Raw genomic sequence first — 72,089 nt, 5'->3', positions numbered from 1 at the left:
CGCGCTATCCTCCGCGACCGAAGTATAGGGCGCGGCTATCGTCCGCGCCCTATGGCACACACCCGCAATGGGTGCGGACGATGGATGGCGCGGACGATGCGCGCCATCGTCCGCCCATTGCGGATGCTCTAATTGTGATGTATTCGAGTTAATAAATTATATCTCATTATTGAATATAGTAGTATTATCAATTCTGATAGAACTTGTAATATATATAACAATATGCAACCGTTTAGTTATTTAAATTCAATATTCATGTTTACGAGTTCAATAAAAACATTACCTTGCTATATATTTTTGGATTGAATTTGGGAAGACACAAGGTTTGGGAATTATAAAAATTGAATGCTCAATTTACATGCAAGTTAATACTAGTATACATAGAAAGGTACCTTTATGTCCTCTTCATTTAAATTAAAAAGAAGGGAACAACAAATCCGTGAATTTTGCCGAACCGACTTTTTATTGCAATACAAAATCATTTTAGACCAACATTTACATGAAAATGACACCATCATATAAAAAAAACATACATATAGTATCAAATTTAAATTAGTTAGGTAGTACTACCCCAACTTGCAATAATTTGTTTATGGATACCATGTGATTTAATTATTCAGAAATACTTACAAATGATGAGCAGTATATTGATTTCTCTCTTAATTTATATACTCCCTCCATCCCTAAAGAATATGTATTATGTGAAGATGACGAGTCGTACATTTGGAATATATGAAAATAAAATATTCTCCATCCGTCCCCAAAGAATATGCACTTTGTGTTCGGCATGAATTTTAATGCAAAATTAGTAAAGTAAGAGAGAGGTAGAGAGGAAAAGTAATTAAAATATTGTTAGTGGGAAATGAGTCTCACCTCATTAGAGAGAAAATAATTTCTAATTGGAAAGTACATATTCTTGTGGGACGGACTAAAAATGAAAAAGTGCATATTCTTGTGGGACGAAGGGATAGTAATATACTCAATTCGATTAATAGAATTTAAGGGGGATAAACAGTTACTCCGATTTAACTAAAAATTTGAATATGAAATGCGCGTTTATTCATTATACAGTATGAAAGTTGATGGCTTGTGGAATATTTGATTCTATTTTCCCTTCACACTTTTGACAAATGTGAAAAGTAAAACCATTAGCATATGCTTTTATTTCACTCAATAATTCATACTACCCCGTCTGTAAAAAAAAAATAGATTAGTTTTTCATTTTACACCGTCCATTAAAAAATAGACCAATTTCTAAATATGTAAAATTTTAAACATGTAAATACTACTAATAATATGAACCTCACAATCCACTGAAACTACTTCTCTCTTACTTTTTCCCATCTTTATTACTTTACTAATTGCATATTAAAATTTGTGTCATACGCAACTATGATTATTTTGGTGGACGCAGGTAGTACTCTAAGGGGGTGTTCAGTTGACAAGATTAAATCTCATGATTAAATATGTATCATGTTTGATTCATAAGATTGAACCCTTCAACTTAATCCTAGATGGATAGTCTCATGATAATTGTCATAGCCTCCCCCCTCCAACTAAAATAATCCCACAACTTAATCCTAGATGGATAGTCTCATGATATTAGTCATGGCAACCGAACGCCACCTAAATGGGTAACTGTAGGCTGTAGCTAGTTTGCAATTACATAAAAATGGTTTAATTCCAGTTAATTACTTGTCACCTAATTTTAATTTGCCTGTCTAGTAATGTTGATTATCATACATGTATACTTAAATCAATATTCTAAATTAGATTTAAAAAGTGTATTTAGTTTTTTTCTTCTATATATTTAACTGTTTTTTTCTTCTATATATTTAACTGAGTCGGAGAAAGAGAGTGTTTATTATATTAAGTAAGAGATCCCAAGCTAAATAGATTGAGCAAATTAGTGCGAATCAGAAGCTTTGACCTAATTTGGTGATTAGATAACCATTGGGACCCGTTTTATAGAGTGAGTGGGTTATAGCAAGAGGATTAACATAGGATAAAATTTTCGGGCCAAATGTAGGATTTATGTAGGATAAAATAAACCCACAAATTTTGTGGGTCACATTAACTAAGCCCAATAGTGAAAACGGGCACTATTCACGCGGGCCGCCGCAATTTTTTTCGGGCCTTGGATTGCATTTATCCAGGCTGAAAAATTGTATCAAACATTGGATTGTGGTGGGTCCCACCAACCTTAACCTTGGTTTATCACCTATAAAACGGGTCCTTGTAGTATTCCTGAATAAACGCGTGATTGCAAGTCAAGTCAATTTTAAGTGTTTCAAAACGATATGAAGAAGTTTTGTCCCTTTCCAGACATTTTTCATCTATCGGCTTTTCCAATTTCCCAAATATGGTTCACAAATTTCATTGTATGGTTGTAACATTTTCAATTTTTAGATAAGAGAAAGGAAATATTTTGAAAGTCGAGTTTTCAAATGACTGAGTCCTAACGTTTTTGTACTTAATACTTTTTTTTGTTTTTGATTATATAAAAGTTGTAGTAGTATTTTGTGTGCGGACCATTTCGAATGCATTTTGTCATTTAAGATTAGAAAATAGTTACACAGCTTCCTTTTTTTCATTTATTTTCAAATATTTTTTGTCATTTAGTAAATTATACAATTCAAACACGTTAAGAAAGAATTAATACCAGTCCCGACACACTTTATGTATTAGGAGAAAATTCTTGCATAAATAAAATATTGATACAACGTAATGCCTTTGTTGTGTGTGGTGGCATGTTAAATAGTTTCATTCACATAGTACTCCTATAATTTATTCAGAGCACACCACAATCAAAATATACATATTACTACAAGAAGTACTGTATTTATATTTCGTGATTTCAACCGGGAATTACTTCACCATGAGTAATAACTACACATTCAAATGAATTAATAGAATGGAGTAATATTATCATTGCGTGGATTCATTATTGTTTATAATTTCTTAGACTAATAAGTTTGTATGGAGAATATCTACTCTGATTCTCCAATTTAGTGTACTTAACCTTATGCACAGCAGTACTATTCACACAAAATAATTAAAATTCGATTCACTTGACCTTATGTATTCGTAGACAGCGTCACAGCAGTACTATTTTTCTTCACTCATGAGTACCTAATTTTGAAATGTGATTCATCTATCATATGATCTGTAAATTATTCCATGGCAATCGAATTCAACTAGTGCGCACCTTGAATTATGGCTACTGAAATATTTATCTCGTTATACATAGTCAATCATAATAATTAAAAGAGAAACTAAGCATATGATATCACAGTAGCCATATCAATTCTAGAAAGTACTAGAATCTGGTTCTTAAAGAATATATATGCAACCAACAAAAGAAATTAAAGAATACTATAATTTAGCAATACCAAAGTGTGATGACTGTGCAGTATATATGATCCATTATAACTCAGATTTTAAGCTTTAAGTTTTGTCCTCCCCCATTTCCCAGGAATAAAAAAGTTGTACTTTCACTCTCACTAAGATTTATCTTCATTTATTCCTATAAAAATATGGTAGCATATCTGTGCAGATGCAACTATGAATGGTTCCAAGTCAAGATCCATGGTTTTTTGAGATGATGTTAAAGGAGAATAAATGGATAATCCATCTCATATTTAAGCATCTTCTAACTTTTACTTTCTCGTGATAAATTAGGAATTGATGCTAAATTTTGCATAATGTTGAAACAAACCCCTAATAATGGAGGTAAAAGGTTGGATCGAACAAAAAAAGGTACTCCTACTAGATAATTATTTTTTATTGATTCGACGTTTCACTCGATAGCAATATCTCTCAAATTATATTTACACGTTAGTATGTAGTAGTAAGTTTTCTCACAAGTTGTTCTCATCATAGTAGTTAAGGTATTGTTAAACATAGTAGCGGAATCAGGAATTTAATCATGGAGGATCCAAATTATTGTTAAAATTTATTGAGTTGTTTCAATGTCTACAACAGGAAACAACTCAAACAGGAGTAATAGAGTTGATGCACGCGAGAGATAGATAATGAGATAAATAATTTGATGATGTGGTGATGATCCTAGCTCCTTTATATAAGTATGGAAAATCCTTCCCCTTATAAGGCCTTTTAAGGGGTGAGTGGCCCATTTCTAATATAGTATCAGAGCGGGCTCAAGTCGATGGTGGATTTTATCTCTTTATCTCTTCTCTTGCCTACCCACGTGATGGAAGTCCGATGTGTCATTCCGGCCCACACGTGAGGAGACGTGTTAAAACTCTTAAATCTTGTCCCACATCGACTTGGTGATGATCCTAACTCCTCTATATAAGTATGGATAACCCTACCCCTTATAAGACTTTTTAAGGGTGAGTGACTCATTTCTAATATGGGTGATGCACGCGAGAGATGGATAATGAGATAAATAATTAGAGGATGAGTAATAGAAATTTGAGATACAGTGACAACGCCGACAATGAAATAATTATAAGATAATTTTTTTAAAAAATAAAAAGCACAGTATTAAATAAAAAAAATTAATTTTTATTCAAAATTTTTAATAATAAAGAGCATATCATTAAATTGACTTTAAATAATATTATACTTTGACATATTTACATATATATGATATTAAAGAAATAATTCCTATTCTTAAATTAGTAGTAGTAAAAAATATTCTTTATGATTTCAAAATAAAATTATTCATACAAGATTAGTAGCTATTCCGATAAGATGAGTACATAAAATTACAAGAGAATCAAAGAAGATATAGAAAAATAATAAAATTAGAATGTGGAAACAGGACTCAAACACGTGATCAATGGTTCCAAATCCACTATCCATACCAACTGCACTACACGATTATACAACAAATTATGCATACATATATTATACTCCCGCCGCTCTATAGAAATATGTCATATTTCATTTTTCATTCGTCCATATCTATTTATGGTAAGTTTTTTCTCACTCACTTTTACTTTATCATTTATAGACCTCACCATCCAATATACAATTTCAACTACTTTTTCTCTTTATCTCTTATTTTTACCAGATTGTCAGTTACACATTAAAACCTGTATCAAATCCAAATGATCTATTTCTATAGGACGAAGGAAGTATATAGGAAAAATTCAAATGAGTGAGGGGCCCAAGTCCCCTGGACTTAACCTAGCTCACCCCCTACTTAAACATAATAAGAAAAACATAATAAGAAGGTCATTAGATTGTGCAATAATAATTGATGCGTATAGTAACTGATATTACCAGTTATAGTATAATACCCTGTATAATACAACTATAGTCAATGACGGAAACAAAATATATAGGGCCAGAGACTATCAGATGTGGGGTCGATGATGATATGAAAGATTGAACTTTTTTCGATTAAATAAAAACTCAAACTATAGGTAAAATGCGTGAGCAAGTGAAAAAACATTCCAGTCAACTGCGATAAAAGAAGACCGAAGCAAGGTGAGGAAGCAAAAACCAACAAAAAGCACAAAAAACTCCCAAGCATCCAATGACTAGTGTTCTAGCAAAAAATCAGAAAGGCAAGAGTACAAGGAAGAGTCGTCTTAGCAACAATCATTAAGTAGTGATGATTTGTCGATATTTTCCTGACCACTTTCTAACTTTGGCCAACTCCTCACCCATTTGACTCGGTAGAAATGAAAAATCAGACCACCAAACTTTAATTCGTGATCTCGTAAAAAATCACCTTGTATCTAAACCACCAAATGGACCAAGAAACAATATAGAATCTAAATCTTCTTATTATAATTAAGAAAAAGTGTGTTCAATCACTAGAGAAAGCATAATATTTGATCCATAGGCAAGCACAAAGAAATATTTCAGCAATGTTAGAAATCAACAAGAATTATGGGAAGATTATGAGAAGATTGAGAAATCAATTTAGAATGATCTATTCCTGATTTAAAGCTAGGGTAAATAATTGTGAGATCTTACCATATGTACATAACATCCTAGCCTATTTAGGCGTGTATCTTCTATCATTGCATATACAATTGAAATAAAAATAAAAGAACTTTCTTCAACATGGTATCAGAGCCAAATAATCAAAGGCTCAGGCTCAGAATATAACCTCATCACCGCCCGAATACCTGTCCCGACCAGAAGGCGGCGACGGACGACCAAACCTGAAAATGGCAGATGAAGATGATATCAAAACCGGTGATCTCAGACTCAAAGCAAGCAAGAATGTTACAATAGCATTCAAGCTAAATGGAAGGAATTATGCACTATGGGCTCGACTCATGAGAGTAGCCATCGGAAGCCGAAGGGCATTGCGGCACATCACAGGAGTGCCGGCACCCCCAAAACCAACCGACAAAGAGTATCTGGAGTGGGAGGAGACCGATTTAGTGGTCTTCTCCTGGATCGTGGACAACATGGAGATCGAAATCGTCGCAGATTTCGCACACCACCAAAGTGCGAAGGCGATTTGGGATAGCTTGGCCGTGACGTATCAGAGTACGTCGGATTCGTACTTGATATACGACCTGGAGGATAAAGCCAGCCGGATCGTCCAAGGGGACATGGATCTGGAGACTTACTGGAGAACACTACATGGAGTATGGATCGAAATAGATCGGTGCCAGACAAGAACCATCACCTGCTGCGACAAAGGAATCGATGAGTACCGTAATATCATAAATCAGAGAAGATTATACAAGTTCTTGGCAGGATTGAACTCCCAATTTGAAGGAACAAGGAGGGATATCCTCAAAGAAAGCCCAACCCCGCCGGTAGACGTCGCTTATGGCTGGATAAAAAGGGAAGCCGTGCGGCTCAAAATAATGCCGCCGGCGAACCTCGATTCATCCACAACCACCGCGACAAATGGGGTGGGGCTCGGATTCGGAGCCCGAAACACGCGATTCCAGACCCAGCAGCCGCCGATCCGTCCCGGACAACCCACGCCGCCACCAACAACCGCCGTGGAGCAACCAAACCCGACAAAACCAAGCTATGGTGTTCAAATTGCGGTATGAACAAACACACCCGGGAAACTTGCTTCAAATTGGTTGGTTTCCCGGATTGGTGGGAGGAAAATCAAAAGGGAAAGGCCAAATTGGCCATCGGAGTTGAGGGGACTGGAGGAACGGAAAATACCGTTCGTGGGCGAGGCGACGCCGAGGGTGGAACTCCAGGCGGCGGCGGCGGCAGGCGTGGAGAGGAGGTGGGGCAAGCTGCCTTTGCTGGACGCGTCGGAGGATCAGACGGCGCATGTGTGGAAGGAGGTAATGGGTTAGGGTTTGTCAAGCCCTACCCATATTACTTGTTTTCAAATAAACCCCACATTTATGATAAATCACATAAAACACCCCACACTTTGCAGACTGACCCCCCCACTCTGAATAATTCGAAAACTGACCCCACAGTGTGTGCTAATACCTTAGTCAGTCCTAATTGTTTTAGGATATTGCACGATCAGCCCATTGCATGTACGGTCAAACGTAAACTCGGTGATAAAGATGAACGGTGGATTTTTGATTGTGGAGCCACTGACACAATGACTCATGATAGGGAGGATTTTGTGAATTTTTGTGATACTATGAAAAGTCAGATACAGACTGCAGATGGGGAATTAACTTCGGTAGAAGGGAGTGGGACAATTGAGATTTCACCAACATTAAGATTGTCAAATTGCTTATATGTTCCCAAATTGTCTCACAAGTTGATGTCTATTAGCCACGTGACGAAGGAATTAAATTGTACTTTATTAATGCATCCTAATTTCTGTGTATTACAGGATATCAGGACGAGGAGGATAATTGGGCGTGGCACTGAGCGTCAAGGCCTCTATTATGTTGATGAGATGGCTCACCAAGGCAGTGCCGCAATGCTGGCTCACGGATCCGCGACTCGGGATGCTTGGTTGTTGCACAGACGTCTAGGTCATCCATCTCTTGGTTATTTCAAATTACTTTTTCCTAAGTTTTCCCACCTCAAGGATTTTGAGTGTGAATCTTGTGTTTTGGCGAAAAGCCACAGACAGTCTTTTAAATCTTCTGAAACTCGTGTCAAGAGTCTGTTTTCTTTAGTGCATGCTGACGTTTGGGGCCCTGCGCCCGTTAATGGTGATCATGGTTTTTGATATTTTTTGATATTTGTTGATGATTGTTCAAGAATGACGTGGGTATATTTTCTAAAAAATAAATCTGAGGTTTATGATAAATTTGTCATTTTTTACAAATTAATTCAAACTCAATTTCAGACGATCATTAAAGTCCTTAGGTCTGATAATGGGAGGGAGTTCGTCAATAAGGAAATGGCAAATTTTTTCATGGAAAATGGGTTAGTTCACCAAACCTCATGCCCCTATACACCCGAACAGAATGGAGTAGCTGAGAGGAAAAATAGGATAATTATGGAGATAACTCGTGCTTTGTCTTTTGATTCGAATATTCCAAAATTTCTTTGACCCGAGGCCGTTGCAACATCTGTTTATTTGGTGAACCGTCTTCCTACAAAAATTTTGAACATGAAAACCCCGTTACAAGTCTTATCGTCTCTAGCCGACGTACCTGAACCTCTTACCTTGCCACTTAAAATCTTTGGATGTTCTGTGTATGTTCATGTTCCCAAACATGAGAGAACGAAATTTTCCGCATGCGCAATAAAATGTGTCTTTTTGGGGTATGGGATCAATCAAAAGGGTTATAGGTGTTTTGACCCATCGTCTAGGAAGATAATTACAACTATGAATTGCAATTTTTTGGAGTGTGAATATTACTACACCAGTCTTCGTGGTCAGGGGGAGAGTAGTCATAGTAATGTTAGTAAGTCAAGTGGACCCCTAAACTGGTTTGTGCCATCACCAAGTGACTCTGTCATGGAACCAACCGAGACAGCTAGTACTGCCGCCGAGCCTGTCTTGTCGGCTGTAGAGCCTCCTCAATCACCGCGTCCCAACAGTTCTCCTCCAGTGATATCTGAGGTAATCCCTGAAACTGGAATCAATAGTACAAATGTTCCTAATAACTCGGCTGCAGAACCAACAGAACATACAGAGTCTACCGATAGTGCAGTGATCGATGGAGATACCGGGCAGTACACACTACCATATCGAAGCACGAGAGGTGTTCCACCCAAGCGATATAGTCCAGAATGCATCTCGAAGAAGAGTAGATATTCGGTGGCAAATCTGGCTAAAGCAAACCTGACGAAAACAGCAGGGGCCTTTATGACGGCCCTGTATAAAGAAGAAGAGCTCCCTAGATCGGCAGAGGAAGCAATGCAGATTCCACATTGGAGGAAGGCAATGCTTGTTGAAATGAATGCACTATTGAAGAGCAAAACGTGGGAAGTGTGTGTAAGACCAGAAGGGTCTAAACTAGTGGGATGTAGATGGGTGTTTACAATCAAGAGGAAGCCAGACGGGTCTGTTGAACGCTACAAAGCAAGGTTGGTAGCAAAAGGCTATACTCAAACTTATGGAGTGGATTATGCAGAAACCTTCTCACCAGTGGCCAAGATGAACACCATTCGTGTCTTGTTCTCTATTGCTGCGACAAAAGACTGGCCACTACACCAGTTTGATGTAACCAACGCCTTCCTACATGGCGAATTGACTAAGCCAATCTATATGGAAGCTCCACCAGGCTTCGAGGGAGAACTTAAGACAGGAGAGGTGTGTAAGCTCAAGAAGACGCTTTATGGTTTGAAGCAGTCACCTAGAGCGTGGTTTGGCAGATTTACCGAAGTTATGAAGAAATATGGATACAAACAGAGTAACTCAGATCATACTCTGTTTCTGAAGAAGAAAGAAGGGAAAATCACTTGTCTTATTATTTACGTGGATGATATGATCCTGACTGGAGACGATGAGGAAGAAATAAGACAGCTAAGAAAAAATCTATTTGCCGAATTTGAGATGAAAGATTTGGGTCTCTTGAAATACTTTCTGGGTATTGAAGTAATGCGATCCAAGAAGGGAATATTCATAAGCCAACGGAAGTATGTTCTGGATCTCCTAACAGAAACAGGAATGCTAGATTGCAAACCCGCAGAAACACCAATGATGCAGAATCATGGTCTTCGACTGACAGAAGGGGCAGAACTTACGCACCAAACAAGATATCAACGTCTGGTAGGTAAACTTATCTATCTTGCTCACACGAGGCCAGATATTGCATATGCTGTGGGGATAGTGAGTCAATTCATGCATAAACCGCAAGTCGATCATTGGGAAGCAGCGTTAAGGATCGTGCGCTACTTGAAGGGAACTCCAGGACACGGGATATTGTTCGAGAACCATGGGAACTTAGCAGTACATGGATTCACCGATGCAGATTGGGCAGGGAATCCAAATGACCGGAGATCCACTGCAGGGTACTTCACCTTCGTGGGAGGAAACCTTGTGACCTGGCGAAGCAAGAAGCAAAATGTAGTAGCTTTATCAAGCGCGGAAGCAGAGTTTCGTGGAATCAAGAGTGGCTTGACAGAAATCCTATGGATAAAAAAGTTAATGACAGAACTTGGATTGATGCAAAACGAGCCGTGTAGGCTCTTCTGTGATAACAAAGCAGCGATCAGCATATCTGAAAATCCAGTCCAACATGATCGGACGAAACATGTTGAGGTTGACCGTCATTTCATCAAGGAGAATATCGAGGCAAAGGTGATAGACCTCCCATTTGTTCGCTCAAAAGATCAGTTAGCGGATATACTTACAAAGGCAGTGGATGCAAGGAGTTTCAGTGAAGCATTGGGCAAGTTGAAAATAGGAGACCCCATTGTTCAACTTGAGGGGGAGTGTTAGAAATCAGCAAGAATTATGGGAAGATTATGAGAAGATTGAGAAATCAATTTAGAATGATCTATTCCTGATTTAAAGCTAGGGTAAATAATTGTGAGATCTTACCATATGTACATAACATCCTAGCCTATTTAGGCGTGTATCTTCTATCATTGCATATACAATTGAAATAAAAATAAAAGAACTTTCTTCAACAAGCAATTATAGCAAAAATATCACAAACTATATAAATAATTACACCAAAGATAATGTGAGCAACAATTTTCGGATGCTCTTAATAGTACTCCCTCCGTCCCGTGTTACTTGCACTTATTTCCTTTCTGGGCGTCCCAAGTTATTTGCACTCTTTCCATTTTTAGTAAAAATTATCACCTACAGCCGCAATTGTTGACTTTGCTATACACTCATTCCTTAATCTCCGTGTCGTAAAGCAAACGTGCGAGTAGCACGAGACGGAGGGAGTAGAATTTTCCGATACTCGTAGCCGATGGTAGGATCAGTGGATCCCGTGCGACCCGACTCCATCCATCCCTGATTATAGCTGCATTATTATATGGGAGTGTGGTATATTGCTAACTCACATTTAAATTGCTAACTACAACTAAATGATAGTCATTAGATTTTCAAATTAAAGGCCAAGATCATTCAACCCTTGAGTATCAATATCATGCACAAAAAATATCAATTAGAGTATTATTGTCAATTAACAACAAATTAGTTATAACTAACTTTTGAAATATATCCCAAAACATTAAATGCATATGACTATCTCGATTTAAATTATTTTTCCGCATAACATATATCAAATTAAAGATAATTTTATAAGGATTCCAACGAGATCCAACATGCATATATTTCGATGTCAAAATTTGATAAAATTTTCGTAAACATTAATAAATTTCGTTAACAACTTTATATCAATACACATCACATAATATGTCAATACAATGCTTGGACAATGTCAATATGAAATTGTATTGACATTGTCATGTCTTTGTGTTGATATATTTCATACACTGTATTGAAATTGTATTTCTAAACCCTAAATTTGATAGTTTCTATTATCAATTTAATATTAAAAAATAAAAAACGAATTACACATGGCAAATTGTAGACCACAAGATTTCTAAAATTTTATGGTCTTAAATTAGTTATAGTTAGCAATTGATCACTCCCCTATATATATATATGTTATAGTACATGGGGTGTGTTATATTGCTAACTCGTTCTTAAATGGATAACTACAACTAAATAATATGCATTGGATCATTAAATCAAGACACAAGATCATTTAGTCATGAATATCAATATAATGTAAAAAAAATATCAATATAATGTAAAAAAAATATCAATTAGGGATATTAATGTCAATTAACAAAAAGTTAGTTATAATTAACTTTTAAAAAATATCTCAAAACTTTAAATGATTATAACTATCTTAATTTAAATTATTTTTTACACAACATATATTAAATTAAAGATAATTTTACAAGGATTCTAACGAGATCTCACTTGCATATGTTTTAATGTCAAAATTTCAAAAAAATTCTTGTATTTTCGTATTTTTCAAGTAACAGTTTTATATCAATATAGCTATCATAATATGTCAATATAGTACATATAAAATGTCAATACTAAATTGTATTGACATATTCAATGAATCGCATTGATACGTTAATACACTATATTGACATTTTGATCAAAAACCCTAATTTTTGGTAGTTTTTTCATCTTTTTAAAATTTAAATAATAATAAAATAAAATTACACATATCAATTTATAGACCACTAAATCTCTACCTATCTTATGATTTTAAATTAGTTGTAGTTAATAATTGATCACTCACTTATCGTACAATGGCTACATATAATCATACCACGGCTACACACTAAACCAATTTGTGGTATACTGTTTACTGTGATAGATGAGAGTCCATAAGTCTTTTTTTTTAAATGTCAATTATTAAAAAATTTACACACACATTTACTCCTATCAGAACTACGTGGACTAATGGTGAACACTGAACATTTCGTTAAGGTACACACTATAATATATCCCCAATTAGAACTGCCTTGAAATGACATTTCCCTATTTTCATGCTTACATAAATCCAAATTGTGCCTAAATAAAGTGTTTTTAATGTCACCTACTCCTACTCTAACTAGTTTCCATATGTTAAAATGTCTCGATATTATCTTTTGGTAACTCAGAATGAAAAAAAATTATTCGAATTCAAAATTGTAGAATAGTGATCGGGGGACATCGTTACAGGCCATTAATTGATTGGATAGTTATCAACTTCAAATTTATGTCATTTTCTAAAAGGGAAATAATTTATGTCATTTTCTAAAAGAGAAATTTGATAGTCGGTACTTCTCTTCCATCCGAATCCGATCCTTATTAATAGAGATATTTGTTTTTGGTACAAAGTTTAAGAATATTGTTTTAAATTAATGGTAAAAAAAGTAAGAGAGAGTAAAGTAAGAGAAACAAAGAGAGAAATAAGTAAAATGGAGAATTACTACTTTTTGCCAAAAATAGAAACCACTTAATTAACTTTGAACTTTTCAAAATAGAAAAAATTACTCTATTAACATAGAACGGATGAAATACTATTTTTAACAAGTTAGGATAAATTTTAGATTGGGCGACAAATCTATTTTCATTTTGTAGTTGAAGGAGTAGGAATGTGATCAAATGCAAACCCTAAATATTGTATAAACTCCAAACTATGATCTAGACCATTAAAAAATGTCAACATATGAAAAAATAGTAGCAACAGAAAATGTCAACACAGTGTCAACGGTTGATGCTGTGTTGATTTCGTGTTGACACTGTGTTGACATTTTCTGTTGCTACTATTTTGTCATCTGTTGATATTTTTTAATGGATCAGATCATAGTTTGGAGTTTGTACAATATATGAGTTTGCATTAGAGCATCCACAACCGTGCTCTTGCCAGCGGCACGGTTGTGGGCCCGGGCGGTACTATTCATGCCTGCTCTCTGGCAAGAGCACAACACCCACAACTGTGCTCTTCCGCAAGGACGAGCACAATTAATTTAAAATTCAATTAAACAATAACATTTCCATAATATTAAAATTCATTTAAAAACCACAATAAATATTACAAATGATAAATAAAATTAAACATTACATAATTAAATCCTAAAAATTAAAAAAACCACTACTCGTTGCCGAATTTCGTCCACATGTGGTTGATTAGGTCTTCTTGTAGTTGATTGTGGATTCGAGTATCGCGCATTGTGTGTCTTGTCTCGATCCTCTGGCCAACCGTCGTATGCTCGCCTCGGCGTGGGGGAGACCTCGCTGTTGAGCTTCCGGCTTCGTCCTCGACGTAGAAGCTAGCCGCCCTCGGCCCTTCGTCGGCTATAATCATGTTGTGTAATATAATACACGTGAACACGATATTATTCACGTACTACAGCCGAGCCGGGGCCTTCACAATGTTGAATCGAGCTTGAAGGACCCCGAAGGCTCTTTCGACGTCCTTCCGCACTGACTCTTGACGCTGCGCAAAAAGAACCTGTCTCGGGTCGTGCGGGTTGTGGAGCGTCTTCACGAACGTCGACCACCTTGGGTAGATACCATCGGCGAGATAGTAACCCATTCGGTATGTATTTCCGTTGATGGTGAAGTCGATCGCCGGTGCTACACCATTCATCACATCATTGAAGAGTGGTGAAGAATAGAGCACGTTCAGGTCGTTGTTGGATCCGGCAACGCCAAAATATGCATGCCAAATCCATAGGCGATAGTCGGCGACCGCCTCAAGGATAAGTGTTGGGCCGCCGCCTTTGTGACCGCTTAAGTGTTGCCCCCCTCCAAGCAGTCGGGCAATTCTTCCACCTCCAATGCATGCAGTCAATGCTGCCAAGCATTCCGGGAAAGCCATGGACTGATTCGTGAAGACGAAGCAACCGTTGGCAATCATCGGTTGTGGGTGCCCGAAGGAATTCATCCCCAAAAGCAGAACGAACGCCCTCGCAAAAATTCTTTAAACAAAGGATTCCAGTGGACTCACCGATATGCAAATACTCGTCAAAGATGTCGGCCGTTTGCCCAGTAGCGAGTTGTCGGATGGCACACGTACACTTCTGCAACGCCGTGATACTTTGCCGGCCGGCTGCATCTACACCTGTTTGAAAGTATTCAACACGTGCGGACAATGTGTTGACAATTCGCATGAACAAGCGCTTTGACATGCGAAAACGGCGCCTGAAGTAATCTGCCGGAAACCGCGGATGGTCGGCAAAGTAGTCGGCAACGAGCCTTTCGTGGGCTCCCTCCCGGTCACGATGGATGTAGCGGCGATTTGATCTAGTGCGTTGAGGAGGATGAGCGGGGGTATTCGCCGCGACATATGCATCGTAAGCGGCACGATGTTGTTCGTAGTATTCTTGTTCTTCGCGCTCCGCTTCGCCATGAGATGAGTGAAATCCATTTGATGTTTTGAGTGAAGGTTGAATGTGTTGATAGTTTGTATAAGAATTATGAATGAGAGATGAATGAGAGATGAATTGATGTGATAAATGAGTGATGAATGTGTGTATTTATAGATGATTTTGGGAAAAAAAATAAAAAAAAATCAAAAAAATTCAGAAAAAACGGGAAAAAAACGGCCATATTTTTGGGATTTGGAAAATATTTTTTTTTTATTTTTTAGCATTATTTATAATTAAATACCGATTTTTTTTAAAAAAAAATTGAATGCAACGGCTACGCCGTTGCCCAATCCTGTGCCGCCACGCGTGCGTCCGCTGGCACGGACGTGCTCGATACATCGAGCAGCGCCGTGCCAGCGGCGCGAGCGCAGCGGCGGCGACCCTTCTCCTTGCCGCTGGCACGGACGGCGGTGGCGACGACCGCCACCGCTGCGGATGCTCTTATATCACTACCCGATAGGAGTATATATTACTACTAAATAAATATATGTGCAAAATTAAATGCACCAACATTATAAATACTCCTTCTATCCTATAATTTGGAGACGACACAAATTTTAATACGAAATAATAAAGTAGGAAAGATGTAGAAAGAAAAAATGATTGAAGTATTGTTAAAAATATGCTATTTTGTGGGACGGACCAAAATTAAAAAAAAAGACTATTTTTATGTGACGGAAGGAGTATTAAAAAAGATTTTTTTTGCAGGTTATCTCAATAGTATAAATAACAGAGATTATACGAGTTCCGATTTCAGTGATAGGATATGAATGATAAAATAATCAATTTAATTAAAAATTTGGTATACATTTTTTTTTGATAAAATAAATTGCTATACATGACTAGACTCATGATAAATATAATTTGGTACACACCCAATACGACGATTATTTTATGGGCTCACGCCTAATTTTATGATGATTATTTTATCACCTCATGTGACTTTTGATTATTTAATCATTCTCCAACCTATAATACGCAATTCTAAAAATATAATAAAAAAGTTTTGATTTTGTTTGTCCTAAAATTAATATTTTTGAACAATTTAAAAAAACAATTTTTTAAAAATTAGTTATAATCTTTAAATTTATTAATTCAATCTCCAATCGACCCCTATCGTGTCCATCTATAGAACATTAATAAAATCGAGAAAATCATTGCTGCTATATCCATTCATTAATTATGTGTTGGCTTTCAATTTTTCATCAACGATGAAAAATTATTTAAGAATTATTGGTTTAGAAAGCTCATTCACAACAAGCCTAGCTATTTATTTATAAGAATTATTGGTTCAGAAAGCTCATTCACAACAAGCCTAGCTATTAAAGTAGTTGAAATTTTGATCAGCTTGCTACTTCAAAATTATTATAGAGTAGGGATTCAAGAGGCTTGATTATTGAATGTATTTGTCATTTTGACTAAAAGCTTTTTGCACAAGACATTGACAATTAAATTAATTATATAATATATCACATGATATTATTATTATTATTATTATTATTATTATTATTATTATTATTATTATTGTTGGTAAAATGAGGCTGCATTCTTTTTTGCAGTCAATCCTCTCATCCAGCCGTTTAATTGAAAAGCTTTCACCAGTTTTTATCCGATTAGTCTTAGAACTTTTTATTAATCATTGCAATTATAATATTAATGTCCATTAAATACAGACATATCCAGAAAAATGACATGATGTGGTTTTTCCCCATGATATCACACTTGTGCCAAATAAAATAATGTGTTGTGAATTGTGAACGATAATTTTTAAATGCAGTATAATGCTAATATTGTAGCATGTAAGTATTAGCAATATACATAAACACGGTTAAGAAAAATGTAACAACAGTAAAATACTTTTGCCCCATTTATAATATATTATAATGTCCCACGTTAAATTTATTCTATTTAAATTTAAAGTCATCCATGACATGATGAGACATGTTGAAATGCAACAAATTTAAGAATAAACATTTCACAAATATCCCACTAATGTTCAATCAACGAGAAAAGTCAAGACAATACTGATTTATTTATACTTTCTTTATTAATAATTTTGATAAGATGCATTCACGCGTAGATGATTGATATTCTTAGTGAGCAGTGTTTTAAAAACCGGACCGGATCGACCGGTTCGACCGGTCCGATCGTGAACCGGTAGGTAGTCCGGTCCGATTTACCTATTTAAACCAGTGTGAGGTTGAGTCACCGAGAACCGTTTGAACCGGTCGGTTGGACCGGTCTGACCGGAAACCGGTTCTTGTTTTTTGTGTTCAAAATTTTAGTTCGACCGGTCCGATCGTGAACCGGTAGGTAGTCCGGTCCGATTTACCTATTTAGACCAGTGTGAGGTTGAGCCACCGAAAACCGTTTGAACCTGTCGGTTGGACCGATCTGGCCGGAAACCGGTTCATGTTTTTTGTGTTCAAAATTTTAAAAACTTGTTCTTGGAAGGACTTGAACTTATGACCTCCACTCCAATTAACAAGAGCTTAACCACTCCACCACAAGCCCCACATGGAAAAATAAGAACATTAAACAATGTTATACATAGAATAATAATATTTTTATTTAAACCAACTAATAATTCATTTATTTTATATTTTTTTATGTAATTATTTATTCTGATACATATAATTATCATCCTCTAAATTTTATCTATACTTTCCTAGTTACTATATTATTACTATAACGCTTAGTACTATCGTTATATTATACTCCCTCGGTCCCATGTTACTTGTACTGTTGCTTTTTAGCTTGCCACAAACTCCTTACACTATTTATAGTTTAAGTTATAATTAATGCATTCAATTAATATGTTAGTTTAAGTTAAGAGCTCATTTATTAAGTGATGTCTCAGTACACTTAAAATTCTAATTTAATTACACTAAAAAATCAATCCCAAATTTACGACCTAAAATGAAAAGTGCGAACAACATGGGACGGAGGGAGTAAGATTCGATTTTTTCAATATATTTATTTATTATAGTTTATTATTTACTAAATATATATTTTTATAGCATATATTTAATTTATGTAGCCTAACTATTGATATTACAATATACTTTTGTTTAACTAACTAATAATTTGTATTCGATTATTCCACCACATACATTTTTTTTGAATTAATATAAATTTGATTTATTTTTATATGTAAAATATTTATTTTTTATTCACACTAACTAACAATTTGTATATTTTATTATATTCACTAAATTTTAATGTTTTATATTTGTATATATACTAATTATTTGATTGAATGTTTTTGTGATACATTATTGATCATATTTTATTATTTATTATATTGGACATTATATTTTACATTATAAATTGAATTATACATATTTGTAACAGTAAAACGGTTCGACCAGTGATTAAACCGGTCCAACCGGTTGAACCATGAACAAGTAGTTTCACCGGTTCACTTACCGGTCCAATTTTTAAAACATTGGTAGTGAGTCCGATAATCACGTATATCAATATATAAAAAAGCCCATCAAATTCTTTAAGGGCCACTACATATTTGGGCTTCTTAACTTTGCGGCCCATTTATTAATCCCAATTGGGGCTAGAGCAAAAATTCAATGGTTGTTCCCTACGCTTAACCAGTAGTACATTGTAAACTGTAAGTCTGTAACTGAAACTTAGATTTGCCAGCTGAGGAACTCGAACACACACAAGAGAGCGCCAACGTCAACGAAAAATGAGCGGCAATCATATGATCTCGATCGTCATCGCGATGGTATGCATTGGCGTCTTCCGCGGTTCCATCACTGCAATTGCTACAGTTCCTGAATTGGGATCGGCTCGTGTCGTATTTCAGGTTAAATTTGTGGATTTTCGTTGTATCACTGATGATGATTCGAAAATCTGAGTGTTTTATTTCTTAGCGTTAATCATATGCAAAAATGAGATTACTTAATTGTGATGTGGAAGGTCAATTGGAGGGTTGACATATTGGTGATTGACGTTGATTAACTTTTTGTTCCTTGTTGATTGAGCATTTGGTCGTTTTTCGTTTTTGATTTTCCTTGCATATGTATGGATCGAGTGCAATTTTCTGTTCATGGAAATTTTGGGTTCACTGGTTCAAAATTCTAAAACATGGTCTTTTACCGGAGTGTCTCTTTTGGGGTATGGTGTTGCTGCAATCACAACTTATCATATGCAATGAGCAAGCTGAGGTGGAGAGGAATAAGCCACGTCGACAAGTGAGTGTAATCGTCTAATATGAGCTGGCGAAATTGAGCTGACTCAGTGAGAGTGTGCAGCTATAAATAGAAGGCAAAGGGCAGTTGATATTCATTCATGAAATTTGTGTGAGCTTGCGAGCTGTGGTCATCGTGAGAAGCCGGTGATCCGGTGATTCTCCGTTGGGGCATGGTGTTGTGTTGACCTGATGTGAGTGTAGAACTTTTTGGGGAATAGATACTCAATTCTGTGTTTCAATTTGGTTTTGTAAGCATTGGTTATTTCGGGGGGGTGGGGGGTGGGGTGCATTTGATTGCATCTGAATTGTTTGAATTTGAATCACTTGTGGCACTGCGCCCGTTGAGATGTTTTTTATTTGCTGTATTAGAGATGTTCTGTAATCACTTTCAAAATCGGGGAAATTTGCAGAGATAGGATTTGAATGCTATGAGAATTTAGATGAGAGAGCTCAAGAAATCTTTCAAATGACTTTATACATTAGTCAATGCCCCTATATCAGTATGGGATTTTTGCGTTATTTGCTAATGCTCCATGTTTATCTAATTCGTTGGGGTTCCAAAATTAATAAATAAAGGAGCTGTCATGAGACTGGTTATTGAATCAGAGAGATGATTTGTATTTTTTCCCTGTTTGAAATGCAGACAAATTATGGGGACATAGAGTTTGGTTTCTATCACAGTGTTGCACCAAAGACAGTTGAACACATTTTCAAGCTTGTTCGATTGGGAGGTTATAACACCAACCATTTCTTCAGGGTCTGTGGACAGTTACAATATGTGAAGCTCTGGATTGTGTATTGTGCGCGGACTTGTATAATTGTATTATGTTTTAAAAATGCAGGTAGATAAGGGGTTCGTGGCCCAAGTTGCTGATGTTGGTGGAGGAAGAACAGCTCCAATGAATGAAGTGCAGAGGTTGGAAGCTGAGAAAACTGTTGCTGGTGAATTTAGTGACGTGAAGCATGTCAGAGGTATTCTTTCTATGGGAAGGTAACTCCATCTCTTTTGGATTTATAATATGTTTTTGAGTTTTCATACTCATCTTTCTTGAAAAGTTGTAAATTAACAATTTCATGAATCTCTCATGGTACTTTTTAGTCTAGTTGTCTTTGACAAGATAAATGATTTAGTTATGTTGCATGTTCACTTGCATGATCTTATTCATAATTTTCATGTCACCTCTAAGTTTTATACATTGGCTCATATGTGATAAGTACAGTCATTTGGTAACTAGCCAGAATTTGTTTATCTGCCAATTGGCTTTGATCATGGTTTTTTTGTTCATAGACTATTAGTGCATTAAATTATATAAACACAATAATTCTTTTATGCAGGATAATCTTTATAAAGTGTACTTTATTCTGATTACAGATATTCGGATCCAGACAGTGCACAGTCATCATTCTCAATACTCCTCGGAGATGCTCCTCATCTTGATGGTCAGGTAAGCTGGAATGCTCTTCCCCATATATTTCTAACTGAATATTCTTTAGAACACTGCATTCAAAATAGTGACTGTTTTTAACTCTAATGTATCTTCAGTATGCAATATTTGGTAAAGTTACTAAGGGTGATGAAACCTTGAGCAAAATGGAGGAAGTTCCTACCCGGAAAGAAGGAATTTTTGTAATGGTATAACTCATTGTTCTCTTAAATTTGAGTTGTCTTTCGTTTCTTATAATCACTTTTATTTTTTAATTTTTTGAATTTACGTGGAAATATGACATTTAATTTGATTTTTAATTCTCTAATTGAAGCATATTTAATATGCGTGCAATTTCTTGGCATGCTACTGAATAATTTCTGCATGGTAGAACTTTCCTGTTGATGTTCTCGATCATGTTCCATTCATAGCTATACAAAGACTACAGTCTACAGGCAGAATATCTATTATGTCCAGCTGTACAATCTGCTTTCTTTGGTTTTATGAAGAGGCATCACATGATTGAATTATCCGTCTATTTGTTCTAGAGTCACTTGTAACCATGTTTTCCTTCTCCATTTAAATATTTCCTAAAGTGCTGACTGGAGTTCCCAGAATGTTTTGCAGTAAAACACATTTTTACTGCAAGTCTGTGGCTTTATTATGTTTCTTATCACATCTTCATCTATAGATTGTGGTAATTTGGATTGTCAAAGTAATCTATTCCCTTTTCTTTTTCCAGCCAACTGAGCGTATCACTATTTTCTCTACGTACTACTATGGTAAGTTGTGACCTATTTTTACTCATGTGCACATGCTCATGTTTTCCCTCCTGAGAAGTTTGATTAGATATATGTGTCTAATGGAATCAACATCAAGGAAAGTACTTTTTGTTTCTTTATTAGAATAAATACCATTATTATAAGACAAATTTGTTAGTTTAACTAAAGCCTGTAATTTTTGCAAATTTACGCATGAACTTTTAGAAGATTGATACTTAGTGCCACGAAATCCTCACTGCAAACCCTGAACCTCGCCATTACTAAACAGGCATCAGCTGTTGACTCCCCGTTCTCCATCCCTTTTCTTCCTTGAGTTTATTTTTTCAAATGACTCGAATTGACAATTGACATGAAAACTCAAACCCCAATGGTAAGACCTTAAGCATAGCCTCCTATATTCATGTTTCATTTATGTTGTCTATAGCTTCTGCGTTGGCCTCCTGACACCACATGCACCCCAAACATGGTGCAATTCACATGGAACATTTAAAAATCTCACCATCACCCATTGGGCCCTCTCTTGGTTTAATAAAGAAATTCCATTCAAATTATTTTAGTTAAAATTGAAAATTGCCCAAAAGTTAGTAGGAGTACTAATTTTGTTAGTTAAACCTTCTTTATTTGGCTTAGATACCGAGACGGAAAGTTGTGAAGACGATAGGTTGGAATTGAAAAGGAGGATTCTGGCATCGGCTGTAGAGATTGAAAAGCAGGTGAAAATCTGGATTTAATTTCACTTATCCTTTCAAGAACGTTAAATTGTTTACGCACGTAAGAGAAATTTTCCATGTACATTGCAGAGAATGAAGTGTTTTCCATAACATATCAAGTAATGTTGGGCCATCCTCAAGAGGCTTACATGCAGTAGGTGTTTTCTTTTTCTGTTTCACATTTTGTTGTATCTACAAAGTCATATCTTCTGTTCCCAAAAGAAGAGGCATTATGTTGTACAACTTGCTCTGAATCAGATGCGATGAGCTATGACTACCCTTAACATGCTACTATTAACAATTATTATGCAAATGCAGTAATACCTTTCTCTGAGTGATTGCTATTGCATAATTTGTTGTTCATTGTTGTATGATTGTGCTTCATACAGACGTCGGTGCTAGCATTGAAATGTGTTGTTGGCTAAAAGGTCACTGAGTGTTTATTTTGAAATGGCCCTCTAGGTGAATATAATAATGATTATAAATAAATAATAATTATTCTTGATGTTACTTGTCTTCATTCTTTATATTATCATATAAAACAATGGGGATATTGTGTCTCCAATAGAATTTTAAATAAACTGCAACTCATGCTATTATATATTGAGATCCAAGAAGAAAATGGTGCCCTCTTATTCGAGTTGAGTTGGGTAGGTTCAACAGAACATCATATCCATTAATGCAGTCAAACAAGAGGCTGCTCCAGATGCAGAATGTATGTAGAAGTTAGGGAAAAAACACATCACATGATATAACTAACTCTGGAGGCATTTCCCTCTGTGTGTTGTGTGAATTTTGTCTGCGGTAGTTGGGGATGGTGGTTTTGCTAGGGTGGTCCATATTCCCACGTTGATTATAGTTATGTTAATAGCTACATGGGTTGTTGGATCTATTGACTATATTGTGTTTGCAAATTGTATGGGACATGAAAAAGCAGCAGCGATACGGCAATGCAAGAACGTGACACTGCCGGCTAGTTTCGTTCACACACTCCTTCCCCAGGTATGGCTGACTTTAAATGAAATGTATATTTATATATATTTCTGCACAGTAGAAGTAGTTCTTTACACACTGTTAGCACAAGTGTTCGATAACATGTGTTTGTGTCACTGTGTGTGCACCTGTGCCAGTGACAGACATTTTTATGGTTTTGAAGTGTTGATCTCTAACCTTGTCTATAGGTAAGACCACAATGTAAATGTTTGTGGTGTGTGGTAAGTGTCGGCCTTTGTAAGCAGAAAAATGGTGGAACTATTGAATTATAGGAGGATATTAATGCCTAATATATGTGGGTGAAGACCTCCAACATTGTGAGTAGCCTTGTCAAGCTCTTTGACGACACTTATTTGAATCGACTAAACATGATATGACCGGCGGCCGGGCCCATGGCATGTTGAAACTTTTTCAAGTTGACATTTTGTGCCGGATCTGTGTGTATATCTAGATAAGAATGGTGATAAATACTCCTATATGATTATAAAAGAGTTAATAAGAGTCTTCTTCTAGATGGAGGAAACATTTCATGTGCGGCTGGACAAATCCTACATAACATTTCACTATCACACAATCAACGATTTCTTTATTTTGATTTTGCTGATGTTTAAATTGCTTCAACTAGTTTAAATTTAGAAAGTAGACCGACCCCTTAAATTGACACTGAAGAATATCAACGCAAAATATATGTCATAGAAACGTATTATGTTTTCTTTCTTTCTTTCTTCCAAAAAAGAAATTATTATTAGAAATTTGTAATGTTGCATACTTCCAGTGTCATAAATGGAAGCAGCCGCTAGATTCCTGCAAACATTAAATAAGGGCATGTTAGGTTAGGTTAGGTAAGGTAAGGTCGTTTTTCATCGTTCCACGAATCTCTAACAATAAAAATGGATGGCATTATCTGGGACACATGAGAGAAATGAAATATGGGTCTTTTCTTCTTCCTACAAAATTATAGGATGATTTTGTCCAATCGATTGTAGCGTTATATTAAAAAATGTCTCACCGTTTAAGTAATTAACATTTAGAACCCATCGTTTTATTTCGGGTATAAAATATCATGTAAAATAATTTTGAAGATTGGAACATCGACGTGACAGTTGAAATTATAAGTCGATTACCCAAACACATGCTGATTACCCAAAATTATACTTACATTGATTATTCAATCGACGTGTAATTTTGGATGTCACGTCGATATTTCGATCGCCAAAATTTTTTCAAAGGATAATTTATTCCCAAAAATGAAATAATGGGTAGTAAATGGTAAAAGGGGAGACAGTTTTGGGTAAACGTCACAAACGATGACACAAAATCAACCATTTGCCCGAAAAAGTACTCCGATATATCCTTTGTCTGCGCATAGTAGCCAACAATGTAAAAGAAGATCATTCGAAATTTAAAATTAGGGTCAACATGACAAATAGTCTTATCTTTTTAATACGGATCAAAATATTGTACAAACTCAATCATTTTCATAGAAACTTTAAAGATAATCTTTGCTTTGGCTTCATTAATGAATGGCTCAACCTCACGCAATCCTCCTTTTAATAATGACTCAAGATCTCCAAATCAATCAATAGAAATAGCAATAACCTTTTTTTGAGACACGAAAGGAAAAATCATTTTCTGTGCTCAAAGAGCAACATACGACACTGGCGAATCAACGACCTCCTTAAGTGGGTGAGTTCCGACCCCAGAAGTTCCGTTTTCTAGATACGTCATTATAGACCCACTAATCCTGAATGCTTGGAGCTGCTTTACATGTCATAAGACATGCATGAAATTATTTTGCAAGCCACGTTACATGTTGGCTAAGCTAACTAATATCACCAAAAGATTGTAAATCATTTTTTACATGTCTAAGTAATTAATAGTGCATCCAGATTAAATTAAATTTCATGTAGTCACCCTTACTCCAAATTTATATCTGACCAGCATTTTCTATTGTTCAACATGGGTTGTAAAAAGATAAATTTCCTAGTAAAAGTTTGGAATTTACATGCAAATGTGGTACTATGCTAGTAAAATAGCAAAATAACCACCCAACTATTTTTCTAAAATTTTAGGGCCCAGTGCCCCCATTGCTCAATTGTCCTACATACATCTATGTCCCCTATGTGGTCACATCTATTCATAAAACTTAGATAACAAAAAATTGGAGTATAAGATACTTTCATCCATAATTAATTAGGGTGGAGTTAAACTTTATAAACATTATAGCAGAATTATACTTTTGTATGTAAAAATAGGATTACTACAAATTAAATATGGAAACGACACGAGAAATGTGAACCAAGAGATTACAAAAGGTTGCAAGAATACAGAATGCAAAGAGCACCGCAAACGGAAACAATAAGGTAAGACTAGTTAATCATGCGTTACATTATGTCGATACTAAGTTGTAAGTCGAAACTACTATCCACCTTATCTTATTATACATTTATAATGTTATAGTACTATATTTTTAGAAAAAAAATACTCTCTCCGCCCCTGAAAAGTATGAACTATTTTCCTTTTAGTCCGTCCCGAAAATATATGAACTTTCTAATTTTGAACACTCTTTTCTCTCTAATGAGGTGATACATATTCTCCATTAATAATACTTTAAAAACTTTTTCTTTCCATCTCTCTCTTACTTTTCCAATTATGCATTAAAACTTGTGCCGAACCAAATGTTCATACTCTTTGAGGATAGATGAAGTATAATTATATATGGAATAATCTTATATACCTTGTGAAGAGTGCTAGTTGGCCTAACTTTCAGTACTTAAATCTGAGTTTAATATATTAACAAGAGATTTGCTGAGAGGTATCTTTGGGCAACTAGATCATGTGCATGGTGGCCGTACTGTATTGCATGGTTTTTCTCTGTACAATTACAATTAAATTGAATAATTAAGACTACTTGTTACTTATAATACTATAATATTGCCAAAAACCACCAACTGTGCCAGTTGGTTATATGCATTTAGCGCCAAGAAATTAAACTGACTGGCAAAATAATTTTTGTGGCGTTCTACATAAGAAAATAAGTGTATATAAATTTTTCTTGTACTCAATTATATTCATATATAAAATGTTTAGATTTTGGTATCCATTTGTGGCCACTATTTTCTTAAAATTCAGCAACGTAAGTAGATGTATAGATTAGAGAATAAAATCTCCATTTTTCACCGACATCTATATATGGTTTCAACAATACCATTATAATCTTTCACGTGACAATTAAGTAGTACTGTTAAATATAGTCTAATCAATCAAGGTAAACATTACATTATATTTGTGTGTGTGGGATAGCTATGATTATTAATTATGCCATAATTACCTCATCAAAATACACGTTCCATATAAGGCCATATATATATGATTACCGAAAAAGGTTTTCTTGTGTTTAATACTCTCTTAACCCTACAATATACACATTAGTAGTATTATTTTTGTGTGTGTGTATGTGAATGTATTTTTTTCTTTTCCTCGTCAAAATTTGATGTTGCCCCTCGGCGGTGTGGATTATATAGCAATATTGAAGAAGAAGAAGAAAATAAACCTTGATAGATCTTGTCAGGGTGAATTGGTCAAACAAAAGAAAATTATAGTGAGGACATGACTCGACAAAATCAAACTTCTTTTACCTTTTTCCAAAGCATCCTATTTAAAATCCCCAATGTGGTAAATTAATGGGTTCAAAACATTAATTATTACATTATCAGGTGGACTTATTATAGTCAAGACCGTGGCGGACGCAGAAATATTTTCTGGGAGGGGCTGTACAGTAAATGTTTTTAGTTAATACTCCTTTCGTCCCATAAGAATATGTACTCTTTCCTTTCGTCCCACAAGAATATGTACTATTTCCTTTTTAACCCGTCCCACAAGAATATATACTTTCTAATTTTGAAAACACTTTTCTCTCTTATGAGGTGAGACCGATTCTCCACCAATAATACTTTAATTATTTTTTCTTTCTATATCTCTCTTACTTTACTAATTTTGCATTAAAACCCGTGCCGAATCCAAATTGCATATTATTTAGGGACGAAGGGAGTATATACTTCTTTCGTCATTTAAAAATAGAGATTTCTGCAGCGACGCGAGTTTTATAGTGAAATTGATATAGTATGAAACATAAATGGATAAACTAGTTGAAATAGTATTAGTTGTAGTGGATGGAATCCACATCATTAATAATATAATATATAATAAAAAGGTTATCAAAATTTTAAAATGACTAATAAATCAAAAGATAAATATTTGCACTTACTGTATTTAACTATATTTAATAAGAGTAGTGAAAACATGTACTCCTTTAGTACCAACTAAGTTGAGTTGTATTCCTCAAATGTTCTAACTAAGTTGTGTCATTTCATTTTTAACAAAAAATAAAATATTCAATCAGTCTTACTTTATTTCATCATCTGTTTTACTCTTCACTTATATTTCCTACTTTATTCTTTATCTCCTACTTTTCAACAAAATTTCTTAATCTTCGTATCCAAAAGTTTCGTCTCAACTTAATTAGGACGGAAGGACTAATATTTTTAAATTACAGTGCAACAATTAAACATTTGTTAAACACTAAAACATACTAATAAATGTAGAACATGTGATATGAGTGTAGCCTATAGGTAGGGGACTTGACATTTGTAAATTTTACTATTATTATTAATTTAATTAGCCTTGGTTATCTCATCTTCTTCTTCAAGCGGCAACGACAGCCATTTTTTTAAAACTTTCTTCTGCAATTTCAAGTTTCAGCCCCTCCTTCTTATTCAATCTTTTACATTTTAGACTTTAGATACAGTAGTTTGGTGAGGACTAAAGATATTTTTTAAATATTTTAAAATTTTTTGAAGTACAAAATATTAAATAAATATAATTTGGGGATGGCTTAAGCCCTTCCTCCCTTGGCGGTGTGTCCGCCACTGAGTCAAGATATTAGAAACACTAAAAAATACTCCCTCTAGTCCCCATTAAATATTTCATATTTTCTTATTTGAACGGTGTCCAATAAATGTCTCTTTTCACTTTTACATTTTCCAATAAATGTCTCTTTTCACTTTTACATTTTTTGATAGTGAACCCTACATTCACTAATTCATTATTCTCACTTACATTTTATTATAAAACTAATATATAAAAGTATGACCTACATTTCACTAACTTTTTCTATCCACTTTTACTAACAAAGTTAAACAATTTTTTAAAACCGACACCGGTTAAATATGAGACAATTAATAGGGACCGGAGGGAAGTATTAGTAGACATACATGGACTCTCATGAGTTCATATATATAGTACTAGTTTAAAATTCAAGGTTAACAATTAGTAATTTGTGGTTTATAATTCAGAATTTTTATTCAGGATTTATATTATTATTAACATTAATATGCTGCGTAGGAAGCTACGTGGTAAAAGAGTATTATCAATTACTAATATTGGGAAGCACATTAAGAAGCACTTCCTGAAATAAAAAATTAATAAGAGGTCGATATTATTATTTAGAGGGAACATAATTTTTGGTCCACGAACTTTGCCAAAGTATCATTTTAGGTCCGTGAACTTTGAAAATATCATTTTAGGTCCGTGAACTTTGAGTTAGTATCATTTGAGGTACTTTTTACTATTTCCAAGTTTTTTTGGACGAAAATACCCTCAATACCTTAAAGTATATATATTTTTAATAAATTTATCATATACTCATAATTTTTTATAAATATCTTTACAATATATTTTTGACAAATTTTCTAAATATAATTTGACCTTAAATATTATCACTTAATTTTGTGACATGCAAGTAAAATTGCTTCTTCAATTTTTTTAAAAATTGAATAAAAAACTTTTCTTTAATAATAAGAAATTGAATAAAGATACATGCAAATGTATCTACAAAGATACACACAACACACAGATCTTTATTCAATTTTTTATTATTAAAGAAAGTTCTTTATTCAATTAAAAAAAATTAATATAAAAAATTGAAGAAACAATTTTACTTGCATGTCACAAAATTAAGTGATAATATTTAAGGTCAAATTATATTTAGAAAATTTGTCAAAAATATATTGTAAAGATATTTATAAAAAATTATGAATATATGATAAATTTATTAAAAATATATACACTTTAAGGTATTGAGAGTATTTTCGTCCAAAAAAACTTGGAAATAGTAAAAAGTACCTCAAATGATACTAACTCAAAGTTCACGGACCTAAAATGATATTTTCAAAGTTCACGGACCTAAAATGATACTTTGACAAATTTCGTGGACAAAAAATGATGTTCTCTCTATTATTTATAAATAATATAAACAGGAGTTGCAAACTCTGCTGCTCAAACGCCGAAGGTGTCTGAGAAAATCAAGAACATGGGCACGAATCTCGCCGGAAAATACTGCTTCATATCCCCCTCACGTGCCCATCTCTCAAGATTCTACCACTTCAACTACATATTTTATTTATTCTTGATTATCAATTTAGATCTTGTTTTTTAATATGCCCAACACAATTACCCAAGTTCTTGCATAAGTTAAATAAAATCCATAAAATATTTGAAAAGTCAGATATCATACACTCGACCAGTATATCTTTTGATTGCCAAACATTAATATTGGTTTCTATTTTTATTTTTTTTACAAGAAAATTAATCTCTCATACTATTAGTAATGTTAGATAAATTCAATTGTCTTATTAGAGCATCTCCAATGCACGGATGTCCCACTCGGACATCCACTAGGACTTCCCAAAAGCACTTCCTGCCACGTCACTAGGACTTCCCATCCCACTGCCACGTCACTAGGACTTCCCCTGCACAATCCGCCCTTCCCACTAGGACTTCCCGCAATAAAAAAATCACAAATTCACAAATAAAGCAATTTACGTTTACGGAAATAAAATTTCAACACGAATACGAACGGGAAAAATTAACAACTTCATTAAAAAAAGCATACATGATTCGAAAAAAAAATTACATAGTAATAAAATAAAAAAAAATTAATAACATCAACGTCAACCCCTCTGCGTCCAAACCTCTTCGATAATATCGTGCTGAAGTCGTATATATAGAGTTTAAAAAAAAAAAATTAATACCGGACGTCCGACCCGGACGTCCGCCAGCACGTCGCCCGGACGTCCGAGGACATCCGACGTCCTTACGGGACGTCCGTATCCGAGTTGCTTCGTTACAATGGCGGACGTCCCGGTCGCCCGTCGCGGATGTCCGACCGGACGTCCGCCATTGGAGATGCTCTAAGTTACCCCATCGACGAGGACACTTTGTTTTGTCTTTACTGATGCAATTTAATAAAGGCCGGGGATTAGTTTAGAAGGTAGCGTCATTCAAAGTTCAAGCTAGAGAATATAATTACTTAAAAAGTGTAGTGTAATTAATTAGTTGTATGAGTAATTGAGTCAAATGTAAAGCAGAGTTTACTAGACACCACGTGTTTGATCTGACCCAAAAATCTCGATCAATGTGCATGTAATCTAATGATATTATGATACCTAGTGGTCAACATTCATCAAATTTGAAGCTTATGATATAGTAGTATATACTTCAAATTTAATACTCCTCCTCTATATATGTTGGTGAAAATTTCTTTTACTAGATATTGTCCTTATAGGCAGATCGAATCTTGCGTCTTGTTTCAAATCAAGAGTTTCGGTTCTAATTAAAAATCTTTCTTTAGTTTGATTATAATTTGACCCGTATAGTTTTGTCTAGGAGTATTTTTTAAAAATGGAGATCATTCATTTAAGAACTTTTCTGAAATAAATTAATACTAGTTGGCTGATTTATAAATATAAGTTCCCGACTCAATCAGTTTGTTGATTTATAAATATCAGTTTTTGAGTCAATATCAGGAACTGATATTAATGTATTAGAGAACCGAGTTCTCACTAGAACCGCCTTTTCAAAAAATCACAAGTCCTATATGTATGTATATTTGGTAGTATGAGTAGACAAGGATATAAATAATAGTGTAAGTTGTTGTGCTTAAATATAAAAATGAGAAGAGATAATAAGATAACATGGGCTTGCGTGCTTAGACTGACACAAAATGGCCCGCAAACTTGTGATAAACAAGCAAAATTTGGCTTAACCCTTAACCCCATTTTGGCTCCTTGGGGAACATATGGACTAGGACAGTATGGCTTCTCTCTCTCTCTCAACACATTGAGTAGTAGTAGTAATAGTAATTGATTTGAGAGAGTTTTTAATTTTCCAACTTCAAATTGATCTCTATTTAAAAAGAGGCATAGCCACTGCTTTCTCCCATGCACTTGTATTCATCACCTCCAACACTACTCCTTGTGTGTTTTCTTCCATTTCTTATCCCTCCCACCTTCATTTAACTCACTCACCTATATATATACCTAGCTAGGGTTCCACTAAAACAAAAGAAAAAACCTCTCCAAATTATAAATCATCAATTTCTTAGATCAATTCAATCCTACCTACAATGTCGAGCAGGAGATCGCGTTCCAGACAGTCGGGAGCCTCCCGAATCAGCGACGAACAGATCGTCGATCTCGTCTCCCGACTCCAGCAGCTCATCCCCGAGATCCGCAACAGACGCTCCGACAAGGTAACAACCTTAATATTTCAACCCAGAAGTATCATATTCTATTTCTCTTGTTTCTTCCATTCACATTTTTTTTTATTTCTGTGGCCTTGCTTTCACTCATTAGGGATAAGCAGTTTGGTCCACATTTTCTTCATTTATTGCACAATTAGTTATGTGGGACTCCAATGTTCCCCATACCTCCACACACACACACACACAAACAATCTTGACAAAATTAGGCTAATTAATTAGTTTAATTATTGGTTTGGGCAGGTTTCTGCTTCGAAGGTGTTGCAGGAGACTTGCAACTACATAAGGAGCTTGCACAGAGAGGTGGATGATCTCAGCGATCGACTATCTGAGCTGCTCGAGTCCACGGACAGCGATAGCGCTCAAGCAGCCATAATTAGGAGCTTGTTAATGTGATGATTAATTAATAAATATGTTAATTACGCCTTTTTCTTTTGCTCCTTGCTGTCTAGGGTTTGGTCAATATGTAAGGCCGACTTAGAACTTTTCCCATCTCCTATAGCTATTTGGGTGCTATGCCTAATTAGTTTTATATATATACATATATATAAATATTATTATTGCGTTTAGACTACTTTTTTAATTCGATCCCTTTTTTTATCTAGTCCTACTTTATATATAAATATAAGTTGAGATTACAAAAAGGGTCTCTTATCCAGTTCCCAGCTTATGGCTTAATATGCCTTTGTTTTATTAAATTTTTGTATCAGTTTTTTTTTTATAAATTGATGGCTAGGAGCTACACTATTTATATGCTTTTCAAATGATGCTAATGAGTAATACCTACGAGCATCCACAATAAGAATAGCCTAGCCATAGCTGGGCCATAGCCTAGCCACAAACTCCTCCTGCCACATTATCAATACTAAAATTCCTCCTGCCACATCATCAGGACAAGCAACTGGACAAGCAATAGCTCAGCCATAGCCTAGCCACAATAAACAAAATTATAAAAATAAATAATTAACAATTACACAAAATACGGAATTAAATTTACGACACAGATACGGAAAAACTCAATAATAATATTAAAAATTAAAAAGTACATTAATTAAAAACAATTACAGAAATCTAAAAAAAAACTCCTCCTCCACACACGAGCCCCCCGCCTCCGCCTCACTCATCGTCGTCGTCGCCGTAGCCGCCGCCGTTGTCGCCGCTATCCGAGACCCCCAAATCTGCGGCATCTGAGCCCCCCACCTGTGCCACGGAGGGATTCAAATCGGCCCGCATACTCACGAGCATTGTGTGAAGAAAACTCTTCTCCTTGGGGTCAGTTGCATCCCTCCATTAAGCTAAGATCTTGTACATCTGAGTTCGCGCTTGTTGACGCGCGAAGAAGAGGAGCTCGGATGTCAACCCGCCAACAGGGGGGATGCCGACTGGACCTCCTGGGAGGTCTGGCGAGCCCGTCGCGCCCGCCTTTGACCAACCGGGCGAGTGCGGCGAGCAAACGCGGGAGGGGACGGGGTTTCATGTACATCATCGGGGAGGTCGTGGGAACCGCCGCTGTAAGCACCGGTATAGTTCAGGCGCTGCTTCTTCGGCCAGCCAGCATCTACACATGCCCGAAACTTATCGGAGTCCATCAGCACCTCATAGCAGTTCCAGTAGGTGAACTCCTTGTAAAGCCCATGCTGGGGAAAAGCTTTCTCCGCTATCCTTCTGCAGTCCTCGTCAGTTTGGCCACTGGTCTGCATTCGGAGGGCATTGGTGTACAAGCCAGAAAATCGGGAGACCCCAGCCCAGATTCGGTCCCACCCCTTCCGGCACTCCTCCCCGCCGCATGGCCTCCCCTCCGGGCAAAATGCTTTGTAGGCTGCTGCTATTTTAGCCCACAAGTTGACGATCCTCTGATTGTTTGAGGCGAGGGGATCATCGCAAACACTCACCCACGCCTTGGACAGCGCGACGTTCTCCGCATCCGTCCACTTCCTCCGTGCAGCTGTCGTCACCAGCCGGCTGCGACGACTCGCCGACCACCCTCTTCCCCTTCTTCTTCTTGGGCGCGCCCCGACCCCGCCCTACTCCCCCCTGTTTGAACGGGAGTGGCCGCATCCCCGAGATCTATTCCCAACTCCTCTAAGGAGAAGGTCTCAATGCCAGTGAACTGCGTCTCCGCTGGGGTCGATGTGTGCGAAGAAGCAGTAAAAAAATCAAAACTGGGGCGATAGACGTTGCCCCCCCCCCGGCGTCCCCTGCATCCCCGGGTACCCCGGCATCATCTGCATCTCGGGTGCCCACCCCGGCTTCATCTGCATCCCGGGTTGCATCCCCGGTACCCCCTGCCCGCCCTGCATCGCCGCCCCCCCGGCATCCCCTGCCATCCCGGCATACCACCCCCAGATGCCATCCCGGGCATCATCTGCTGCCAAAGGTACATGTTGTAGTACCCGGCCATCGGACCCCATCCACCTCCCACGGGTACCGTGGGAGTTTGAGACCCGCTCGTCCTTGGAGTAGGCTCGTTGTTGTGCTCCATTTCGCGTTGTTGCTCTTGTACAGAAATTAAGATAGAGAGAATACTCGTTAAAACAAGTGGTGCAAATGAAAATGACGTGCAAATCGCGTATATATAGTGTTTTGAAAATTAAATAAAAAAAATTCCGCTTGTCGATCGGTCGCCGACCGGGAGCCTACAATGGCGGCCAACCGATCGGCGAGCGCATCGGCCAGCGCTCGGGAATCGGCGTGCACTCCCCGTTTTTCTCACCGATTTGGCGAGCGGACCGGCGAGCGCCAGGGATCGGCTAGCCGGTGGGCTCGCCGCCATTGTGGATGCTCTAATGCTTTTCAAGAACTTTACTGCTATAGTAATGTACTAACGTAACGTATGTATAGTGACATATTAGTAATTTATTCCACCTATCTCGTACGGACATGCATAAAAAATGATGCCCAGGAATAATATTTTTAATGCTAGCTAGATTACAAAATGATATCAAATTAAACTACTTATATCAGCATTAATATAAGAATTATTTGCCTAGTAAGTCAGAAATGGTGTGCACTAAAACTATGCAAAGACCAGTGTCGACATATAATTATATATATACATGTCACATATGAATTATGATAGACATGAGTAAGAAAATTTGTTGATGTTGAATATACCTACTTCTTGCAATCTGGGGTCTGCTTGTCTTATGCTCCCTTAAAAGAATGCCAAATGTCTTCTGTAGGGAATCTCAAAGCCGAAAAGTAGGAAGAAAAAATGCATGCAAAATGCCTTACCCTTACGATGAGAAAATTAAAAAAGGCAGAGCAATAGACAAGCTGCATATTATAAAAAAACAAAATACTATTTATAGCTAGGTAGTCTTATATAATTACTGTTGTTTTAGGTGATCAGCAAGATAAACTTTTTTAATGATCTTTACGAGGTCGATCATATTGATGATATCGATATTGTTTAATAGTGGAGTAAGTAATTAATAATTCTACGTGTCATATTCATGCTATGCTAGTACTAATATTTATACATATTAATTGCTTGTATATCTACATTTTAATACGAATACAATATTTCACACAAGAAAAACAGTACCCCGATAACTTAATTAATAACATGCATGGCTATCAAGCTTTAGTTTATATATTACCATGAAAAAATAACGTGCTTCTGATATTTTTTTCCTATTGCTGGCTTGACCATCATCTTTCAGAGCTAGATTTAAATCACATTCAATCAACTAGTTGCATGTTTTTTTTAACATACTCCCTCCATCCAACGGAAATAGACCACTTTTGTCATTTTAGCCCGTCCCATAAAAGTGGTGCAAGCAACGCAATGGTGGAAGGCGATGGCGGTGGTGATAAATTTGAAGAAAACCGAGAGAGAAGTTTTGAGATGAGATTGAGACCGATAGACAATGGCGATTGTGGATGCGACTTGATGCAACGCTACGCTGGTAGGCGATGGTGGTGGTGGAGGTGGTGAAGACAAATGAGAAAAGAATTAGAGAGAAGATGGATGAGTATGAGAGTGATTGTGTTGGAAGAAGGGTTCTTTGCCTACATAGGATCCATTTGTTTCACTTTTATAATGGTGGATGAACAAATGTAGGAAATGTTGTACGTAGATGATCCTTTTTTGGGTTTAAACTATTACTTTAAAAGCGTTTATTTTAATCTTTAGAATTCATGAATTATAAAGAAAAGTGGGTGGACTTCATACATACTTTACGTAGTTCCTTTTTAGTTGGCACCAATTGAAGATTTTGAATAGAAAACGATTATTTTGATTTTTGACGGACTAAAATGCTAAATAATGACAAGTCGAGGGACCCCAACGAAAAGATTAGAGACCCATGTATATAATAAGCTGAAAATTAAACACTCAAAGCTCTACTGTGCTCTGTCTTCGACTCTTTTTTGTCTTCACGAATCATCATCTGCAATCCACCCAACCTTCTCCTCTAATTAGGTAATCTGCAAAAAGGTGAGGTCGCAAAATTATTTCGAAATTGCTCGAATATTATATTTTAAATTGAAATTTGTTGATACTTGATCTTCAGCTCTTTGTTTCTTTTGTGTGCAAGTTTCAAATCAACGCTTATTTTTCGGCTTTTTAAAGGTGGAATATTTCGTTTTCTGATTTCGAGTTCTTAATTTGCTTGCATTTTAAATAAGATTTGCTTGGTTATTTGATCGTTCAATTTTTGCTCTTAATTTTCTCCGCTGCTGTTGAAATTGGGAATTTTCGTATTCGCCATTACGTGAAAATTAGGTTGTGTACTGGAAGTTTAAGATGTGTGTGATTGACTGTTATCCTTTTTGGAAGATTTAATAAGTTTAAGCTCATAGCATCTCATAAAATTTAGTAAAATATTTTGCTAATTCTGCATGATTGATTCGAATATATATTGTGGTGGTGGCAAATTGGCAATGCATTGCTTAAATTTGTTTGACCATAGGACTGTCTCTTCGGGTAATCTTTTCTTTAGAAGTAAAGTTATTGTTCAGGATATATTGAAGTTATATCTCCACAGACTTTGGAGAAGGATCTAGAGCTACCGAGAAGCTACCAAGTTACAACCTATATGCTATATTAAATTAGGTATATTAGTATTAAATTAGAGAATAGGCTAGAGATTAGAGGAATCCTCTAGATTGCTAATGTCGGTTATAAACCGACTTAGTATGACTATAAATTGGTATTAGGAGTTAGCTAAGTGTGTGTGTGAGAAAAGTGTACACCAAAGAGTGTGTGTGCATGTGTGTTTAGTAAGATAGAGTTATAGCTATAGTGTGCGAGGTGTGTCCTCGTATAGTTAGAGGTGTGTCCTCGAGTTCTTGTGAGGTGTGTCCTCCAAGAGTGTATTTTGGGGTGTGTCTCCAAAAGTGTTGTAGTGTTGTGTTGGTGTTGTGTACACCATCGTGTTGTGTATCGGTGTTTCGTACATCGTTGTCGAGAGTTTAATAAAATTATGTTTGTGTGTGTTTTTATAATCGATCCTAGAGTACCGCTGATACCCAACAAGTGGTATCAGAGCCATGTCGAGTTGTGGTGGTTGTTATTGTAGTTTTTTTACAAATAAATTATGATTTATAAATTCTTAAATGTTGGAAGGCATACAAACAATGAAATAAAAATATTCCGAATCCAAAGATACTAACTAAACTATAACCGTAGTATATCAAAAAATTGTGCAGTACTCAATCCAAAAATCATGTTATTAATTCATGCAACTCGATCTTGGCACCTACTTTTGTTTTAGGGTCGACAATGTAGGCTCGATCTTGACAATTCACTGCTCAGCAGAAGAATTGGTAGAGGACGAGCTACCATCCGAGTCGGACTCACTTCCATCGATCACTATATTGGACAAGGTAGAAACAGAACTAGTCGGCAAATTGGCCGAGTCACTAGCATACCAATCATCTTTTTTAATCTTATTCTTCTCCCCGTATATACCATCAAAGAGAACTCGGCCACATGTGTTACAGCTTATTTTGAAGTCGTCCTTATATGGCTCACATCTTCTTGCACAGTGACTGCACCATTCCGATTTCATAATGGAATTATGAATTTAAATTTAACGAAACAGTTGGCTGGTTATCGGAGTAATTGGTTATTGTAGTTGTGTTCTTTTGTGGTGTTCATTCGCAGGTTGAGAGTATGCTGTTACTCTGCCGGAACTAACAGTCAGGCTGACTATTGTTGGAGCCGCTACTCTGTCGGAGTTAATAGTCAGGGACTATTGTTAGCGTCGTTACTCTACCAGAGTTAACAGCTGGAGAAAGCAGTACCAAATGGCGGATTTTTCTGGAGTTGCCAATAGCATCGAGAAGCTAAATAGCAACAATTACGGAAATTGGAGTATCCGTATGCGACATTATCTCATAGGTCAGGACTTATGGGATATTGTTGGAGGAGAGAGAACCACACCACTGACTGGTGACGCAAAGGCGCGAAAGGAGTGGGAGATGAAATGCGGAAGAGCGGATGCATCGTATCAGGTTAGCTAACACACCGAAGGAGGTGTGGGAGATTCTGAAGACCGCTTTCGCCAAGAAGAACGAGGCAAAGCTGCAGCGCTTGGAGAATGAGCTATTCTCCATCTCGCAACGGGAGCTTAATGTAACTCAGTACTTTTCTAATTATGTGAAGAGATTTCGAAATTAGATCCTGATAATGTGATTAATGAGATGAGAATAAGGAGGATAATTATCCACGCTTTAAGAACCAAGTTTAAGGGTCTTGTGACTACTGCCTCTCGTGGTTGGGCTACACTAGGGGCGGGCATTCGGGTTTCGGTTCGGTTTTTTGCCAAAACCGAAAAATCGAATTTAGGTCAAAATCTAAACCGAACTGAAAAACCGAAAAACCGGAAACCGAACTTAAAAAACCGATCAAAATTGAAAAAATCAAAATTTTCACAAAAATCGAAAAACCAAAAAAAAAAATGGAGTATACATTAATATGTATATATAATATTTTATTTTAAATATACTAATAGAATATAATATATACTATATAATATATAAAATTAATAGAATATATATATAATGCATTATGCATATTATATAAAATATATTAAAAGAATATATATTATATACATGATATAATATATTAAATTAATAGAATATATATATATATATAAAATATAATTCGGTTTTTTTTTTGCCCGAACCAAAAAACCGAAATTTTTGAATTTTTAAAACCGAGCCGAACTGAAAAACTGAAAAAACCGAACCGAATTTTAAAATTTCGGTTTGGTTCGGTTCAGATATTCGGGTTTCGGTTTTTTTTGCTCACCCCTAGGCTTCACAGCCAACTTTGGACGAGTTAGAAAACATCTTGTCCAACGAAGAGACTTTGGATGATAAAATGTCCAAAATAGTAGTGAAGGATTATGAGGAAGAAGCCTTGTTCACCGGCAATAGGGGCCGCTCTATCAGAAATGATCGCAGGCAAAGAAGAGACGAAGGTGATCGTGGTTACTGGCGTAAAAGAGAAGAAGATGATCGGGAAGATAGGCGCTCTCAGCTAGGGGGAGCAGAATGCAGAGATTGTCGGAGCAGCGAATCTCATCAATCAAGAAGATTTGATGGAATATGTTATAATTATGGGAAGAAGGGCCACATAGCCAGTCGGTCAAAGAATAAGCCAGTAGAAAGTCATGCAGTGATAACTAGCGGAGCATCACCGGATGAAGAAGAATGGGATATGGAAGCATTAGCTATTCTGAGTGACGGAGAGTTGGAGTCTCATGCGTCCACTGTTATAGAAGAAGAAGATTGGGATTTTGAAGATTCCACACTGATGATAACTGAAGATGAGTGGGATATATCCGTACCAGGAGAGACATTGAGAGAAGCAAATGGAGGAATAAAGCTGGAGCTGCTAGAAATCGAAGAGAAGACAGATGAGCAACTTGTGGAGCTTCCAGAAATGCAAGAAGATAATGTTGAAGGTGAAGAAATAGAAATATCAGAGGTTGAAGCGGATCAAGTAGCGAAAAGGCTGAAGCAACTGGAAAAGATTTTAGAGCCTGAAGAAGAGTCGGAGAAATCACAAGCTCAAAGATCAAGCACAACACAAAAGAAAGCAAATTCCGGAAAAGGAGAATTTGGAGAAGCCAACCTACCTAAAAAATAGTGTCAAGGTACGCATCCTGAAGAGCTCAACACGGCGAAGCTACAGAGGCTACAAGAGCAACTAAACATACGGAGAAGAAAGTCGGTGTCGAGGGGGAGTATTGAAGTTATATCTCCACCGACTTTGGAGAAGGATCTAGAGCTACCAAGAAGCTACCAAGTTACAACCTAGATGCTATATTAAATTAGGTATATTAGTATTAAATTAGAGAATAGGCTAGAGATTAGAGGAATCCTCTAGATTGCTAATGTCGGTTATAAACCGACTTAGTATGACTATAAATTGGCATTAGGAGTTAGTCAAGTGTGTGTGTGAGAAAAGTGTACACCAAAGCGTGTGTGTACGTGTGTGTTTAGTAAGATAGAGTTATAGCTAGAGTGTGCGAGGTGTGTCCTCGTATAGTTAGAGGTGTGTCCTCGAGTTCTTGTGAGGTGTGTCCTCCAAGAGTGTATTTTGGGGTGTGTCTCCAAAAGTGTTGTAGTGTTGTGATGGTGTTGAGTACACCATCGTGTTGTGTATCGGTGTTTCGTACATCGTTGTCGAGAGTTTAATAAAACTCTGTTTGTGTGTGTTTTTATAATCGATCTTGGAGTACCGCTGATACCCAACAGGCTATACCCAACAGGCTATACGCCAACTTATGGAGAAACTTTCGTGTACTGGAGATGATTGACTGAATTAGTTAGTTGAAACTTGAAACCTGTGTAAACAATGACTAGGTTATCATGCTATTACTCGTTTAATCGTTTTATTATAGAAATAATACAGTTGAGGCAGGTATGATAGCCAACTTCCTTTAGTTGGGCTGGTTTAACATGAAGCATCACCTAGCTGTGAAGTATCTATATTTTCTCGATCATTTTTTGCCAGGAATATGTTGACTGAGACACATAATTTCATGTAAAACCCCACTGACGATATTTTTCCATAGGCTGAGCTCATGCAATTTTATTATGAATGAGTTGATTCTGGAAACAACACCGTGGTCAATAAATTATGTATTCTGGCATAAGCACATTATCTTGCACGAGATATTAATTGCTTTATGCATTAGGAAGCTATATCTATCTCACTGTAGAACTACTGAAATGCTTATACCTCCCCTTAAGTCTATATGTGAAATGGTTGCTACGTTGTAGTTAGTGGTTAATGCTAATGAGAATGTTCTAACCCATTAGTTAACTCTTTTTAGGGACACTCATTTGTCTCAGAAATGAGCCCAACTGATTATACTGCAGAAGTTACAAGTTTGTCATCTAAAGCGACTGAGAAGGATGTCTTTGATTTTTTTTCTTTCTGTGGTGCAATTGACCATGTTGAAATTGTCAGGTAATCTTATATAGTACCAATCACTTTTATGCTTCTCTACATCAACCTTGGAATTAATAGCCAAGTAAATCTTTTATACAGACTTATCAAATATCTGTATGTGTGCATGTATTTGCGTGTCTAAACTTCCTGGAGTTACATCCTTTCTATGTGTTTGATGACGTTCAGGATTGGTAGTTTGAATATACTATCATATATTGTTACAAAGCTAATGAACCAATCTAAAAGGAAAAAGTGTATTTACTGACGAGGGAGCAGTTTTGTATTGGAGTATCAATTTCTTGAGATTATCTGCATTATGTTTTACCATCAAAACAACTAATGGAGTTTTCCTATGATTCACAAATTATTACACTAAGCCAACTATATTCTCTACCTGGGCATCAAATGCAATTGCCAATTTTCTTTGCACAGTAATTATTAGAGTAGAAAAACCTTTTCTCTATGTTTAGATTTTACCCCCTTGCCAGAAGTTATCAGCTACTAATGATTAAATTTTGGACAAGTATATCTTGTGCTATTATTTATGCATATTTAGCCCCTAAATCTCTTGGGATTTGCTTTCTGTGGTTGACAAAAAAAAAACAGAGCTGGTGAGCATGCATCCACGGCCTATGTGACATTCAAGAACCCCCATGCTTTGGAAACTGCTGTCCTGCTCAGTGTAAGCTGATTTTTAGATTTTTCATTTTGTGCTAGGATGGTTAAATTGTAAACCAGTCTAACATCAATGAATCAAACCTCGATTTTTTGTTCAATCCTGTGCACAACTTATCAATAGTTTTGTCTTCTTTAACGATGTGTTATTGAATTTATTACAATTGTCACATATTTTAAATATTTTTTTGCGATCAATGTTGATGCTCGTGCAGCTACATAATTATGTGTTTTCATGCGAGTTCCTCATTCATGTAATTGGATTCTTTTATAGGGAGCTACTATTGTGGATCAACCTGTTTGCATAACCCGATGGGGACATTACGAAGATGACTATGATATGTGGAACCGTTCTACATGGAAAATTGAAGAAGAAAGCAGTTCAAGTGTAATTTCCCGTACACCCAGTTGATACTATCAGGTGATCTTGGCTTCTTGTGTCTAATCTCGTTGAATTTGTCTGAGAGACAGGACTCTCGAGCCCCTCGAGCTGTTCCCTCTGCTGGGGAAGCCGTATCTCTTGCTCAAAACGTGGTGAAAACAATGGCAGCTAAAGGATACGTGCTGGGAAAAGATGCGTTTAGCAAGGCAAAAGCCTTGGACGAATCCCATCAGGTATCAGCAACAGCAGTAGCCAAGGTTGCTGAGCTGAGTGAAAGAATGGGGCTAACTGATAAGATATTTGCTGGGGTTGAAGCAGCGAAATCCGTGGACCAAACATACCATATCACAGATACTACAAGAACGGCCATATCTGCAACCGGAAGGACTGCAGCTTCTGCTGCAAATGCTGTCATTAACAGTAGTTACTTTGCCCGAGGAGCTCTATGGGTATCGGGCGCTCTGAGCAGAGCTTCTCAGGCCGCAGCCAACATGGGTGCTCATGGTGTCAACAAATAGGAGCTGCCTGTTGTTCGTATGTCTCCTTTGTTATCTATATGTATCATCGAGTGTTATGGAACTCCTGTGACATCATAATATTACATCTAAGTTAAAATGCAGAAATAGGAACTTTTTGTTACAACTGATATACATCTCCACACACATGCACCTGAAAATGCAGAAAATACGGGATTTCACTACTAATTCTTCAAGGCGTTTAGTGGAAGGAATTTATTTGTAGTGAAGGTTCAAACTTTCCCCGTGTCCGGCTATCTATCGGTGAGTTCACGTCTCCCTTAGATAAAAAGGCACCTCTATATGTAAAGTACTAGTATAGTTACTACCTCTATTTAATAACATAAATGTAGTTGGAAATATTACTACTACTATGGAGGAGTACATTTTATTGCATCGTTACGCCATGCAATCCTCATCAACACACACGTCATTACTCCTAGGCCACGTGGCTGTTACACGGGTTCGTGTCACCCGTTGTGAAGGCTTTCTCTAATTAATTTACAGTTTTACACAATAAATGGGACGAAAGCTATTAACAAGATTTTAAAAAAGGGTTAATATTGTCCAAAAATACATTAATACTACATTACAATTTATAGACTCAAAATTCACAAAGAATTCTGTTATAATTTATACATTAAAATTCCCAAAGAATTCTGTTATAATAATGTAATCAACTATCAGTTGGATCGACCCAGACCCGCTCCGGATCAGAAACCTCAAACTGCACCATCTTCAGCAAGCAACACTCCCACAAACCACAATCGCACGCCAAATTTAACATACTTGATCCACTACGCGCTTAAATTCCCCCCAAATCTTACACACTCATACTGTACCCACCATTTCCGGAACCCTCAATTTCAATCGGACCATTCTCACATTTATGTGATACAAACACAATTTCACAAAATAATGGATGCGGCTTCGATCAGAGTTCCGTACAGAAATTTGAAGCAGGAAGTCGAACTAGTAGGTGCCGACGAGTGGGAGCATCGGCAGATCAATAAGTCATCTTCTCCGCCGGGAGCATCCGATGCCGGAGATTCGCCGCAGGATACTGATCACCATATTCCGCCGCCGAATACTTGCAGCTTATTGACGTTGATCCTCAGTTGTACGGTCGCCGCAGGTGTACAGTTTGGTTGGGCACTTCAGCTTTCTCTCCTCACTCCTTATGTTCAGGTAATTGCATATTTACTTTAATTTTTATTTTATTCTCGAATATTTACTTAATGATTTATCGACTGAGTAGATGCATCATGATATAATAAATCCTGAAATATTTTTAGAAATAGTGAAGATAATGTTGAGCTTAGACGTTATTGAACTGCGCACTCTGGCGATATAAGATGTATATATGTCCTCCAAACTTCGATTATTTGTATTTGGAATTGTTTTTACGCTTATTAGATGAGATCGTTATTCTGCTGTGGTGGTTCGACATATGTAGAGAAAGAGATACAACTTCAGACCTTCTCCCTGTCCTGCTGTACCCTTAGTGTGCATTTGAAAAAGTAGGTACTTTGCAATAGTGTTTAATGTTTTATACTTGTTCAAGATTAAGTGATGGTGATTTACTTGTGGTAATTCTAATCATAACTACGGAGCATAATGATACATGGGATGTGCTGTTACCATAGCTTATTCTGGACTGAAACTTTGAGTATCCTGTTTCTATATAAAACTCAATTCAAGGTTTTGTTGATAAAGGTGGCAAGAGCTAAGCGTAAATGAGTTGATACAATCAAGAATTTTAGATGATTCACTTACTGATGCAAATTTACCAGCCATAAAAGCACAATAGCACTTCACAAACTGAAGAAAGTCCTTGTATGTTGTTTAAGTTCTTATCTTTTTCGCTGCATAACCCTCATTTTTCTTGCATTTTACTTCAAAAATATATTGAAGTGATTGTATATTATATTTCTGTAATTATCTTCCCACCATTGACAATATGTTTTATGTGTTCTCTTTCTTTTCCATATTCACCTTTTTCATGTCTACTGCATGCCGCTCATAGTGATCATAATTAGTGAAGGACTATGGTTGATCTTTTAATCATCTCTCCTTAAAAGGATTAAGATTTGAAAAGGTCTTCTTAAGTAAATTGCTTACTTGAGATTTCTCATGCGTGCTAGACTATAGAGGTGAAGGTGGTTTATAGACATTTTAATCTCCTTGATTTTCCATTCTGTTTCCTTGCAGACGCTTGGTATAGGGCATGAATTTTCTTCCTTTATATGGCTCTGTGGTCCCATAACAGGCCTCGTGGTATGTGATAACTACATCCTTTTCCAAATAGTTCCACCTTTATTTCGATAAATCTGACGCAGACAAGAAGCTTTATTGCAAGTTTCCATTGATCTTATTGAGTTGAACTAACACGTGCATTATTTCAACTTGTCTGCATACATCTGACTAGTTGAGTGCTGTAGCTTGTTTCCATCAATAATTTTGATAAATAGTGTAGTGTAATGATATCAGACATGTGCTGTATTTAATCTTCTGTTAGAAAATTGAGCTGCAGTTTTCCTGGACAGGTTCAACCATGTGTTGGAATATGGAGCGACAAATGCACTTCCAAGTATGGTAGACGGAGACCGTTTATTTTAGTTGGGTCACTGATGATCTCTGTTGCTGTAAGTATCTTGTGAATCCTATTATTACGTTGAGGCTATTTATCATACTGCTAACTACCTTGCCTAATGTTAGGTCGTAATAATCGGGTATTCCGCAGACATTGGTTACATATTGGGGGATACAAAGGAGCATTGCAGGTTTTTGAGTTCTCATACTAGCTTTCTATTTTCTCTTTATCTCATGTCCAAAGAAAATGAGAATAAACTGCTCATGAAAAATGCAGTACGTTTAAAGGTACTCGTACCAGGGCAGCTTTCATCTTTGTAATTGGATTTTGGATGCTAGACCTTGCAAACAACACTGTGCAGGTGATGGTTTGAATATATTGGATATGAGGGGTTTCCTACTACCCTTTTTTAGCCAATAAACCCAAAAATAATTGTTTTTATTGTATGCAGGGTCCTGCTCGAGCTCTCCTAGCTGATTTATCAGGTAATTGTCTCTCTGTGCTCGGATGCTATTAATAGAAAAAGGAGGTCCAAATGTTAATTGGATAAATTGGACCAATAATAAGTTTGACAACATATCACCCCAGTTAACACTTAACGTAATATGCTTGAGGGTGGTTACAGATTGCATCTTTTGGTGCTATGCACTATATGGCAATTATCTCATAGTATACACTGTAACTTCAAATTCGTTGATCATTTTCTCGACTATGAATATCAGCATTTGAAGAATTAGTTACTACAACTGCAAACTTCTTCTTTTTTATCTTCTTTTATTCCCATTAAATTATTATTCTTCTCACTGCCACATTATTGGATATAGCTTCTTCTTTTCTGGTCCTCGTTAGTGTGTACCATGTTTGGATCAACTTCGAGTCCCAAGTATAAAGAACCTTAATAATCTCATTGAATAGTGAAGCACATGAAGCTACCAATTCGCAACAACAGGCCAATATGAAACTTTCTTTGACTACTTTCATTTTCTTATGAATTCTCACCGCACAAGGTCCACTGATGTAGATCTGTTTTGAAGAAAGACATGTTCTCTCTGCTTATCTAACCTTGATATATCTTCTTCCTTATGCAGGTCCAAATCAGAGAAATTCAGCAAATGCCATATTTTGCACCTGGATGGCTGTTGGAAACATTCTAGGGTTCTCTGCTGGTTCTAGCGGAAACTGGCACAGGTGATGTTTCATAAAAGTGTTTCTTATGCTTTTTGATGCTATTTATTAGCCAGGATTTTCCTTACAATTATGAGTTGGTACAGTCAGAGCTGAGCTATATTGCAAATATGCTTCCATCACTCAAGCCCTTAATTTATGAACTAGTCTTTTACTGATTGGATATAATCTTGTGTTTATGAGCAGATGGTTTCCATTCTTGACAAGCAGAGCTTGTTGTGAACCTTGTGGGAATCTCAAAGCAGCATTTTTGGTTGCAGTGGTGAGTAGTTAAGGGATTAGGAGTACAGTATTTCCTTGTGATGTTGTGAATTGAATTGAGTTGTGATGACCCCTGAAAAATTCTCATTTCTTTCGACTTGTCCTTTGAATCATTGGCTATTTGATCAATATCTGACATTTAGTTGAGAAATAAATGAGAACTTTATGTGCATTTCTCATTTTGGAAATCCCTCTATCTGTTTATGAATTGAAATTTAAATTCTTTGATTTACATCACATTTGAAATTACAGCATGATATAACTTTACACTATGCTTTTCTTCTTATTTTTTTTGTTATATACAAGACCATGTGTCGGTACTATTCAGTCTGATTTTTGGTTAGAATCTTTGTTACTATACCCACTTTATGTGAAGTGACTGAATGAATTCTAAAGTTGAACTTTCTGCAGGTCTTCCTTTCTCTTTGTACGCTTGTGACCCTCTTCTTTGCAAAAGAAGTACCACTGACACATGCACAACACCGTTTATCAGATTCTGCTCCTCTCTTGGATGATCATCAAATAAATGGATCTGACCTTTCAAAATCAAAAATCGATTCAGCATCCAGTCACCATACATTAGAAAATAAGTCTGAGAGGCATTACACAGCGGGCGATGCCGGAGAACAGAAGGATCAAAATAGCAGCGAGGATACTTTTAGTGACAGTCCTGGGGCAGTTTTGGTGAATCTACTCACCAGCTTACGCCATTTGCCTCCAGCAATGCACTCAGTGCTGGTTGTCATGGCTTTGACTTGGGTATGTGTTCTTTCCAGTGCTCTAAAGTTGCCTTGTTTAATGTCAATTCTAATTTTCACCATGTTCCTGTTCCGATAGTTGTCTTGGTTTCCCTTTTTTCTCTTTGACACTGATTGGATGGGGAGAGAAGTTTTCCACGGTGATCCAAAAGGAGAGCCTAATGAAGTTCAAGCTTATAATCAAGGTGTCAGAGAAGGTGCATTTGGTTTGCTATTGAATTCTGTAAGAACGCAAATCAAGCATCAGTATACCATTTTTAGGACTTTGTAGAGATCCTAGCAGCAAGAATTGTATACTTACTATCTGGTCAGTTCATGCATATTGTGTTGGGGTCTGTATTTAATTGTTTTCTCTTTTCTTTTGCATGCACAGGTTGTTCTGGGTATTTGCTCTTTCTTTATCGATCCAGTGTGTCAGTGGCTTGGAGCTAGACTAGTCTGGGCTGGTAGCAACATTATTGTGTTTGTGTGCATGGCTGGTACTGCACTTATTAGCTTGGTATCTCTGAGACAATATTCTGATGGGGTTCAGCATGTTATTGGTGCCAATGAAACTACTAAGATTGCATCTTTGGTGGTTTTTGCAATTCTTGGTATTCCTCTTGCTGTAAGTATTCAGATGCTATAATTAGCCACAACTTGTAATCGTTTTTTTGCTAGAGAAGATAGAATGGATTCTAAATTGCTCATCTCCATTTCAAAAGGCATGATAGCACCACCAGTTTCCTATTGATGTTTTTAACTTTTGTTGTAGATCACTTATAGTGTACCCTTTTCTGTCACTGCCGAATTGACTGCTGATTCAGGAGGTGGACAAGGTATTTACACCATTTACATTTCTCATCTCTGATAATTGAGGAGCTGCTTGTTTGATTTCAAATGCTTTACCTTTTGTTCCAGGACTTGCGATTGGAGTTCTAAATCTTGCAATTGTGATACCTCAGGTAGTTACAACATACTTTTCCATAACTCTCTTGCCTAACTTGAATGCCAATCACAGCCCGACCATTTTGATAACCTAATTGTGCTGCAATTAAATTATCTCCAGTGACTGCCTGTTTTCTTCACCAAATATGGTCAAGCTTGATGAGCTTCTTTTTGTTTTTAGATGATCATATCCCTTGGTGCCGGTCCATGGGATGCTTTATTTGGTGGTGGTAACATACCAGCATTCGTCTTAGCATCAGTCAGCGCCCTGGCAGCTGGGGTTATCGCAGTTCGCAAGCTTCCAAATCTTTCTAGTAACTTTAAATCTACTGGTTTCCATTTTGGTTGATTAGTTTTCCCAGATGATTCAATTCAACTCGCCAATAGTTCCACGCTAGGACAGGGAACTTGTACACGATCACACACACACCGTGAGGCCAAGAATGCACATTTTATTTCTCAGAGAGAGATGAGATTCCACACATCCATTCAATTTTTCCCCTAGCAAGGGGATTATACAGTATGTATAGTATACTATAGGTCTATTTCCGGATGTAGTAAAAAGCGTAGATGGGATATAGATAACGTGCTACTGTAGTTCTTATATGTGAAATCTCTCAACATAATCATTGGGGATATAATAACAGTTGCGAATGAAATTCATAGTATCTGGTAACACAACTTAGTGACATGTCCTATCAGAATCCTCCCTTTTCATGTATGAAAATTGTAACACAACGCTGTGATTGATATCTACAGATGCCTACTAAGTTCTCTTCTGGGGAATAATACAGAGAAACACTCTTGATATCTATCGTTGTTATTGCTGCTTGAACAGGCAACTGGATAACAGTTTCTGGTCGAATCATCATCGTATTCAGGTAAACCATGAATAGACATAATTTCCACATTAGACAGTTTACTATTTCAGGCTGCTGCATTATTGAACATCTTTCTGTTTTTTACTGAATGCATATTTATACCTCTGTTTCTGTACCTTGAGAATCTCTCGTCTCCTTCACATTCCCCAGTTGAGGCAGATATCTGTCAATTCTTGGTTTTCTTGCTTGCACTCAATGTTCATCACGATTTTTCTCTTCTTTTTCTTTTTACTATTTTTGCGTGTGGATATAATTGACTCTTAACCATTGATCAATAGATCCTGTCTGCGGTAATTCGATCGAGAAAATGAACACAGATTGGATCGGATTGGATCGGATCGGATCTTTTGAAAAATTTATTAATTTTTATTATTTTGTCTTTTCCCCCCTAAAAATAGTGTTTATAGTGGGCCAATCCATTTTTTGGTGTCAGATATTCAGAAACAAACGCACGTCGATCATCAGTCGGCAGGCTGTCACTCATCGCCCCACAAAGAATTAAACATCAAGATTTGATTTCTAACTATAAGATTAATCAGAACTGGGTTAACTGCATTTATCAACATGCTTCAAATTGTCTTACCACAATCAACAAGTATAGACTAAAGTCTCAAAATGGTCCTTAACATATTGCGTTTTTTTTATTTTGGTTCAAAACATTATCTTTTGAATTATTCGGTCCCTCACATTTGAAATCGGATCACATTTGGTCCATTTTGGACGGCTCCGTCAAATTTTTGACGATTTTAATTACTGGGTCACTAAATCCGTCACTAATTTTACATTAGTATTTAACATTTCTATTGATTTATTCTATCATTATTAATATCAAGTACAATGTATTAAATTTCAGTATTTATTTTGTTAATCATCTTTAGTCATTTAATAGTTGAATGTTATTATATTATTAATATTATAAGAAGAGTGTAGTAAACGAATTGGAAATTGTACTTAACTAATTCTATGTCGTTTGAGGAAGAAATGCGCGCGTATTAGGGCATCCCACTCCCACTAATACACTTTCCAACAAAATCTTTAAGGACCAACATCCTCTCAAGTGTTCCATTCTCCAAAAACCCAAGGCCACCCTCTTCTAAAAAGTACCCATTTTTATTAATAAAATAAGACTAAAGTCCCAAAATGGTCCTTAAAATATTAGTGACGGATTAGTTTCTCCCAATTAGTGACGGATTAGTGATCCGGTAATTAAAACCGTCAAAAATTTGACGGAACCATTCAAAATGGACCAAATGTGATCCGATTTCAAATGTGATGGACCGAATAATTCAAAAGATAATGTTTTGGACCAAAATAAAAAAAAATGCAATATGTTAAAGGACCATTTTGAGACTTTAGTTACAAGTATAATAGTGTATGTGATTATTATCATAGTACTAGTATTTTAGAGGATGTTGGTAGTTGACTAATCATTTTCAATTAAAAAGGAGAAAAGAAAACAGTGATGTCAAGAAAAGAAGGGCACATGGGCTTTGATAATTCTTATAGCAGAATGCACAAGAGGGATTCAGGCATGTGGATTTTAAGATCCTATACCTATTGTCTTAATTAAATATGTAATCTTCTTTGATTTTATGCTCAACTAATATTCCACCTACTAGTATGTTAATATATTGCTGAGAATGACTGAAAATTATGATAATAAAGAATAAAAGTCAGATGGTTATATTAACAGTGAATAGTAGTATTATATTCGTTTTGTCCCTGAAAAGTATAAATTCTTTCGTTTTTAATTCGTCCCTGAAGGTATGAACATTCTAATTTTGAAAACTATTTTATCTCTAATGAGGTGATACTCATTATTTACTAATAATTCTTTAAAAACTTTCTTTATCTATCTCTCTAACTTTACTAATTATGTATTAAAATTCGTGTCAAATCAAACGTTCATACTTTTCAGGACGGTAAGAGTATTATATACTTTAGTACTAATATTTAGGTAACTTGTATTAATAAGATTTAAATCGGAGACGAATCAATAATATACATATTGGAGATGAAGTGATAGGAGAAGAGGTGGGACCCAATGGGAAGCCCCATGGTGCTTCCAACTAATATAGACATGTGATACAGCCATTCGACTGTCTTTGCCTTCTTCATAGCAAAAGTGGGTCCATTTTCGCGAATATTTTTTAATTCGATTACAAAAATATTTCATCAATTTATAAGGTTTTATTGTAGTTTCACACACATGCACTATGTTTATTTGTAAAATGAACAACTATTCAATTAATAATATTCTCGAGTCCACTTTATGTTCTACAACATGTCCTGTTATTAAAATTTTGGATATTGTGAATTTGAATTATGATAACATCCTTTGTATCAAACTAGTCATTTTATAATTTCCTTCATAATTAATTTATAGTTTTATATATGTTGCCTGGAGAGTTTCCCAATAATAAAAAACGGATAATACTTCTATTTTAGGAAATTATAACAAATCTTTTCGGAGTATCCTGAAAAATAGGAATTTTAATGTTATTGTTTAGTCATGGAAGGAATTCCACCCAGGATTTCTCATTTCTAAAGAAGGGACATTTAAGTATTTATAATCCAAACTCCAAAACACATCTCTTGTCCGATTGTCTAGGGTGGAGATAAAAGAGTCCAATTCAAATTCTGTCACTCTATTTTTTTTTCAATTTGTTTGAAACAATGAAACAAACTTTTTGACTAAAGATTTGAATTCGTAATGTTGGAGTTTGATAACCATTTTTATTTACTTGCGCGATTTTTGGACTTGCCTAAAATATATCCACATTTATAAATATAATCAACATCATAAAGAGTTAAAGACGACATGTTTGATTAGTATCTATGTGGTTTTGATTGCCCAACCGATATTCGATTTACTAAAAACAAAAGAGTGAATTTTGAATGATGGTATTATAAATATTGATTTCGTGAAAAATAACCAAGGAAGGCATGCATACATACATACTATATATATCCAAGATTTAGATGTACTCTATCATCATGCAATATGTATATATAGAGAGAGGGCAAGTAAATTAGGACATGCAAATTAAGATGCAATAAAGTAATACACATATGATTGTCTTCCAATCATATGTTATGTAAAAAAATTAATAGACATGAAAAGTAGATACAGTTGATAAATGAATAGAGTGGAAAAAAGTGTGTATGTGTGTGTGATTGATGGAGAGAGAGGGAGACGTGGCACTAATTAAAAAAAAGATTGAAAGGGGAAGGCAACAACAGGTTTGTAGGGTAACGAAAGGGATCATATTGAACACGACATGCATGGTCTAAATGCTATCCATATCAATTTTAAAAAATATAAAATATTGATGAAATGAAATGAAAAAGAAGTATATTTGGAGCATAGTATACATATAACATGAGGGGTGATTTTGATTTGGAAAATTGGAATGGTGATTGTTTTGTGTAGCAGAGAAGAGATAAAGGGATGGGAGAGAAGGCGCACGATATATGTTTGTAGGTTAGGTAGCAAACTCTGCCCCCTTCCCATCTCTCTCATCCATTTTTCTATTTCTTCATTTTCATTTCAATTTCAATTTCAATTTCAATTTCAATTTACCCTACTCCCTATACACAAATATTTTTAATACTAGCTATAAAATTTCAAAATATATGGAGTAGTAACTTTATCTGTTTATACTATCTTAATTAATTAGTCTTCCTTCATAGTTTCATGCCTATCTCTTTTCAACAGTTTGAATAATTAAAGCTTTTTTTAAAACGAATTAGGAGTATTTAAATAAATGGCTTGGAAGCTTTTAGAAAAAGGTATTTCCTTAACCCAATCTAAAACAGTAGTCTTTCATAAAAAGTTGCTGGAATACTATTTATGGATTTGTCCATGTACATATATACATTATGTACACACGCATTTCATTCATGGGAAATAATCATAGTCATAATATGTGAGTAGTTTTGTACTTTACTTCAATTGTTTTACTCTCATCTTCAGAAACGATTTAAACTATTGATGTAATTAAAAATCATGATACAAATAGAAAGATTAAACAATTAAATATTGAATATTACTAAAAGTTTGAGGGAATAATTATCATAAACCTCACAGTTCACTAGATAAATTATTGAAAATTTAAGGAAAATATAATTATAATAAAATACACAAACTTTCAGTAATTTTTTTATTTTACACTCAATTAAAACCCTAATTATAATCTCTGGTAGAGTTTTAGCATTACCGGTGGTACTCACATGCGGACGTCCGCTTGGTGCCCAATATTTACTCATGATAATACAACACAATTATGCGGGATAATTGCACAATTCATACAAAGTGTTTTAACTTAGTTTCATATTGGTACAAAATGTTTGCAGTTTTACGTTTCATTCGCGTTTTCAATTTAATATATTATGTCATATATGTTTGAACGTCGTCGTTAACTCTTTACATGAAACAATGATGAAATTTATTATACTAATATAAAACAATGATAAAATTTTTTGTAATAATATGAAACAATGATGAAACATTTTGTACTCCACTTAGACAAAAAGTTAATAGCATCTAAACAAAAATAATAGAAATATACTAAAATGAAACATAATTGAAACTTTTTGTATGATTTATGTAAACTGATTTTTTTTTACCGAGACACAAAAATAAAACAATTTGTATGAGTTTGTATATTTACCGCAATTATGCACACAATTAACTTGCGCGGACAGCATTAAATATAATAAATTAACTCATCCATATATCCAGGATCTGGAATGATATGGAGCCATATGCATATTTCAATTTCAATTTCTTTGTCCTTTTCTTTTTCTTTTTTTCTTTGAAGTCACCCACTTCTACTTTTATATCCCAATGAGTGAAAAGAATCAAACCTACGCAAAAAAGTCTGTCTGCAACTTCGATGACAACTGTCAATCTAGAAAAAAAATGCATTCCACTTCACCCCCATACTATATCAAACTTATTATTTGAACTACATATAAATATATTACTATACGTAAATTAATCTTTAGCTTGTAGCAAAAGTAAAATATTCAATAAAATACACAATTGAAAAGGAGTCATCCCTAACTACACACTCAAACAATTCTACCTTTTTTCTTGATAAGGTATATAAGCTATAGCAATGAATGCATCTCACCACATAATTTTTCTTTTTCTTTTTCTTTTCCAGCCAGCTCCATTGCCAAATATATAGACGAAAACACATTATATTTTTAGCCCTCTTTTCACACACACACACACACACACATCTCTTTCTCCAAAAGAAAAAAAAAAATGATATCACACGCACTGAATGTGCTGCTGTAACAGTAGTATTATAGTTTTCTGATGACTTGCAGTACTGAAATGGCCTTCTTCCACCCCAATTTCATGCTGCAAACTCCTCATCAAGATCATGATCACACACATCCCTCTACATCTCTACCTCCCTTGATCTCTTCCTCCACTCCTCAAGATCAATATCATGGTAACTACTTCTACCCCTATTCATCATTGCTTTCATTATTTTCTAGTGTTTTTTTCAAGAAAATCATAAAAGTGAAAAAAGACGACAACTTTTTGACCATATCGATGAATCTTGAAAACCCCATTTCCACTTTTGGAAAACAAGGCCACAAAAACATATCTTTAATCACCTTTTTTTCAATAAAAATTAAGGGCTTAATTTGGGAAGGTGCAGGTGTGGCTTCATTGCTCGGGAAGAAATCAAACGGGCCTTTCTCGGGCCTCGACGCGTGCGAAGAGATGAACCATCACGGTGAGGATGAATTATCCGACGACGGATCGCAGGTTGGGGAGAAAAAGAGGAGACTCAATTTGGAGCAAGTGAAAACTCTTGAGAAAAATTTCGAGCTGGGGAACAAGCTTGAGCCCGAAAGGAAAATGCAGCTGGCCCGGGCCCTCGGGCTTCAGCCAAGACAGATTGCCATATGGTTTCAGAATAGAAGGGCCCGTTGGAAAACAAAGCAGTTGGAGAAAGATTATGATCTTCTCAGGAGACAGTTTGATGCTGTTAAGGCAGAAAATGATGCACTTCAAGCCCACAACCATAAACTTCTTGCTGAGGTAAATTTTTTAAATAATTTATTGTCTTGTTTAGTTATTGTATCAATATGATTATTCATGCTTTATTGTTCATATTTAATTAAATTTCTCCTTTGATCATAAGACCTTAAATTAAGTAGTTTGTAATTAAACTGAAATTTTATTTTATTTTTAAAAATAATTTATAATCTTGCTTAATTATTGTAGGTTATGAAGTGTATGCAGTTTGCAATGATTTCTGAACCCATCTTTCTAATTATGTTAAACTGATTAGAATTGTCAAATCAACAAAGCATTATTTTTAGCATAGTAATTAAATTGAAATAATTTATGCAGATAATGGCGCTGAAAACAAGGGAGACAACTGATTTATCCATAAATCTGAACAAAGAAACAGAAGGGTCGTGCAGTAATAGAAGCGAAAACAGCTCGGAAATAAAGCTCGACATCTCTAGAGCTCCGGCCATCGACAGCCCGATGGCGACGAGGCCCGTGCCGTTGCCAATGGGCAGGCCCAATGGTGTAGCGCAGCTCTTCCACAAGCCCGAAATTCAGGGCCCGAAATTGGACCAACAAAGTGTTAAGGAAGAGAGCCTTTGCAATATGTTTTGTGGGATGGATGATCAAGCAGGGTTTTGGCCTTGGCTAGACCAACAAAATTTCAATTAAAATTTCGAATTTGAATTTAATATTTTCATCAAGTATGATGAACTATATTAAAATTTCTTGTTTTGATACGTTTAGGTTAATTTGGTGTACAAAGTAGTAGTGATGTGTTTTCGATGAGGCCAAAATGTTGATGGAGGTAATTTTAATGAAGGAATGTGGTTTTTTTTTCTCTTTGTAAAACATTACTCTATACACTATATACTGATAGATTTTTTCACACAAAATTAGTCCACAGTGTTGATACATTGATTTTTGTAGAAGCAAACATCCAAAATAACAATAATACATTGTATTTCGTAGTAGCATTGATCATGCTGTTGCTATCACTATAATCACAATCCATCATTATTGAGAAAATAGATCAAATGAAGTTGAAATTTTTGGAAATTGTATGCTGAGAGAGAGAGAGAGAGAATGAAGCACACATTTCAAGGGGAGGGATGGGGAAGATGCCAAATAGATGTGAGATTAGTAGAAGAAAACAAGAAGAGGTGATTGTATTTGTGGTGAAGGGGCGAGTTGGTTCTTGGTTGTGGTGACAAGTGACAAGTGAGTGGGGTATGGAATCTTATAAAAATACTAGTAATATGTAACCACCACTTTTTTTCCAATTTGGCTTTGAGTTTTTTCTACTCTTTCTCTTCTTTTCATTTTGCCTTTGTTTTAGCATTCATGTGACCTTTACTATCACCCACACCCCCACCCAATAATCACTTTCTTTAAAATTTCATGTTGTTCATATAGTAGACACCATATGCACACTTCAAATGAAATATAATAATAATATAGGATTACAATAGAAAGAGTTTTTTTTGGGGGGGAATGGAGAGTGGTGGGGTTTTAATATTAAGTACTAGGTAGGATTAAGGATTTAAGATGTTATTAGGTTTGAATCCTTATTTTCTTTTAATAGACAGTTTTTATGTTATGTGAGCATAACTGCATAACATAAAAAAACATAGCTCATTATTACAAAGTGTCAAATGTGATTTAATTTCGTTTTTATGTCAAGAAACTACATACTTATAAGTAATATTTTCTAATTGCATGGTGCCATGCATTATTTGTAGTATATATTTATAGAGTAATGCTATGTGGCCATAATGTGGCCAGCCACACAATGACATTTTTGTAAATAATTATTAAAGTCAATGCAATAAATTAATAGTAATAGTTAGTGCTAAGATAATTTTACTTAATTTTCTCAATTTTTTACTTCAAATTTAAATTTACAACATTCTCTCTCCATAATAATTTATGCACAATTTATTTTGACTTACCTTTTAATTTGTCTATTTCTAATCATTATTATTTAGCATTCTCTCTACACTTAGCATCACAATTTACGAGCCCTATCAATAATTTATGTTTTAAACACTAAGGTGTATTATAATCTAATAATAATATATTATAGTGTACTATGATATACGATTATTAGATTGTGAAATATTATGACAACATAGTATTGAAACTTAATATTAAGTTATAACTAAAGTATGAATTTATGATAGCTTTTTCGTCATACTTAATTTATAAAAATAAAAATAATAATAGTAATGATAAAATTATTTCTTAAGATTACAGTATATGTCGAGTAGTATTATTTTAAATAAACATCTGAATAAAAAGCAAAAGGATATAAAGTACTCTAATAAAACGTAAATATCTTCTAAAAATAATAAAAACATTATTGGATGGATGAATATAAAGTACTTACTTTATAAACTAAGGTAGGGGGTAAAGTTGTCTTAAGAGTTTTGATACTTTTAAGGTGAGTTAATTATTAGGTAAACTCATTTAATTTTTAGCTAAAAGATAAATTATGACTGGCCATAATATGACAATTTAACACCACTCATATTTTTATCGGGAAACCTATTTTTATCTTATGCATTACTCCTACTTTATAAAATGAATTTAAGAGGACAGCAAATTACGAGTAATGTATAAATGGAAAAGGAGAATCAATCTGGGATCATGTGCACAAGCTAATACAAAATTAATGGTATGACAGTTTCAGAGATCGATAAGATGCCATCCCATGAAGTATAATATAAATAATTTATTCATATAAATATGCAACGAATCAGTATTGTTTACTTAAACAAACCTCTTTTAAGTGGCCACATGCATTCTGATCCCATGCCAGAAATAAATAGGGAAACTTTATCTGCATCATCGGTTTTGCAGAAAAATCTTCACAAAATTTACCCTAGATTCGTACAGTCAATAAAGAATTAAAGGTGAAAACATTAATAAAGAAAAAAAGTAGATCTACGAGTTTGGTAAAATATATCCCAAAAAACTGCTCATACATATGTTGTGGCAACAATTTAGCTATTAAAGAAAGAAATTTACAATGATAAATTGCGACAAGATTTATTATTGTAATAAGCCAACTTGAGGTAAGGCATGTGGTCAGCATAATTTATAAAAGGTCAGCATATATTATTAATCTGGTGTTTTCATTGGTTCTCATCCTCCGCATTACCACCGTCTCTACCACTGCCACGCCTCTATCCGTCAACATGTACCAGCAAAGACAATTTTGGGAGTTGCAATCGCTCGACCAAGGATTGCAATACGATGTGCCGTCGTTTAGCGCGGCGGATCAATTACAACCCGATCCCTACCACCATGGCCATCAATTCGACCACCACACACAACCGTCGCAGCCACGACCCCCTTCCTGTTGGGTCCCTCCTTGGTATCACTTGCAGCAAGAGTACAGATCATATGTTCAAGAATCCCCAACCGGCTGGCCATCTACCTGTTGGGACTTGCCGACGCCCTATCAAAAATCAGAGTATCACAGCCGCCAATTTGAGTACCAGCCCCCACTAGTCCAGAATCAGTTTGCTCACGACGCCCTCAGCGCCGGTCATTCCGGATGGTATCAACAACCTCAACATTCGAATCCTAATATTGACGAGCAGACCGTGAATCCTTACTACCAACTAGAAGCGTATCAGCAACGGGCTGTTGACCAGCTGCCTGCGCAGCCGCCCTATACGGGCTTCGATTTGCCGGAACCACCGCCATATCCGGGTTTGGAGCATCTCAGCATGCCACAAGTTCCGGTGACGCCGAATTTGGAACCGAACCTACAGTTGGCTGCCTTGGTTTCACAGCTTGAGCACTTGACCGCAACTGTCGAGCAATTGGCGTCTCGGATGGATGCAAACAAACGCTGCCTGGGCGATCCACACCCCGCAATGAGGCCGACGAGCCATCTCCGCACAGCCGCCCCACTGGCCACTACAACTGCTGTCTCGTCCATGAATCTGCCCCCGCCAGCTCCTCCGTGCAGTCCCGATATCAGTGGAGATGAGGGCGAATTGTTAGACGATGATCCATCCCCACTAGCCGTGATCTCTCAGTCGGGCGACTCCAATACCATTCCAACATCGGTCCCTCATTTGGTACTTGTTGTTTCCCCTGGTTCTATAAAATTGGGGATTTCAGAGGGTGTGAAACGCGACTGCTTTAGTTCTTCTCTCGGCAAGAGTAAAGTTACAGAGAAATTTCACAATTTGGATGATATAGGTTTTAATGATGACGCGAATCCCATTGATGGTGATGTTGCAATAATGAATCATCGACCAACATCGCTTGACAGTGATACACGGTGGATTCCTCCGCGCAAGGACACGTCGTGTTTGAGCATTCTGGGACGCGTGGACAAGCTTCCCATTTTAACGATGAATTTTGGCAACCACAATGGTCATCATTTGATGATTTTTGATGGAGGTGATAAAGGGAGATGCTCTACTGTTCGGTGTGCGTTTGATCCGGGAGGAGATACCTCGCCAGAGCTTCGGCTTTTAACTCTCATCGTGGCTTCATGGTTTCCACCTTGAGGACAAGGTGAATTTTAACCTCGGGGGAGTTGATACGAGTATATCTACAGAATATCACCATATCTATATTATTCCATATATTATTAATTTTCATATCTTTCCTATTTCTTGATCACTAAGTTAGGTTATTAGGGAGTATTATAAATATGAGTCTTTGTTATCTTTTGAAGGAATTATTGAAGAATACAATTATCTTTTATCGTATTTTACTTTTCTGCATTTTACTTTTCTCAGTCTTTGTATATCGGTTGCTCGACGGAATTCCTTCAGCGAACGGACCTCTTTTATCCGGCGATTTCTCGCCATTATTCTCCGATACGAGTTTACTCGTATCAAATCTCAATAATTATATAATGAATCATCTACTCACTGAATTTCCATGTACTGCACTGTTGGAAAATATTCTGGAATTTATTATCACATTGTCACCCCCTTAAAAAATTACAATACCATATAAAAGTTTAAATAGGAGTATTAATCAAGATGAAGCAGATATAAAGATGGAGTAGTTCACTAGTTAAGGGTCATATTGGGCCAATGGAGCAGTCTCCACTTATCAATAAAAATATGCGGAAAGCCCAACTATCAATAAAATATGTGTGGCAAGGAAAGCCCAGTTCAAGCCCAAATATCTGTGTTAGGCTGCAGTTCGGTGGAATTAATGTTAAGAGACTAATATAAAAATCCATTTACTAGTAGTATTATTTTGGGAAGACTATCGAATCAATTCCACGACTGTTGAAAATGGATAATTATATTATATTTATAATTTTAATAATTTTTCCAATTATCTCATTGATTTGGATTTAAGGAAATTTCTTGATGACGTGGAAACCAAAATCCACAAATTTTATGTAGATTTACATGCCACTCACAAAAGTCATGAAGTTAAGTAGTGAGTATGAAATAAGTATATATTTCAGCTTCCACAACACACTCAATTTTCCTGAATTCCGAATTAATAGGATAATTTAAAAGGTATATTAAAATTATGATATAATCATCTTTTTTTAAAAAGTTGTAAAGTAGACCACACGTTTTTTCAATTAGGCATTTTATGTTTTGAGTTGTTGTTACAAATAATAGAATTCGAAATAAATAAAAACAAATAAAAAACAATGAGGTAATAAGAGAAGCCGAAAATGAGGCACGTCAGCAACTGAGAGCCACTAAAAAACCAGACATCCGCAAAATGCATCTTCAACTTTCCCCATCCAATATCCACAACGGATAACAAGACAAGGCCATGGCCGCCGCCTTCGCCTCCACCTCCTCCGTTCCCCTGTCAACTACAATCAATACATCCCCCAAACTACACATCACCCAATTACCCTCCTTAACAAGATTCCGTCGCCCCCTCACGAAGGTCCACGTGTCATCATCATCATCATCCTCAGAAGCGGCAACCACAAAAAAGAAGGAAGAGAGCATATTCTTCGACGGCGGAGCCCACTACGGCGACCTGGTGGCGAACCTGGTCCTCGGTTTCACTCTGGTGTGGCTGCCGCTGAGCCTGGCCGCCGTGTTCCGGGCGTTCTTCCTCCGCTACAGGTTCACCGACGTCAGGGTGACCGTGATTTCCGGGCTGACCGGCCAGGACAGGAGCGACTTCTCGTACGAGGTTGTCAAGGATGTGCAGGTCGTCCCCAGATTTATTGGGGAGTGGGGTGACGTCATCATCACCTTGACAGATGCAACCAAGGTTGATCTCAGGAGTGTCCCCAAGTTTAGGGAGATTGCCAAATACTGCTTGGCTATGGCTGATAAACAAACTGCCTAAACCTTTTTCACTTCTTTTTTTTGGGGGGGTTCAATCTCTCTTTTTTTCTCTCCTTAATTCTTCAATCTACATTTTGTTCTCTCTTGTGGAGTAGTATTATATTATGTGCTACATTTCTTATAAATTCATTTTATGCGCATGCTCAAGATCGTATTTGTTGTCTGGTCGGTATAGGAGTGCATTTTAAGACACCGTTGAAAGGAAGCTACACATAGGTTTAATTCAACATTATGATAATAGTTGTCAAACTTCATACAAAGCTCTATAGCAACCAACCTACGCAATAAACCAGTAATCTAGGTGGAGACTTTTGAATCACTTACTACATGTTAGTACTTGGATTTAAAATGAACAATTAATTAAAAGACAGAAGTGCCACTAACCGTTTTCATTTACAAAATAAGGATTAATTATAGTTTCTATCCTATCATAATCTTTGTACTTTTATACTTAATCTTTCAAACTCTATCAAATCTATCACCTAATTAACACATTAATAACATCGCATGCCGGATGTTGAAGTAGACAATTTTTTTTCTTTGAAAATTGACACATGCTAGATAAATGTTTAAAAATTAAAATTATGTAGTTAATAAGTAATCCCACTAATTCACATAAGATTACATGCATTAGGATTCTCATCACTAAAAAGCAGCGGGGCATGGCTTGGTCCGTAGGCATAGGGGTTCTAGTTGAACTGACCCGACTCGTCTACTATAGGATATTGGTTCAAAACTTGGACCTGCATTTTGTTATTCTCCCCGCCGCCCGCCTTCCCTCCGCCATCTCCACCTCCGCTCTTTCCCTTATTCGCTTTCTCCCCCCCAGGATTCTCCTTCTTGGCCGGCACGAGTTGCACATCCCTCTTCAAATTCTTCTTCAGCGCCTCGGCTAACGCTTTCATGTGTACTACTCCGCTGACCGCCACAATCTCCTTCTGCTTGTCGATCTTCATGTCTTTGTAACCTATAAACTCCAATGCACACATCACCAGCCGTAAATAAGAGTATAAATTTAAGAGATAGTTGGAAGTCTCACCTTTGGTCTTCACTATGATTTTTTGGATTTTCTGGATGCAGCCCTCGCAGTGTAAGTGCACCTTCAACTGCGTCGTTGTTACATAAGGCTGGCAATTGTCGGAAAAATCACAAAATTTGATCAAATTCTGGTTCATACCCAAACTTTTAAATATGGTGATAGAAAAGGATTTTTGGGACGATTAATTCATCTTATTCATCCATAGACTACTGCTTTACACGCCTCTTATAGGCTAAATACAAATAAGGAAGGTTAATACCCTAAATCTAATATCCTATACAAGGAAAATATTACACAATCAATTACTAATCTTCTACTTAATTGTGATTGCAGGAAATCAGTCCCTTGATTGAGTAGGATCTTCCTTCCAACACTCCCCCTCAAGTTAAGTGATGGAATCACCAATACTTAACTTGTCCAATACGTCTCGAAAAGAATGAGAATTCACCGCCTTTGTCAAGATGTCCGCCAGTTGATCTTCCGACTTGACATAGGGTAGTTATACTATCTTTGCATCAATAGTGTCTTTTATGAAGTGTCGATCTACTTCCACATGTTTGGTTCGATCATGTTGAACCGGATTTTCGGAGATACTAATGGCAGCCTTGTTGTCACACAGTAACCGACACGGCTGAGTCGACTTAAGATCAAGTTCGGTCATGAGTTTTCTGAGCCATAGTACTTCTGTCAATCCACTCTTGATTCCCCGGAATTCTGCCTCTGCACTAGACAGTGCAACCACTTTCTGTTTCTTGCTTCTCCATGTCACCAAGTTACCTCCTATAAAGGTAAAGTACCCTGCAGTTGACTTTCTATCATTTGGGTTTCCTGCCCAATCTGCATCAGTATAGCCATGTATTTCCAAGTGCCCGTGCTTTTTGAACAACACTCCATGGCCTGGTGTAGCCTTTAAGTATCGTACTATCCTCAGCACTGTCTCCCAATGTTCTTCTTGTGGTGCATGCATGAACTGGCTTACTACCCCAACAGCGTAAGCAAGGTCTGGCCTGGTGTGGGATAAGTAGATGAGTTTCCCAACCAACCGTTGACACCTTCCTCGGTCAGTGGGTTTAGCTCCTTCTCGAATCTGCAGCCCGTGATTCTGGACCATCGGAGTGTCTGCTGGCTTGCAATCCACCATCCCTGTTTCTGCTAGGATATCAAGTACATATTTCCTCTGATTGATAAAGATCCCTTATTTTGATCTCAATACCTCAATGCCTAAGAAGTATTTAAGGGAACCAAGATCCTTCATCTCAAACTCCTTAGACAAATTTCTCCTCAATTGTTCAATTTCTTCTTCATCATTGCCAGTAATAATCATATCATCAACATAAATAATAAGACATGTAATCTTACCATTTCTTTTCTTGAAGAACAAGGTATGATCTGAGTTGCTCTGACGGTAATCATACTTCTTCATTACTTCAGTAAACCTCCCAAACCATGCTCTCGGAGATTGCTTAAGGCCATATAGCGTCTTCTTGAGTTTGCAGACGTCTCCATTTTAAAATTCTCCAGAAAATCCAGGCGGGGGAACCATATAGACAGGTTTGGTCAGTTCTCCATGCAGAAAGGCATTAGTTACATCAAACTGATGCAAGGGTCAATCCTGATTAGTTGCTATCGAGAATAGTACCCTTACCGTGTTAATTTTGGCAACCGGCGAGAACATCTCTGCATAGTCGACTCCATAAGTCTGGGTATACCCTTTTGCCACCAATCTCGCCTTATACCGATCAATGGATCCGTCGGGTCTTCTTTTGATTGTGAATACCCATCTGCACCCCACTGTAGAAGCTCCTTTGGGTAGTTTACTAACTTCCCAAGTCTTATTTTTCAACAAAGCATCCATATCGACAAGCATAGCATCCCTCTAATGCTTAACTTTCCATGCCTCCTCTTCATAAAGAGCTGCTTCAAAAGCCCTCGCCATCTTGGTTAAGTTTCCTTTCGCAAAGTTTGCCACGGCATACTGACTCTTTCTGCCTATTCTTTCTGGGGAGAACCTCTTTGGTGGGATTCCACGAGTACTTCGTGGAGGGAGTACATAGCGGCATGTACTCTCATCTAGAGTTGTATCTTCATTTTCAATTTCTGTATCAACATGGTCAGTGGGAGTAGTATTTTCGTGAGGTGTATCAGGAGTTACCTCAGGTGCTTCGGATACCGGTTGAGGGGAGACACTAGGACGCGGTTGAGAGTACTCTGGTGCGGTTGGGACATGCTCGGTGGCAGTGCTAACCTTTTCTGTTGAGTCCTCGTTGGAGAAATTTGGCCCAGGCACAAACCAACTTAGGTAGTCCGACGTTTTATCTGACTCACTCTCCCCCTGACTACTAAGGTGGGTATGGTAGTAGAACTCTGTTTCCAAGAAATTACAATTTATTGTGGTCACTACCCTCTTTGTAGTTGGATCATAACATCTATATCCCTTTTGGTTAATCCCGTAACCCACAAATACGCATTTGGTAGCACAAGGAGACAGTTTTGCTTTTTCGTGTTTTGGGATATGGACATAAACAGTACATCCAAATACCCTAGGTTCAAGGTTAAGGTGTTCGGGTATTTTGGTGAGCTTGGAGAGGGTATCGAGAGGTATTTTTTTGTTTAGGATTTTAGTGGGGAGTCGGTTTATGAGGTAGATGGAGGTGGCAATGGCTTCGGGCCAGAAATGGGTAGGAACTTTGGATTCAAACATCAAGGCTCGGGTAATTTCAAGGATGGTTCTATTCTTCCTTTCTGCCACCCCATTTTGTTCTGGAGTGTAAGGACACGAGGTTTGATGGATTAGGCCTTTTTGGGTAAAGAAGTCTGTCATTCTTTGGTTTACAAATTCTCTCCCATTGTCGGATCGAAGGGTTTTTATAGTGGTCTGGAACTGGGTTTGAACAAGGTTAAAGAAAATGATGAATTTATCAATTACCTCAGACTTGTGTTTCAAAAAATATATCCACGTCATCCTAGTGCAATCATCTACAAAAATCACAAAATATCTAAGGCCGTTCCCCCCAATAATAGGTGCAGGACCCCACACATCAGCATGAACAAGGGAAAAAACTGAATCCATACGAGTATTTGTAGATTTGAACGATTGTCTGTGGCTCTTGGCCAAAACACAAGTCTCATAATAAAAGTCTTTCGGAATAGATAGTTTAGGAAAAAGTAAACTTAAACAACCAGGGGAGGGGTGTCCCAGTCGTTGGTGTCAAAGCCAAATCTCCCGTTTCGTGGACCCGTGAGCCAGCATCACACTGCCTTGTTGAGCTATCTCATCCACGTAGTAGAGTCCTTGGCTCTCAGTGCCACGCCCAAGTATCTTCCTCGTCCGAATATCCTGCAAAATACAGAAGTCGGGGTGAATCAGTAAAGTACAGTTCAACTCTTTCGTTACATGGCTTATAGACATCAATCTCTGGGACATAGTAGGAACATAAAGACAATTTGACAATCTCAAGGTTGGGGATATTTCAATGGTGCCCGCCCCGGCCACAGTCATTAATTCTCCACTAGCAGTCAGTATATGGGTTTTAAGTGGGATGGGGTCGATTTGCACAGTTCTCAAATAATCAGGGGGCTTTTCACAATAGTCTATGAATTTGGGGTCATCATGTAACTCACTATGAATCTGGGGACTTATTTGCAAATGGTGGGGTATCTGGCGTAATATCTCAAAATTGGGGGGTGCAATTTCAGAATAGGAAAATATTGTTCATCCCTAACCCTTTACCTCCATTGTTAGCGCCGCCTCCTCCCTTTCCATTCCAGGTTGCGCCGACAAAATTACTAGCGCCGATCACGGCGCCGCCGCTGCTCCTGCCTCCGCCGGAAGCCTCTGGTTCGTCCTTCTGTTTCCCCCGTCCAGACACCACTTCTCTGTTTCCAGAGACAGATTTCGCCGCCTCATTCCCGTCGGTGACTCCGATTGCCATCTTGGCTTTCACCGTCTGCCTCTCCTCCCACCATTCTGGATATCCGTGCAATTGGAAGCACGATTCCCGCGTGTGCTTTTGCATACCGCAGTGAGAGCACCAAAGTTTAGTTTTATCCACCGGTTTGCTTCCCGGGCGGTGAGCGACGGTGGTTGGGCGTGCGGCCCCGCTCCGGTGACCTTGTCGCTGCCCCTGTGCCGCCAGCCCGTGGCCGATGCCTCCCGATTGTGATTCTCCACCGTAGCCATTGGGGGTGTTTGAGGGATCTGGTGGCCCAAGACGCCGTCGGGCCGCCTCTCTTTTAACCCACCCGTAGGCGGTTTCTATCGGGGAAGGCGACACCTCCTTGAGGATATCTCGTCGAACCCCCTCATGTTCCTCGTTCAGCCCCGCCAAGAAACGGAGCAGCCTTTTGGTGTTTGAATATGCTCTGAATTGGTTTATCCCCTTTTCGCAGCAGTCGACTAGTTGTCTCTGACACCGGTCGATATTGATCCACATTCCGTGGATTTTCCGGTAATACGTCTTCAGATCCATGTTTCATTGTCTAATTGTGTTCACTTGATCCTCCAGGTCGTATACGAGGTAGAGATCAGCCTCATTCTCGTATGTGGTTGCTAGGCTGTCCCAAATGGCCTTGGCTGATTGATGATGAGCAAAATCTGCAATGAGATTGCTCTCGATGTTGTCCACGATCCATGAGAAGACGATTAGATCCGTCTCCTCCCACTCATCGTACTCCTTGCTCCCCGGCAGTGGTGGGGCTGGTTTTCCGGTTATATGAGAGTAGTCTCCCCTACTCCCTATCGCAACTTTCATAAGTCGCGACCACAGTGGGTAATTCCCTTCGTTAAGTTTGAATGCAACAGTTACATTTTTACTTGCTCGTATCTTGTTGTTTGATGATTCTATCGTTGGTTTCTCGCCTTCTGACATGTTGGATATTGATTTGGATTTGGTTTGCTCACTGATTTTTCTGTTTGGCCGAGATTGGTATTGGGCAGTGATGAAAAGAAATTCTGAGCCCTAGTTTACAGCCTGCTCTGAAGCCATGATAGAAAATGATTTTTGGGACGATTAATTCATCTTATTCATCCATAGACTACTGCTTTACACGCCTCTTATAGGCTAAATACAAATAAGGAAGGTTAATACCCTAAATCTAATATCCTATACAAGGAAAATATTACACAATCAATTACTAATCTTCTACTTAATTGTGATTGCACGAAATTAGTCCCTTGATTGAGTAGGATCTTCCTTCCAACATATGGTCAATTATAGCATAACTTTTTCTAGTCGGATTTTGATCAACGACTAACGTACCTCTTTGTCCTTGGACTTTTTCTCATCGGTGTTTTTTTCTTGTGGCGGATCCTTTTCTTCTCGGCATTATCTTCCTTCTTCTTCTCCACATTCTTGGCTTTGTCTTTGTCGTCCCCTTGTTTGGTCTTGGGCGTAACTACTTCAACCTTCTTGAGAGTCTTCTTCTCAACCCTTTCCCCGAGCTTAGCCGGATCCATCTTCCCTACGACGGTGATCTGTCCGTTGCCGATATCAGCCGTCTCCACACCTATTCACACTGTAGAAATCATGGTATTAAATATGTCCGGTCAATGGATTTTGACCAAATAATAAATGTGACGAGACATTTAATTTTGTGAAATTAAATGACATAGCGTCGATCTACATTTTACGTAGATAAATGTAGTATATTCACTTTCTCAAATCCGATTTCCGGTGAGTGAGAAATAGTGGATTAAAGTTGGACATAATTAGCTTTTATTAAAGCTTGGAGTTGGAGCTTAGGGAATAAATAACTAGTGCTAATTATCCCACATTGGAGGATTAACACATCTTTTAATGTGTATAAATTAAGTGACTTTATGTTACTTAATAATTATAGTGGACCAAGATGGGTGAAAGAGCCCACACGCGCGCACACGCGCGCGCCGCCGCCCTCGCCCGCCCGTGCTCGTGCACGTGCTCGTGCTCGCGGGCCTGGGCCCGATCCCGATCCCGATCTCGATCTTGATCTTGATCTTGGACTTGGATCTTGACAATTGGTCTTTGGGTGGTCTTTGGGCTTGGGGCTTGGCCCAAACTATTCTTTTTGGACCACCGCCGAGTCAGCAATCCAAGTGGCTTGACACGTCGTCAAGCGAGGCACAGTCACGGCTGCCACGTGAGAAATCCACACGCTCCACACACGGATGGCACACTCCTGCCACACGCTCGTAACCGTCGGCGGTTACAAATCTGTCATGATGAGCCTTCATGGCTGTTGACCCACAGCAGTGGACTGAGCCTATAAATAGGCTAGCCACTCCATGCATTACACTACATCATTCACAAGCATTACAACATAAGCTCTCTCCCTCTCTGCATTGTCTTTCTGTCGAAGCTCTGCCCTCTCCTACATCCAGTTCACCGGAGCTCTACTGATTGCGGTGCTGCATCAATAGTGACGTAGCCGTTTTACCTTTGGGGACGACACGCCAAACCGAAGAGCACTACCGGGGCGTATCTCGTCTTGCGGGAAGATGCCTCCTCGACTCGGCTCAAACTTTATTCACGGTTACTGTTTCGTTTTTACATTTGTAATCTCATTCTAGTTCAGTTTCCTCTTTTGTATTCCTTCTTTTGGGTTGTATTACGCCCGGCTTTTATCTCTTGTAATCCCAAGAAACCAATACCCACAACAACTTCATTAATAAAACATTACTAAGACAAGAAAATTCAGTTATAAATTGACCTTCGAAAGTGCGAATGCACTTCAAAATCTTGGAAGTGCAGCCTTCGCAATGCAGGTCGGTCTTGAGCAAGACGGTGGCGTTTCCTCCGCTCTCTTTCTTCTTGCTCTCGGTTCCATCCTCCTTATGCTGCTCGTTATTGCTCTTTTTTGTTCTTCTGCCAAAACAAATAATCAAATTAATAAAAAAATCAATGGTGAAAACGGAAGATGTTGATTATTTTGGTTACCTCACTCATTCTGAATGATTTAATCTGTTTTCTGTCTCTCTCTGCTTTTTAAGATCGAAAAAATGGTAATTGAAGTAAGAATCTAGGAATTTAGTAACCGATTTTGAGACTTTGTGTATGATGAAGAATCTAAGAATCTAGGAATTTAGTAACCGATTTTCACACTTTGTAACCCCATTTCTAAATGTCATTAATTTTGTAGCTCTCAATTTCAGCTTGTCTAGATAAATGCGTACTAATTCGTAACGTTTGTTTTTAAATTTAAGTTATGTAATCTTCACAGTCAACTTCTTCTATCTCATTTAATTTGCAACAAAATTTCTAATAAATCGCTAATTTTGACTCATTTTTAAATGGTCAAAATACTTGTTAATGTTGCATCAAAAGTATTCCTTGACATGTAGAAACCTAAATGCAACATAAAATACAATATGATGATGTCGATAACATCTTGACCAGTTTTAAGTTTCAACTTGTATTTAAAGTGCTAATTTCAACAGCATTAATGGTTGTAAGTTTCAACTTGTATTTAAAGTGCTAATTTCAACCGCATTAATGGTTGCATACAACGACCTTTATTACAGTCTAACTAACATGTCCATAATATTAATGGTTATCATGCATAGTGAGAGAGAATGTTAGAGAACTAAAACAAAGAGAGTCAAGAATTACAATGTTTAAAATATTAGAATAAATGGAAAAAAACCATGAAGTTTTGATTAATTTTTGGTCTATCTCACAACTTTTAAAAATGTCCAATTATATCATAACTTTGACATTTTTCTCAATGTCCCATAGTCTGGGAAAATTATGTATGCTTTTGGAAAATGAAAAATATCATGTGAACAAAACATTCGGCTATTTAATCGACGTCATTTAATATTAATTTTTTACATTTGTACACATTACGTTGATAATTTTTTTGTTTTTTTGTAATGGGACGATTGAGAAAATTGTCAAAATTATAATGTGCACAAATGTAAAATCATGGGGTTTGTCTTACTCTACATTATGTCAATAAATTTTTTTTTTCTAATGGGTCAATTTTGTTTCATTTATTTTAGTTAAAATTAGATGTTAGTACTAGAATCACAACACAAAATTAGATGCTTCTTGGTGCCGGATTTTGGAATAGTATAGTTTGCTTGGGCTGTCTATTGGGCCCGTTTAACAGTTTACTTTTTTTCTTTCATTTGAACAAAGTTTGTATTTCTCAGTGGAAACTATTAATTGCACTTATTGATTAATTAGAGCATACTAATGAAACAAATAATTGAAAATACTGTTCAAGGTGTATGGAAATTAATAGAAAATATTTTTGTTGAATTAAAAGAGCCAAGTGGCATTATAAATGAATCAGGTTTCAAATTAAAAAAGAGAAAATAATGCATAGAAGGTAATGAAAATTCAAATATATGATATGGCTCGGATGTAAATCGGGTGAGCGCATGGTGGGCTTGATGGGGCCGAGTAAAGCAGTATTGGGCCATCATCCAATTAGAAATGTCCAATCAGTGTCAGTAATGAAATGGACCTACCCGTTCAAATATCCAAGTAATCCGTTTTCTTTGTTGGGAAACAAAGGGAAAGGCAGTTAGGAACAAATACGGTGTTACTTGTGATTTGACTACTGCATATCTTTATTGAAACATGTACCTCAACACAACTCTCATTTCTCAAATTAAGAAAATCAATTACATGCACATATTTGCTGTTCAGGCAAAACTTTTCTGGAATTGCATTCAAAGTTATTATTTTGTTTTATTTTGAAAATGAGAAGAGATGACATGGGGAAGAAGAACAAGGGCAGCGCCGCACAAAGTGTAGACTTAGGGTTTTATTTATGGATTTTAAATGGACTTTTGGAACGGAACACTTAATTCACAAGTTTAAAGTTTTAATTATAAAATGCCGTTGGATATTAGTAATACAAAACCAACGTTCAAATCGATTGCTATGAATATATATTTTAATAATAAAATGATTGGTTCAATAATAAAGTTAAATTGGCCATTAAATCAATTGGTCCCATCCCATTTAATTAATGGGCTAACTAGTGAATTGACTTCATTGTTTGTTTTATGTTATTGTGGTGTTTTTAAAGACGTTTTAATTAAAATTTGAATGTGATTGCAGTAGATTTAATATACAAATATATAAATAAGAAAATATTATTATGTTATTTAATTTTATTAAAATTACTCCATCCGTCCCTCATTCATTATCAACTTTTAC

At 36.7% G+C, this 72,089-nt stretch overlaps 6 protein-coding genes and 1 pseudogene across 10 annotated transcripts; 6 read left to right on the top strand and 1 right to left on the bottom strand.

Moving 5' to 3' along the window:
• The first annotated feature begins 18,868 nt into the window (after positions 1-18,868).
• Positions 18,869-22,699, top strand: LOC121795046 (peptidyl-prolyl cis-trans isomerase CYP23-like). The gene is made up of 8 exons (XM_042193478.1): positions 18,869-19,060; positions 20,091-20,204; positions 20,290-20,438; positions 20,820-20,892; positions 20,991-21,080; positions 21,614-21,653; positions 22,284-22,366; positions 22,454-22,699. Exons 1-8 carry the CDS (start codon positions 18,941-18,943, stop codon positions 22,472-22,474), a joined length of 690 nt encoding a protein of 229 aa, XP_042049412.1. The 5' UTR covers positions 18,869-18,940; the 3' UTR covers positions 22,475-22,699.
• An 8,677-nt stretch (positions 22,700-31,376) lies between these two features.
• LOC121793864 (transcription factor PRE6-like) lies at positions 31,377-32,524 on the top strand. The gene is made up of 2 exons (XM_042191889.1): positions 31,377-31,946; positions 32,199-32,524. The coding sequence occupies exons 1-2, from the start codon at positions 31,821-31,823 to the stop codon at positions 32,349-32,351; spliced, it is 279 nt and encodes a 92-aa protein (XP_042047823.1). The 5' UTR covers positions 31,377-31,820; the 3' UTR covers positions 32,352-32,524.
• A 3,764-nt stretch (positions 32,525-36,288) lies between these two features.
• Positions 36,289-43,344, top strand: LOC121794814 (binding partner of ACD11 1-like). 2 transcript variants are annotated; one of them, XM_042193165.1, is made up of 5 exons: positions 36,289-36,396; positions 41,252-41,388; positions 41,977-42,052; positions 42,320-42,433; positions 42,517-43,344. In XM_042193165.1, the coding sequence occupies exons 2-5, from the start codon at positions 41,273-41,275 to the stop codon at positions 42,943-42,945; spliced, it is 735 nt and encodes a 244-aa protein (XP_042049099.1). In that variant the 5' UTR covers positions 36,289-36,396; positions 41,252-41,272; the 3' UTR covers positions 42,946-43,344. The 2 variants fall into 2 exon arrangements, with proteins under 2 accessions (XP_042049099.1, XP_042049098.1); XM_042193164.1 differs by having other exon boundaries at positions 36,311-36,381.
• Positions 43,345-43,609: 265 nt separating this feature from the next.
• Positions 43,610-49,717, top strand: LOC121794812 (sucrose transport protein SUC3-like). Of its 3 annotated transcripts, none has more exons than XM_042193158.1 (14): positions 43,612-44,130; positions 45,154-45,219; positions 45,489-45,587; positions 45,661-45,725; positions 45,812-45,896; positions 45,987-46,020; positions 46,624-46,723; positions 46,907-46,982; positions 47,378-47,740; positions 47,819-47,962; positions 48,113-48,346; positions 48,494-48,557; positions 48,640-48,683; positions 48,848-49,717. In XM_042193158.1, exons 1-14 carry the CDS (start codon positions 43,861-43,863, stop codon positions 49,013-49,015), a joined length of 1,812 nt encoding a protein of 603 aa, XP_042049092.1. In that variant the 5' UTR covers positions 43,612-43,860; the 3' UTR covers positions 49,016-49,717. The 3 variants fall into 3 exon arrangements, with proteins under 3 accessions (XP_042049095.1, XP_042049092.1, XP_042049094.1); XM_042193160.1 differs by having other exon boundaries at positions 43,614-44,130; positions 47,393-47,740; XM_042193161.1 differs by lacking the exon at positions 45,154-45,219 and having other exon boundaries at positions 43,610-44,130.
• A 4,939-nt stretch (positions 49,718-54,656) lies between these two features.
• On the top strand, positions 54,657-56,442 carry LOC121794813 (homeobox-leucine zipper protein ATHB-13-like). Of its 2 annotated transcripts, none has more exons than XM_042193162.1 (3): positions 54,657-55,015; positions 55,223-55,614; positions 55,930-56,442. In XM_042193162.1, the coding sequence occupies exons 1-3, from the start codon at positions 54,877-54,879 to the stop codon at positions 56,260-56,262; spliced, it is 864 nt and encodes a 287-aa protein (XP_042049096.1). In that variant the 5' UTR covers positions 54,657-54,876; the 3' UTR covers positions 56,263-56,442. The 2 variants fall into 2 exon arrangements, with proteins under 2 accessions (XP_042049096.1, XP_042049097.1); XM_042193163.1 differs by having other exon boundaries at positions 54,671-55,015; positions 55,229-55,614.
• A 4,825-nt stretch (positions 56,443-61,267) lies between these two features.
• On the top strand, positions 61,268-62,048 carry LOC121793955. Its single transcript, XM_042191978.1, has one exon. It carries the CDS (start codon positions 61,369-61,371, stop codon positions 61,900-61,902), a length of 534 nt encoding a protein of 177 aa, XP_042047912.1. The 5' UTR covers positions 61,268-61,368; the 3' UTR covers positions 61,903-62,048.
• Positions 62,049-62,512: 464 nt separating this feature from the next.
• LOC121796534 lies at positions 62,513-70,032 on the bottom strand (annotated as a pseudogene).
• Between the last annotated feature and the right edge of the window lie 2,057 nt (positions 70,033-72,089).

Source organism: Salvia splendens, chromosome 3 (assembly GCF_004379255.2).
Source record: "Salvia splendens isolate huo1 chromosome 3, SspV2, whole genome shotgun sequence".
NCBI lineage: Eukaryota > Viridiplantae > Streptophyta > Magnoliopsida > Lamiales > Lamiaceae > Salvia > Salvia splendens.
The sequence above is the reverse complement of the archived record's forward strand: the minus strand, read 5'-3'. Positions and strand labels throughout refer to the sequence as shown.

Coding starts and splice junctions, on each gene's coding strand:
- LOC121795046 (XM_042193478.1), top strand. CDS start 18,941: ATGAGCGGCAATCATATGATCTCGATCGTCATCGCGATGGTATGCATT. Junction 20,205..20,289: donor ACACCAACCATTTCTTCAGG/GTCTGTGGACAG, acceptor TTAAAAATGCAG/GTAGATAAGGGGTTCGTGGC. Junction 22,367..22,453: donor CTGTAGAGATTGAAAAGCAG/GTGAAAATCTGG, acceptor TGTACATTGCAG/AGAATGAAGTGTTTTCCATA.
- LOC121793864 (XM_042191889.1), top strand. CDS start 31,821: ATGTCGAGCAGGAGATCGCGTTCCAGACAGTCGGGAGCCTCCCGAATC. Junction 31,947..32,198: donor GCAACAGACGCTCCGACAAG/GTAACAACCTTA, acceptor TGGTTTGGGCAG/GTTTCTGCTTCGAAGGTGTT.
- LOC121794814 (XM_042193165.1), top strand. CDS start 41,273: ATGAGCCCAACTGATTATACTGCAGAAGTTACAAGTTTGTCATCTAAA. Junction 41,389..41,976: donor GACCATGTTGAAATTGTCAG/GTAATCTTATAT, acceptor AAAAAAAAACAG/AGCTGGTGAGCATGCATCCA. Junction 42,434..42,516: donor AAGAAGAAAGCAGTTCAAGT/GTAATTTCCCGT, acceptor TCTGAGAGACAG/GACTCTCGAGCCCCTCGAGC.
- LOC121794812 (XM_042193158.1), top strand. CDS start 43,861: ATGGATGCGGCTTCGATCAGAGTTCCGTACAGAAATTTGAAGCAGGAA. Junction 44,131..45,153: donor TCCTCACTCCTTATGTTCAG/GTAATTGCATAT, acceptor GTTTCCTTGCAG/ACGCTTGGTATAGGGCATGA. Junction 45,588..45,660: donor CACTGATGATCTCTGTTGCT/GTAAGTATCTTG, acceptor GCCTAATGTTAG/GTCGTAATAATCGGGTATTC.
- LOC121794813 (XM_042193162.1), top strand. CDS start 54,877: ATGACTTGCAGTACTGAAATGGCCTTCTTCCACCCCAATTTCATGCTG. Junction 55,016..55,222: donor TCCTCAAGATCAATATCATG/GTAACTACTTCT, acceptor TAATTTGGGAAG/GTGCAGGTGTGGCTTCATTG. Junction 55,615..55,929: donor ACCATAAACTTCTTGCTGAG/GTAAATTTTTTA, acceptor TAATTTATGCAG/ATAATGGCGCTGAAAACAAG.
- LOC121793955 (XM_042191978.1), top strand. CDS start 61,369: ATGGCCGCCGCCTTCGCCTCCACCTCCTCCGTTCCCCTGTCAACTACA.